We start from the raw sequence: 72,089 nt of genomic DNA on the forward strand, positions 1-72,089 counted from the left end.
AATATACCCTGGAAACCCCGTAGGGTGAAAACCAGCAAACGTTTAATATTATTATTAAACGCTCGTGAGGGTTTTCACCCCTCACTCAATGGCTTATAAGGGATTCCATCCCTTAACCATTGTTATAAAATCATTACAATGAATTATCATTAAGTTGTGACGCAACTCTAGACTGCAAAACCCAGAATCATTACAAATTGTACATATAAAAACGACAATTCCTGTTCTAGTCAATTTCAGTTCACTTTTTGGCAAATTCAACTCATGTGGAAGTTTTAGTTTCTCCTTCATATTTATGATTAAAAACAATATTTAACATTTCTTCTCATAACAAGTTGAATTAATTTTCACACATTAATTTTCGACCTTCAATCTCATCCAATGCAAGTCTCGCCTGTAATACTCTGTCGCTGACATCCATACAATTATTATTTACACCCTTGAATTCAAATAAGATCATGGCACCAGCGCCCAAATATGCCTTTAAATTGAAACGCTTTATTCAATTCTCACTCAATCAAAACACAACTTCCAACCAAACAATCGAACCTTTTGACTTATGGCAATAGCAATTTATGTAAACTGAGAGTTGGCTAGAATCGAATGTCGATATCGCATACCTGTTTCTCATCAATGATGCTCAAACTGTAGCGATCTGCAAACACTACTTTTGAACATATTAGAGCTCCAATCTGGCTTATTACATACTTCAATCGGTTATCTCAGGAAACTGAAAACTATGTATACCAGACGCAGCACCCAATCTACACTCAAATTAACCATATCAAAGCAGAATTTGAAAGCTGTAACAATTACATTGACCTCACTGTAACAATCGATGGCAATTTGAATCGATTACTTCTGACACAACGATTCAACTCGATTTGCAATTTAAACAACATCGATCACCGAATTTGGACAAATTCTACCTGCAAGCGCACGGCCTCTGACAAACTGGCCTCTGCTTAACGCTGGGTTTAGTGCTATTCAACACTGATACGACCTTGCTAACACAATCTTCAGATGATCCACGGCTTCTGTTATTTATAGATAACATATGGATCGATTTCACGCTCAGTTCTGCTTGACGTGTGCTTCAGCTTAACGCAGAAACCAATCCAGTGTATACTCCACTCCACGTGACTACAAAACTGTGACTTCTTTGCGCCCACGAGCTCAGAATGATATCACGATATAAAATCAAACATAAACAGTCATAAATTTGACCCTGCGCTCTTTATCTCCCAGAATTTTGCAGATCATACATTCGAATGACAACGTTCAGGACTTTCAGATGCAGTTAAAGGCGTTCAAGACAGAAACCTTTACATGGCATATATAATTTCAAAGGAACAACACCCTCTTTCAACCAGTGCTTGACCAATACAGGAATTCTTCTTCATGAAATCGATTTAGGGTGATCGATTTACCAATTTCACAATTATAATTTAAGCGTTGTCTCCATAAAAAAAACCCAATTTCATTAATGCCTATTGAAACTCTCAATGGTTCTGAACCGGTTTTGTAATAAAAATCAATGTTGACAATTGAATCTCCTCTGCTTTCACACATCAATTCTACCCACAGATTTATATTAACAACAATGAAACCCAACAAAAACAGAGTCATGTACAATGATTCAACACAAAACTGCAAAATAAAATGCGCTGGATACAACCCTTCACACAGAATTACTATTACAATCAATTACGCAGACATATCATGCTCAAGTCTACACAATTTGGCATTCGATTACACACAAACGCAGTTACTTTTATAATATTTAGAAAAAAAACGAAAAAGAGTTTCGCTTTTGACTCAATTTCACACAAACACAATCTTCACACCTCTCTGAGCTCTCGCTCTACACCAAGCCTATCTAATTCTACCTCACATCTCTCTTCTCAATTGTACAAGAAGACACAATTTATACAAATGAATGGTTCATGAACCAATTCTGATTCTGAACCAGAAATCTCTCAACCTCTCCTAAAAAAATCTCTTCAATCCCACTCTTTTCTAAACTAACACTAAATAAAGCTTTTAAAATCTCTCATACTCTATTCTAGCCAAATAAATCCAACTATTTGGCCTGATCTCCATACAAGGAGGATCACTCAGCCACCTATACCCTTTCCTCAATAAATAAACACTCTCACATATTTAAACAAATAATTTAATTAAATTATTTTTTTTCAGTCCCTTGCTAGTCACAACATGTGACCATACTATCACATTGCTGACTGGCCTGAATGCTCCTGCATCAAGTTGTCACATAACTAGCTATAATCTAATACAATTTCCATGAAACCCTTTATTTACATACCGCCACATGTAACATTCCTTGTGGCATGATTGTTCTAGGAATGTACGATCCCACAACTTGTACTCATCTGCATGGACCATTAATCCTCTTCCTGCCACAACATTAAACATCACTTTTCTTTGGCTCCAACCGCTATCGCTTCCTGTCAATGTTATCATCAACTAGCTTTGGCAACAAGAATAGATGCCATATTAATCAATCAATAATCAACCTCTAAAAGATATCTTTTAACATCTACTCATATGCATGAGCAAGCATGACATATTATTTAACTATACTTTTGGCAACAAGAATAGATGCCATATTAATCAATCAATAATCAACCTCTAAAAGATATCTTTTAACATCTACTCATATGCATGAGCAAGCATGACATACTATTTAACTAGTATATTGTTTTACCTTCACAATGTTTATTCACACTAATGCATAATTCTCTTTAAAAGATCTAATCCATTAGTTCTACTAACATGTATAACACATTCGTTATATCTTCATACATGTAATAAACTATTGTTTCTATGCTTAAGCACATATGTTCTTTTCACATAGTTATTTTTCGAGAACTCTACATAGTTTCTCTATCATACATAGTTTCTCTATCATACAAAGAACATAACTCTTATATCACAATGACTATTCTTTGTGCATACATTAGCTTATCATAATAGCACTACTTTAACGTATGCAACACATATTCCCTTCACTAGAATACTACCATCACTTCATGTAACAAATCACATACTTCTTTCTTAAGGAAGTCATTATAACCCCATTTCTTTATCTTCCTATATGTAAGTTCCTCATGCTTCCCTTTCAAGAAATTATTATAGATTCCATCTTTATGCATCAAAATTCAAGAAATAATAACATGGTTAACTTAACCTTTTATGCACATACTTCTTTCTTAAGGAAGTCATTATAACCTCATTTCTTTATCTTCCTATATGTAAGTTCCTCATGCTTCCCTTTCAAGAAATTATTATAGATTCCATCTTTATGCATCAAAATTCAAGAAATAATAACATGGTTAACTTAACCTTTTATGCACTAAAATCAAGAAACCGACACAACTCATTAAACACGACAATCTTTTCATGAGATTATCATTTTCAAGAAAGTTAACATAATCACTTTCTCTACGTACACACAAAAACATCTTTCCAAAATCACAATAGCTACCCTTATGTGCATGCAACTTGTGTTTTTCCTAACACAATTACTTTTACTTCAATGCACATAATCTTTTCATGAAACAAGTATGGATTCTGGTTCTTTTATGAACACTATTCATATGTGTCTTCCAAGGAAATAATCTCTATTTTTGTTTTCAAGAGATCTCCCATAAAGTCATTATTTTCATGCATGAAGAATGCACTCTTTTCCTAAAAAGAAGACTATATTTATGTGTATATAAAAATACTCTTTCTTCAAGAAAGTTAGTATGATTACCTATGTGCCTAGAAGCAAATCATTAGCAATTTCCATCATGCGTGCAATGCATATCTATTTCACAAAGACTTCGAAATCAACTAGCATCCCAATGCAATGCATATCTATTTCACAAAAACTTCGAAATCAACTAGCATCCCAATGCAATAAAGCATGTATCCCTTTTCAGTAAAATTCAACTTAACTACTACTCCTTTTAAATGCATTCTCTTTTCCATAAATGCAATAACTATTATTTGAATATGGGTTATCCTTACCCAAAATAGCTACTTCTATGTCAAAATAAACATACACTCATTTCAAATACTAACACAAACTACACCCTGTTCCCAGATTTGGCATAGATACTTATCTCTTCGGTGGCTGACTCCATGCTTCCACTGCATGCTTCCATCAAAATAATAAAACAACGTGCGGCCAGCGTGTTCATCAGCCGGATATCTGACGACTACAAAGGAGCAGACGCAGTGGTGCACATAGTAATTGCTACCGCTGCCGAGGCGGCCCTTGTAGGTCCGCCTGGAGGCCCCAAAACCCCAACTTTAGGCCGAGCCTCTCGACCTCTAAGCAGAGCCTCTCTTTCCTATCGGGATCTTTTACGATGTGGATCTTGAAGGGTATGTGGGCATCGATCAGAGGCTGGGCAAGGTCGAAGGCCTTAGTCTATGTGAAGGCATCAAAATCGTCCTCAAGCTTCTGCTAGGACTCCTTGTCGTTGTTGTCCTCAACAAATGAATCGATAGAACCCCAATCAGCCCCGTATAGAACGCTGGTCAGCCTAACATGGAGAAGGATAAGGTTATCGCCCGGGCGGAGGTAATTAAACACGGCCCATTTTTCTGCAAAGGCACTCAAATGCCCCCCCGTTTATTTCGTGGCTTCTCGGTAGGTTCTACAGTCTCGCCAATTGTGAGGATCGTTACTCTTGGATTGTTTTCCCTTGAGTAAGCCCTGGTCTCGGAGGCTTAGGGTGACATTTACAGCGAGGATGCCATGAATCAGTTAGAATGTAACCGCCTCCTCTGTCTGGCGCTTCCTCTCCGCTCATTTGCACGCCTCCCCTTCACATGAGGAAGCCCCGCTATTCATTCCCCTATCCAAGGTAATTCCCCCCCTCATGACCACTGCTGCTATTCATTCCCCTATCCAAGGTAATTCCCCCCCTCATGACCACTGCTGTTACGGTTGAGTACGTGGCTAAATCAGTTTTACAAATAACCAGAATTAGTTTTTGAAATTAATTCGTAACCTTTTTAGCAAAATTACTATTTACTCATCTGCATAATTTTCCACCCAGTTATTTAGGGATGTTACAGTTTCCAAGTTCACGATCCTGTTGTAGAGTTTGAGGAGAAGCATTAGCATTAGCATTAGTTAGCAGCGATTCTGAGGCTTCCCTCGATTAGAAGGCGCATAGTTCCAGATTAGAAAGATGCGTTGTGCAAGCTGCATAGGAGTGAACGTTCAATACAGAAGGCAATCCAATCTGAAATAATATAATATGCTACAACAGTGATCTTAATGTACAACTGCAGTGTAGTGTATATAGTAAACATATAGTTTAACCTAAAATCCAAGATGTTTTTCTTGGAACATTGAGATTAATTTTCAGATAAAATTCATGGGAAAAAGATAGTAAGAAAGAATGAAAACAAGAGTAAGCTACATTATATGAATATTTTAGAATCTCAGGAAAAAAGTGAAATTAATTATTTGATATGGTTTTTGTTTATTAAATTTGATAATATTTTCAAAATAATTAATTGTTTAATCTCAATTTCTTAATAGAATTCCAAAATATTTTAAAATTTAATAGAAATCACTTATCTAATAAAAATTAAAAATGGAATGTTTCAATGTGCAACCACAAAAAATAGAATTACTGCTCTTAAATTTATTTAGGCTATTGAATTTAAAAAATTTTAAAATCCAATACAGAGATTCTCTATGTCCCTCAAATCCCAAAATAATAGAAATAAAGATACCGATGTCAATGATGTGCGAAATATGAGGCAGGATACGGAATGGGCTCTGATAGAGGGGTTTAATTAGTCTGAAATTAGAAATTTTATTAAATTTTGTAATGTCAAATATAGGTTATTAATTAAGTTTGCGCCCAATTAGATTCAATGGTTTTGCTGCCAGCGCGTTGACTTCTCTCCGCTATTCCCTACCCAAACCTTCCAGCCCCACGCAACATTGAACGGAAAAGGAAATGATCCACAATTCAAGAGAAGCTTCTTATTTTGAGGCCGCCATTGAATATCGACAATCCAATTTGGGAGAGAAGTAAGCATCTTTACTAAATTTTATAAAGTAGAATTTTTTAAAAAATTGATAAAGTAAATATGGTTAACGAATTAAGTGGACAATTTTCCCGTAATTAAGTGGACAATTATGTGAGAAACATATTTACTACTAATAAAATGTTTTGAAAAATAATTAATTAATTTTAATAATTTAATATATTTAATATTCTAAAATAATTAAATTAAAATATATATAATTAAATAATTATATTTTTATTAATGTTACATGAGTTTTGGGAATGTTTGAAATTAGGATATAATTGTCCGAAAGTTTCCCAAAATTTATAGAAATCAGCGAAGTGATAATATTATATAATAAAAAAATAAAAAATAATTTTTAATTATATAATTTATATAATAATTAAAATTAATATTAATATAAAATATTTAAATATTAAAATCAATTTAAATATATAAATAATAAATATATAATCTCTTTTATATAAATATATTCTCTCTTTTATATATATAAAATGTTAAGTTTGTTATCAGTTCTCTGACATGTTTTTCTAATTATTTTTACTAGAAAAAACAACTCTAATGAGTAAGCATTGACTGCAACATACAATATGCACACACAATGTTCCGTCATATATATATATATATATATATATATAAAGAAATACTCATCAACATGACATTTCAAATATCGGATGCCACATACTTCTTTAACCCATCAAGAGATTGCTCAAATTTCTCAATTAAAGATAGACTTTGTATTTCCCAACCCTAGAGAACGTCGAAACTCCAAAAAAAACAATATTCAAAACTCCCCAACTTTCCGAGCTGTAGCGGAAAAAATAACTTTACCGTACAATTTCAAAGCTCTCAAACGCAAACTCTCAAAAGCGATTCAATGTAACAGAGTATATTTTTAATTAAATAAATATATATAAAAAATTAGAATTTAATGGTGGATAAGTTAAAGAAAATCTAAATTAGATAACTTACCTATCCTAATTGGATAAATAATATAAACAGTGATGTTCTCGTACAAGAGTTAGATTTAAATACGTTCATTAGTTTTTCTATTTTTAAAGATGCTTAATGAAATATAAAATAAATTTTTATTATGATTTTTATTAATATAGCTTAATTATTTTATATATTTTTAAATTAATTTTTATCCAAAATTTAGTAATAATTACAAATTTAGATGTTTATGATAGATTTTTTTTTTGGGCTAAAATCACCAATTTAGATTTAGTAATAATTACAAATTTAGATTTCAAATTTATAAAATTATTTATAAATTTAAATAATAAAAAATTATAATTTTTTTTAAGTTTTATTAATGTAATAAAAACACAAAACAAAACTTATGACCATTATATTAAACTCGTTTTATTTTATTCTTTATTATAAATTAAAATTATTTACTAATATTAAATTTCCTTATTACCATGGGCTTACAACCTTTCCAACTTTACAACACAAAACTATCCAAATCCAATTATGCGAGCTAGACTCTGAAATAAATGCATTGAAACCCCGTTCATTTCAACCCCATCACCAATTTAATTTAAAATTTTGACTGCGTAACTTCCCCCTGAATACGTGGAACTTGTATTGATTTAAAGAATTGTTCCGCCAATTCAATTACAGAGGGACTTGTATTACAATCTGAACAATGACTACCAACAATTTATTGCTGGTTATCACGTTACTTGTAACACTCCTGAGCTGCAGGGTCAATGGTGAAGATAAGCAGGTAGTAATTTCACAAGTTCTGTATTTTCTGGACAAACTCGAATTTGCAGCATCTCCGTGACAAGTTCTGATTTGTTTACATGGGCGGCTCCCGTGACGATGGAAAGGCTTCCATAATTAGTAGCTATGTGTCGCTGCTGTCCTCTGTGATAGGAAGGTAAGGCGCGGTTTTAGTCATGGCACCAATGTGATTCAACAGTACTGTATTTTTACAATTTTTCAGTTCTAACATTATCTTCCGATGGCTTGCAGTCGCAAGAATGCAGAGTCATCGCTCGTCTATGGCTATAGACATGCTTTCGCAGGCTTCTCTGCAGTTATTTCCAAAAAGCAAGCATCTGCTATTTCTGGTATACCATTAAATTAGGTCCTGGTTTTGTACCGTTAATGGATTGGATATTGGGTGGTGGAGGAATTGCTCGGATAGTCAAAAGTGGCTGGAATTTGGGCAAAAAAATTTGCAGAGACAGTGTTTGAATCGTGTCTTTGATGGTGGAAATAGATTAAGCACCATAAAAATGTCTAGAACACCTAAATTTTTAAAGTTTAACAACTATAACTTGGATTTACAAAAAAACATTGCCAGATTTTCTCTAAATATAACTGGAATTTCCATAACTTTCCGGCCAATTCCTCCCACTAGTTAGATTATATGTTTGAATGTGATTATATTGTACTTGATGGTTCGGACTGGTTCGATCAGAAAAAACTGGGGTCGTATCAGTTTTCCCTGATCCGTTGCTCACGCTGCACACGACGCATAGCTGGGACTTCCTGCAATCTGAATCCGGCTTGCCGAGACCTTACAATATTACACGAGATTCCATAATTGGCCTGATGGATTCAGGTTGTATATAGAATATATTTTTTAGTTTAGTCAATGTTTTGAATTCAGTTTTGGTGAAATCAATATATTAGCGGGGCTATCGGGGTTCATTGGGGATGCGCTGCTTTTAAGGTTTTTTTTTTCCTATGATTAATGTGTTTATTTCGACGTGGAGAATGTGTTTTGTTTTTTGAAAGACATTAATTATCAGAGAGTAGAGACACATAAACACAGAACTCACAACTTGTTTCCATTCATCGATTAAACATGTATTTATACAGGATGAAGAAAGTTCTGGAGATTAATTTTGGCAGTGGCTTCTTCATGAAGCTTGTTCATTTGTCAAAGATCTCTAGAAACTGCATTTAAACCTCTTGTTGAATTCTGGATGTGTAATAAAGGTGGTAGTTGGAATTAGTTCTAGTTCCTTCCAACACTCTCCCTTAATTCCAAATATATAACAAACATTTGATATGCGTGCTGGTCTAAGTGTCACCTAGGCTTACAATATAATTTGGATTTTCTACAATGTACAACTTATTTCTACACATTTCAAATTTAGCCTTTCCAAGAGGCTTGGTGAATATGTCAACCACATTTTCATTTGTATTATAATATGATAAGTCAATTTCTTTTGATTGCAATTTTTCTCTTACAAAAGGATGTTGTGTGTCAATGTGTTTTGTCCTTGCATGATATATAGGATTGTTTGTCAATTTGATGGTGCTTCGATTGTCACATCTGATTACTGTAGGTGCTTGATGTGTTTCTCCAACATTTTCATGTATCCTCCTAAGCCATATTGCTTCACAGGTAGCACTGCATAATGCTTTATATTCAGCTTCAGTGGATGACAATGAAACAATTGGTTATTTTTTACTGCTCCATGATATTGGTCTTGAACCAATATTGAACACGTATCCAGTAGTAGATTTCCTATCATTTAGATTTCCAGCCTAGTTAGAATCAGAATAACCTGCCAATTCAACATCAAATTCATCAGTATACATAATGCCAAAATTATGTGTTCCTTTCAGATATCGAAGAACTTTCTTTGTTGCCTTCCAATGGCTTTCACAAAGCTTAGCCATGAACTGACTAAGTATGCTGACAGAATATGCTATATCTGGCCTGGTAGTGGTGAGATAGTTCAGACTTCCCACCAGTTAACGGTACATAGTTCCATTCACCTCTTTGGTTCCATCATCACTGCACAATTTGACATTCTGTTCTAAAGGAGTAGATGTTGCCTTGCATTCAATCATATTGAATCTTTTAAAAATTTCCTTTGTATATTTGCTTTGTGTCATTAGTGTCTTACCAGATTCCCTCCAAACTTCAAGACCTAAACAATAATGCAATTCACCAAGATCCTTCATCTCAAATACATGTAACAACTGATTTTTAATTTCTTCAATCAACTTGCATGCATTTCCTGTTATGATAAGATCATCAACATATACTGATATTAAAGTAACATTCTTGCCTTCATCTTCCTTAATGTATATGTTATGATCATTTTTGCTTCTCATAAAGGAAATAATCAATTTTCACATACCATGATCTTGGTGCTTGTTTCAAGCCATATAAAATCTTTCTTTAACCTGCAAACCAGATGCTCCTATCCCTGTTTTACAAAGCCTTCAGGCTGAACTAAATAAACTTCTTCTTTCAACTCACCATTCAAAAATGTAGATTTGACATCTAACTGATGCATTTTCTAATTATATTTTGTAGCTAATGCAATCATGATTCTAATTGTGTTTAGCTTACCTACAGGTGCGAAAGTATCTTCATAATCAATTCCCTCCTTTTGTGAATATCCTTTTGCAACCAATCTAGCTTTATTTTTATCAATACTTCCATCAGCATTAAATTTAGAATTATAAAGCCATTTGCATCCTATGGGAACTTTGTTTTTAGGCAATTCTGTTAATTCCCATGTGTCATTCTTCATTATAGAGTTACATTCTTCATTCATTGCATTTCTCCATTCTTCATATTCTTTAGCTTCCTCATAGCTTGAAGGTTCTACAACATTCATAACATGAGACATTAATGCATAATCTTTATACCTTAAAAAGTACCTGACTTTGACGTGATGACCTTCTTGGAGTTTTACTACTTTCATCTTTCTTTCGGCTTTGCAGGGTCTCTTCTCCTCTCTTTGGAGTGTCATGATTGCTTGATGCTATTTGCTCTTGAACTTGTACCTGTTCCTGTGCTTGTTCCTGTTCTTGTTCAACACTTGTATCTATTTTGACATAATCATCAATATCATGCCATACACTAGTATTATTTATTTTATCACCTTCATTTGCATTCTCATGAAACACCACATCCCTACTTGCACTACAACAAAACCAGCGATTAGCATCCCTTTTTACTTCTTTTTTTGCATCTAGAGCCCATTTTTGGTGCTATTTGCATCCATTTATCAAATATGGTGCAAAACTTGACACAAAACTTGCATCAAGTTTTGCACCAAATCTTACACCAAGTTTAGCACCAGGTATTGCAATAGGTTTTGCACCAAATTTTATGCCAAGTTTTGTGTCATCCTTTACACCAGGTTTTGTTCCAGGTTTTGCATCAATTTTGGCATCTATTTTTGTTTGACATACTTTTGCATCGTCATTTGCATCCACTTTTTGCACCTACACTTGCATCAACTTTTGCATCGACTTTTGCATCCTTTTTTAAATCATTTTTTGCATCCATTTTTTCATCCGTTTGTGCATCACTTTTGCACCACGTTTTACATCGAGTTTTGTGTCTAGTTTTGCATATAATTTTGCATCTACTTTTGTTGCATCCACTTTTCCATCTTGTTTGGCATCCATATTTACATCCTCTTTTGCATCTATTATTGTACCCACTATTGCATCTAATATTTTTGTGCCATAATTGGCGCCTAGTTTGGCACCTCCTTTTGCACCCACTTTTGATTATAATTTTGCATCCACGTTTGCATCCTCATTTGCATCTAGGTTTTCATCAACTACTACATCTATTTTTGCATCCCTTTTTGTATCCAATTTTGGACCAGGATTTGCATCGGGTTTTGTGTCTCGTTTTGCATCTACTTTTGCATCGACTTCTATTGCATCCACTTTTGCATACAATTTTTCATTCACTGTTACACCCATTTTAAATTTCACTTTTTGCATCCCTTTTTACATCTTCATTTGCATCATACTTTGATTCTTTTTTTTCATCTATCATTACATCCACTTTTGTTATGCCATAATTTGCACCATGTTTTGCACTCACTATTGTATCCACGTTTGCTTCCAATTTTGCATCCATGTTCACATCCTCTTTTGCATCAAATATTGCATCTATTTTTGCATCCACTTTTGTGTCAGGTTTATGCATTGGGTTTTGCATCTCGTTTTGTATCTACTTTTGCATCTACTTCCATTGTATCCATTTTTTTCATCTAATTTTGTTTTGCCTGTTGCATCAATGTTTGCTTCCACTTTTACATCCATTTTTGCATCTTATTTTGCATATTTTTTGTCTATTGTTACATCCACTTTTGTTGCACCATATCTTGCGCCTACCATTGCAACCACATTTGATTCCACGTTTGCATACACATTTGCATCCTCTTTTGTGTTCAAGTTTGCATCACATATTGTGTATGTTTTTGCATCCCCTATTGTATCCACTTTTGTTTCATCCATTTTTGCATCTACTTTTGTGTCCGTTGTTGCATCCACATTTGTTTCACCACAGTTTGTGCCAAGTTTTACACCTACCATTGGACCCATGTTTGCTTCCACTTTTGCCTTCATGTTTGCATCCAAGTTTGCATTGACAACTGCATCTACTTTTGCATCCACTTTTGTGTTAGGTTTTTCATGTTGTTGTGCATCTACTTATGTTGTATCCACTTTTCATCCAATTTTACTTCTATTGCTGCCCCCATTTCTATGTTCGCTTTTGCATCCCTTTTCCAACACTCATCATATTTTCTGCATTGATGATATTCCTTATGGCATTGACAATTATGAACAATTGATGACAATGTCAATAATATTGACAATGATGAAAATGAAGATGATGGCGATGACATGAATTGTGATTATGATGATAAAGATGATAGTGGTTACAATGACATTAATGATGATGATGGCAATGATTATGATGATGACGACGCTAATGACCTTGGCGAATATTCCCAATTTTAGATGTTGTCATTGTCATAATCATAAGCATTATCTTTGGTGTCATCATCATCATTTTCATCTAGGTCACCATCAAAAACAATAATGGCATGAATGATGATGATGATTACAACAATGTTGATAGAAATTACATTAATGATGATGATGGGGATGATAAAAATGACAATGACAATGATAATGGTGGTGATGATGATGATCATCGATCATCTCTCAAAAATAGAGTTGTTATTTCTCTTACGTATATCAGTGTGTCCTAAACAACCCTTTTCTAGCACTGATCACATTTTTTGGGTTGATGATATTTCTTACAACGTCTATAATTATAAACAATTGCAAACAATGTCCATAATGATGATGATGATGGAGCTGATGATGATGGCATGAATGGTGATTATGATGATAATGTAATGATGGCAATACCGATGACAAGGATGATGGTGATGATGATGACAATGATTATGATAATGAGAATGAACAATTACTAGTTTCACTACCATCTTCTGGATACATATTACTATCATACTTTTTAAATTTTTTGTCTCTCTTGAGGTATCTTACTATAATGGTGTTGTCAACACTAGAAAGATATCTTGTTGTAATGGTGGTTCTAATGTTAGCACTAGCAAAGTTTTTGTTAAATTTTGGTTAAAAAAAATCGATTTATGCAATTATTTTGACAATCTATGTAAAAAAGTAAATAACATCCAATTATTTTGACTGTAGTCCCATTGATTATCATGAATTCACCAGTCTGAAGACCATCTTCTACATACATATTATTATTAAACTTTTTGCATTATATCCCTCTTATATCTTGTTGTAATGGCAGTATTAGCACTAAAAGAATATCTTGTTGTAATGGTGATGTTAGTATTAGCACTAAAAAAATCACTAAATTTTGGTAGAAAAAAGTTTATCATTTATTTATTTTTAATTTGGGAAATTTTTGTTTTTATTTTTTTTGTTTTTAATTCTATTTTTATGCAGTAATATTTTTTTTGGTTGAATTTTGGTAGTAACTAGTTTTTGGTCGAATCATTTGTATTAACCATGTTCTTTATGCTACAAGTCTAATTGTTGGGACAAAATTGCTCTTTCAAATAAGTTGCAAAAGCTATTTTACATCCATTGTTGCACCCATGTTTACACCCACTTTTACATCCCTTTTTGCATCCTATTTTTCATCTTCATTTGCTTCTTTTTTTGCATCTATCATTACATCTACTTTTGTTGTGACAAAATTTGCTCCATGTTTTGCACATACTGTCGTACCCACGTTTGCTTCCAATTTTGCATCCATCTTCACATCCTCTTTTGCATAAAATATTTCATCTATTTTTGCATCCACTTTTGTGTTGGGTTTTTCATCTCATTTTGTATCTTCTTTTGCATGTACTTCCATTTCATCCATATTTTGCATCCAATTTTGTTTCTCATGTTGCACCCGTGTTTGCATCCACTTTTACATCCCTTATAGCATCTTGTCTTGCATCTAAGTTTGCATATTTTTTTGTGTCTATTATTACATCCACTTTTTTTGTGCTATTATTTGTGCCATATCTTATGCCTATCATTGCAACCCACATTTTCTTCCACTATTGCATCCATATTTGCATCCTATTTTGTGTCCAAGTTTGCATCAAATATTGTTTATGTTTTTTGCATCCCATTTCGAATTTACTTTTACATCCACTTTTGATTTGTCTAGTTTTGCAACTAATTTTGTGTTCACTATTGCACCCATGTTTGGCCCATGTTTACATCCCTTTTTTCATCCAAGTTTTCCTCCTTTTTGCATTCAAGTTTGTGTCCCTTTTTTTTTACATTCATTGGAGTATCCACATTTGTTTCACCATAATTCATGCTAAGTTTTATGCCTACTATTGTGCCCATGTTTTCTTCCACTTTTTCATCCATGTTTGAGTCCTATTTTGTGTTCAAGTTTGTATGAACTATTGCATCTACTTTTTCATCCACTTTTGTTCAATTTTTCTGTCTTGTTCTGCATCTACTTATGTTGTGTCCACTCTTCATCCAAATTTACGTCTATTTTTACCCCCATTTTTTTGTTTACTTTTGCATCCATTTTCCAACACACATCATATCTTTTGCATTGATTATATTTCTTATGACATTGAAAATTATGAACAATTGATGACAATGTCAATAATTATAACGATGATGATAATGAAGATGATGACGATGACATGAATTGCGATTGTTATGATAATGACAATGATGATAAAGACAATGGGAGTTACAATGACAATGATGATGATGCTAATGACCTTGGCCATTCCTCCCAATTTTTAAATGTTATCATGGTAAAAATCATAATAATTATCTTTGGCGTCATCTTCCAAGTCATCATCATCTGATCATCATTATCATTATTTTCATCTTGGTCATAATCAAGAACAATAATGGCATGAATGATGATTATGATTTTCATGATGAAGATGACAAAAATTATGATAAAACTTATATTAGTTGTGATGATGGGGATGACGACAATTATAATGACGATGATAATGGTAGTGATGTTGATGATCATCAATCATTTCTAAAAAATAAAGTGGTTATTTTTCTTTCATATATCATGTGTCCTAAGGTTGGTGATATTTCTTATGATACCTATAATTATGAACAATTGACGACAATATACAAAATCATGATGATGATGATGATCATGAAGAAGACATGAATGGTGATTATGATGATAATGAAATGATGACAATAATGATCACATTGATGGTGGTGATGATGGCAATAATGAAGATGATGACCCTCCCTCTAAACTAGCGAGGTACTTGTTTAGTCAATTTAGTGTTGTCTAAATTGCTATCATAAATTGTCAACCCGGGGCTCGTAAGATGATGAAGTGAAGGTGTACTATATGTACTTAAGCAACCTCTTAGATCTTTTTGTCGTTTGGGGGTGTTGTTTGTGGTCAATTTATCTTCCTAAGATGGAATGGAGGTTTTATAAACAGATGAGTGATAGTGTGTGTAAGGTGATTTCTAAATGAGTGAGTGTGTGTTACTGGTGGTTTCTAACTACCTTCTAAACTTGCAAAGAAAGAGCTTGAAAGAAATAACTTGAAATGAAACAGAAAGCAAAGCATTAAAAACCACTTTCTAATGGCACTAGTCACTACTCATGCTGCTGCAATAAAAAGGTCAAAAAAACCACTTTAAAGACCAATTATAATGTTCATCTCTTCGTAACACTCTGTTTCCAACATATAGTACTATGTGAAACACGATTAAGAAGTAGTTAGATATAAGTCTAAAAAGTAGTCAAGCTCTAAGATGACAAATTATAACACCACTGTGCCTTTCTCCAATATTCTGCTTCCAACATACATTGTAATGTGTAACAAGTGAAGAAAGAGTTAGTGATATAAGTAAAAAAAAACTACTCAAAGCAAGTTGTACTTTATTAGTATTCTGATCTCTTAAAGATGAACAACTTATGATAAGGAGACCATCAATATGTTAGCATACAACTTGAGAAACTAAACTAGAAATCAAGCTAGAAAAACAGAGTAAAGGCAGCAACTATGAATATGACAACTGAAAATACCATTAGAGATAAAGCAAATACAACAAAAACACACAATCCTGGGCTAACACCTACAGAAAACAATCCTGGTCAGTTAAAGTAAATGCTGGAAATGAAATGACAGTGAAAGTAATTCAAAACTGTACATGTTTTAAAAAAAAAGGAAAATTGCTGAATTCGAAAGAAGGAAATGGCAAGAACATAAAGGTAAATTTATTGTACAAAGGCTGTTATGAATGGGGGCCCTCCATCCACAAAACCCAAGGAAAGATCAGCTACTTGAAGTCAAAACAGCATAGTCTTCTATTAACTCATATGCAGAAATTATAGTAAAAAGTGCTGAAACAACAACTTTAAAACAGAGTTTTTGTATACACTAAAATTGCAGCAATTACATAAACACAGCAACTACAAACTAATCCTTAAGCGTACGCAGACGCTGGATTTATAGGCGTATGAACAACTGCCTACTGCGTAAAACATGAAACGAGAAATTAACTAACAGTCATGCTAATTAAAGGTACAGTAACACGTAAACAGGTCCGTGTTTTATCTGGAGGGTACGGTCGTCATGGAGGTTGAATCCAAGGTTGGATCCTATCTCCCATAACCTGCGTAGCATGGAGGAATCGCCATCTGGAGTGACGTGACCTTTCAGCTCACGCAGCACCGTTTGAGCTGGCTTTGTTGACCGAAGTTTGATCCACGTTGACCGGAGGTGTGCGTGGCATTGCTGACCAAACCAATAGCATAGGAACCTTTAACACCTTTATTCCCACGTGCCCATGTGATTCGTTTTTCAAAATGACACGTGGAACATAGAGATCAATGAAAAGGTTGTGGAATGACTAGATAGCTGCGGAATTGCTGAATGGCTGCGGAATTGCCAGACAGCTGCGGAATCTCTGTGCATATGTCAAAAATCTAGACAAACAGTCAAACATTAGCAAAGTTAACCAATCATGCTTAAAGACATCAAATGTAATGATCTGGATAGGTTTATGAGGAAAATAGGGCAAAAGAGAGGGATAAGTGAGAAAAAGCTGTAGGTAATGATAGATAATTAGGTGCAAATCAGAGGCTCTACAGTACTCATAATGAGACAAAAAAGTACTCTCAAGTTGAAATATTCATATAAGAAGGGATCTAGATTGATAAGCATCAATGATGATTTACATCATCATAGCCAAAATTTTCAAAATAGTAAGGCCTTGATTAACAAGTTTATCTCTCCATTAGATCAGAGCACAATGTTGGGAGGCATAAATTTGGACACCACTGCCTTTCAAGGCACTTACCCCACCAAGATGTTTACCAGGTATGTCCTCACATGATCATTTCCTAATCCACTATCATAATATTTGACACCAGAAAATGTCAATCCTCATGACTATTCTTATCTTGGATTAATGTACTTGACTTATGGCGATTAGTCCTAGTCAATGTCCAAATTCTCAAAGAATATTGGTCCCAGATGTTTATCCAATCCACCATTATCCCTACTAGTGCCTTTACTAGGCTTACGATTGTTAATCCTAGCCATAGTACATGACACATGGATAACATGGTGTCTACCCTCACTTCCTCTCAACCAGGGAGGAAACATCCACAAGCATAAGATTTTCTCAAGAATACCCATCATTTTCGTAGAGAATAACATCATTAATTTGTTTTCATCACATGACGACTTTATGACTAAGCATTCATAGGTTTGTGGAAAAATATTTCTCCTTTTGTATTTGTGATGAAATACAATAAAAAAGTGAAAGACAAAATCATTAAACATACACTATATTGATTAATCTAAGTCTAAACTCTAAGGTTGAAGTGAAAATTCATGTAAATCTTATATCTATGAGTTGTGCCAAACTTATGAAAACCTTATTCCCTAAGTCCTATATATAAGAAAATGAAAAAGAAAGAAAAATAAGGGCCAATAAATGGTAACTCATGTATTCACTCCCTCTTTGGAAAATATATGAATATATACACTCCTAGTCACACTTGATCACATGTATGTGATGGTTAAATCATGAATTCTTCTTTTCTCCTTGCATTTTCACTTCATCATTTAAGCACCTAATTGAGGATCTAAGGGATGTTTGTTTCCTAAGGCTTTCATGTCTACTCTTGGTTTACTTATGTCACACTACTGTCAATTTATGTGACAGAGTGAAATACATAAGTTTGTGGAGTTATTATAGAGGTGTATTGAGTTCGTAACCACACACACATGTATTACATCTCATTGATCCACATGTGTGGGTTGGAGACTCATTTCTTGACAACTTTAATGGAGAATACTTTGTGGCTTTAATGGTATAGCTTACAAAATATCTTGTTAAACATTTCGATTCATTCTTTCTTTTCCTCGAGACACTTATAATATTGAAGTCACTCCCAACAATCCATGGAGATGGGGAGTATAAATTACTTTTGCTAGAAATAGAATTGAGAAATAGAGGTTTTCCATTTGCGATATTGGAGTCATAGACATTGGATACATGGTAGTAGTCCTCAATGTCAATTAACTAAAATTGTATTGTCATAATGTGAAAAGAGGTAAACATATTGGTAACCTTGATGTCTTAATCATTTCAAATAATAACCATTCCACCCAAGTATCTCTAAGCATCAATCACTACTACTTGGAAATTCTTCCCCCATTTTCTAATTATATGAGGTTGAACCTCACTTAATATTTTTGCTTCTTATATCAACATTATTTATGGGTGCTTTGCATACCATTTTTCTTTTAGGAGTTTGTTTTCGCTTACTATTGACGCCCCTCATGTTCCAAGACTATTTTCATCAAAAATTTACATAGAAAGAAAGTATAAAGTGACTAAAAAGAAACATGTCTCAAGATTTAAGTGCTTGGACAATTCCACTTCATGACTCCTATATTTCTTTAACCTGGGACCAAATGGTGAACTTGATGGCCTTAAGGGAAATTGATCAATGAAAATCTAAAAAAGAGGTGATTTTTGACTTTATCACATACAATTTAATATACTAAAAAAAATATCCATAACAATTTCATCAATCAATGAATCATTAAAAAAAATATCCAAAACAATTTCATCAGGCAAAGAATCATTGCATTATAAAATACAATCTATAAACATTTTGGGAAAGTTTTGCTAAAACATGCTTAAAAATCAGCATATTTAATATTAATATTTAACAATAATATGGACAATAACACATTTTGATAAATTAAATAACATATTATCAAGCCTAAAAAATGTCACTAACTGAAAACTACAAAGCATGCAACTAATGGAAGTGACCACTCAAGGCCACGACAAGACAATTAATCTATTAAGACCAAGATTAATGGGGACAAAGATCTATAAAGGACAAAGGAAAACCTATTTTAACTTTATTGTTTTATTAGCCTGGTTCAAGATGAACATTTCAAGATATCATGAAGAACATAATTAGTTTTATTGCATTAAGAAAACCCAAGCACATTCTATAACTTAGCAAGAAAGAGATGTATAACACCCATCTCAGCAACACGACACATGACATTAAGTTACTTTACTATATATAATTTAAACTCTATCATAAAATCACAAATTTAGCATGAATGGAATGCTTAAAATCCATTTTATAAAAACAAAATATAATTTTTCTTATAGAAAAATATACCAAAAGCTAAATATATTTTTCTAGAAAAAAAAAAATACTAAAACTAAATATATATTTAAAAAAAAACTAAAACATAAGCAAACTAGAATTTGAATTTGACATTCTTGGTCACTTTCGGAAACATATGGTGGAATGTAATCTCTTTATCCTCATCTTTAGCTTTTTCCTAAAAAATAAAAGTATACAAAAGTGGGAAAGAGCCATAAAGCATGGGGAAGCTTTTTCCTAAGCACAAAAGCATCTAAAAAGTGGAAAATTCCTTTTTTATATGAGGAAACATTATTCACCCAAAAGATTTTTCCCAAATTGAACTAATGAGGAATTTTGGAAATCTTCATAGCCTCCACTTTCCTATATATTAGAGGCTTGGCCATTGAAAAAATGATGGGAATTTTGTATTGTCACGCTCTTGAGATTTATCTTGAGAGGGAGAGTTTTGGAGCTATGAGTTGGGGGAGGTGATGTTGCAACTATATCTGATTGTTGTAACTTTCCTCCAACTCCTTTATTCATATAGATCAGTTGTTCTTCCTTCCATATGTTTCTATTCATTCTTTACTTCTTTTATTTAACTAATGTATGCATGGGTTTTTGGTTTATATTTATTTATTCAATAATATTTATATGTTTTTTATAGTTTTGATTATTAAGATATTATGTTGTGAAGGTGGCTTTATTCTCTCTCTTATGTGTAGGACCAAGCTTTGGAGCTAGCTAGGAGCGCTTTTTGGCTATACGAAAAACTCCAAGAAGACCTGCATGCGAGGACTCACAAGAATTCATTCTCTTTTTCTTAATCTATACTCTACATCTTGATCTACTAAGAATCCTAAGCCTTAGAACAACCTTTCTCTTAATTGGTTTGTCCTAGGTTTCTGAGATAAACTGAGAGGGTTTTGTTTTCATCTAACCATGCATTAAATCCTACAGCAAAATGATATTTAGAAAATTTAATATATTTCACTATGTAAATGAACTTAGTAAAATGAACCCATAGAGGTGGTCATAAATGGAAATAAAAGTAAAACTCTAAACAAGAAGCCAAAAGTGGATTTAACCATGGATGAAAAATTGGGAGTAGAATTGGATGTTAAACTAGCCATCAAAACAATATGCAAACAATGACACAAAAAGGTTTTTAAAGTAAAATTAAAAAAGGGTGCAACACTAGACACAAAGAAGGGAACAAAATAGGGCATATGAAAGGATACCGAATTGGGTGCAAACAAGAATGCAAAAATGGACACCAAAATGAGGATGCAAAGAATGGTGTAAAATTAGGATGCAAAAAAGATGTAAGAAAAGACACAAAACAAGATGCAAAATGGGACTAAAAAATGGTGAAACCAAGGATGTCAAACATGATGCATAACTAGATGAAAATTCCAACTAAAATCTAGGTGGAAAATGAGATGCAAATGTGGACACAAAATGTGGCAGAAAAAAGGATGCAAATTTGGAAGCCAAAAAGGATGAAAAACTAGATACCAAAAAGGATGCAAATTTGGACATAAAAAATGGTTCAAAATTGGACACAAAAGAAGAAAAAATGGTGCAAAAATGGGCATAAAAATGGCTCAATTTTGGATGCAAATTGAGATGCAATATTGGATGTAAAATGATGCAACAAATCATTCAAAACTTAGTGCAAAAACAAATGCAAAAGTAGACGAAAAAATGGCTCAAAAGTGAACGTAACAATAGACACAAAATGGGATGCAAAGGTGGATGCAATATATGGTTCAACATAGGATGCAAATTTAGATGCTCAAAAGGATGAAAAATTGGATGCAAGAAATGGTGTTAAAAATGATGCTAAATTGGATGCAACAAATGATGCAAAATAGGATGCAAAATATGGTGCAAAATAGGATGCAAAAAAAGGAGATAAATAAAATGCAAAAGTGGATGCAAAAAATGGTGCAAAAATGCATGCGAAATTTGGCACTAAATCAGATTCAACATATGGTGCAAAATTGGATGGAAAAGATGGTGTAAAAAAAGGCAGAAAAATTGGCACAAAAATAGATGTAAAAATAAGTATAAAATTAGAAGCAAAAGATGGCATAAGACCAGATGCAAAAATTCGCACAAATTGAATGTAAAAAAAGGCGCTAAATAAGATGTCAAAGATGGTGTAAAAATCGATGCAAATTATGACACAAAAATAGAAGCAAAGAATTCCACAAAAGAGGAAGCAAAAAATGATGCAAAAATAGATGCAAAAAAAGGCACAAAACTAGAAGCAAAACCTATTGTAAAACCAAATGAAAATCTTGGTGCAAAATATGATGCAGAAAATGATGGAAAATTTGGTGTAAAAAAGATGCAAAATTTGGTGCAAAAAAGGACGCTTTAAAAATTGTACAATAGAGCCAGATTTAGCGCCAAATTGCTCATCCCAATTGAGAAAAAAATGCACTAGAATCTGGTGCTAAATCTGGTGCAAATTGCCTGTTTTGTTGTAGTGTTGTAAGCAGTCTATGAGTACTGGGATCAAACAACTTGTATGCTTTATGATTATCACAATAACCAATAAATATGCACTTAATTGACTTTGCATCAAGTTTTCTTCTTTCATCTTTTGGAATATGAGCAAATGCCTTGCAACCAAAAACTCTTAAATGACTCACTTTTGGTTTGTACCCATAAAATGCTTCAAAAGGTGTTTTAAGCTCTAAACTTTTGGTTGGATTCCTATTTTTCAAATAAACAGTAGTATTAATGGCTTCATCCCAAAAAACATTAGAGATATTTTTACCTTGAAGCATACTACGTGCACATTCAACTAGTGTTCTATTTTTCCTCTCAGCAACTCCATTTTGCTGAGGTGTATGTGGCACTGTAAATTGTTGCAGAATCCCATTGCTTTTACAATATTGATTAAATTCTCTTGATTTGAATTCTCCCCCCTGATCAGATCTCAAAATTTTGATGTAATTACTAGTTTGTTTTTCCACCATACTCTTAAATTCTTTAAAATACTCAAAAACATCACTCTTCTTTCTTATGAAATAAACCCATGTATACCTAGATCTATCATCCACAAAAATAAGAAAATACCATGCTCCACCAATAGATCTAGTTTGCATAGGTCCACATACATCAGTATGAATTAATTCAAGTATTTCCCTTTGCCTTTTTTCTTTATGTATAGGAAATTCCTCCCTATGTTGCTTGCCAAGTACACATGCTTCACATTCAACATGATCATTATTCAAGACAGGAAGACCTTCAACCATTGTGTTCTTTTGAAGTAGCATTAAATCTTTGTGATTTAGATGTCCACACCATTGATGCCATAAATCGACTGTTGATATTGTTGTAGATGCCAATGCTTGATGACTTTTCTTGGTCACATCCAACTTATACAAGCCTCCAACTCTGGTTCCTGTGGCAATAATCTTGTACTTATCTTGAATGTCTTTCACTACAAATTGTGATTTAACAAATTCTACCTTCAAATCTTGGTCAGTAATAGTAGAAACAAAAATTAAATTCTTTTTGATATCAGGAACATACATCACATTATGGATCTATTTCTCTTGTCCATTGGGAAAATTCACACCTATTACTCCATCACCTTGAACTTTAAGTGATCTGTTATCTCCTAGGAAAACATATGTTCCATCAATGTTTTCATGATATTCATCAAACCACTCCTTATTACAAGACATATGGAGTGATGCACCAGAATTAATGAACCAAGCATTCTTATCATCATTTTCCACAGACAATGCAGCATCAGAAACAAACAATTTAAGATTTTTAAATCTATCACTGATTGAGATATCTTTGTCCACAAAATTTCCATTATGCCTTCTGTTTATTTTCCTAGACTCATTATATTTCCTTTTATAACAATCTTTAGAATGATGCCCAGGTTTGCCACAATAATAACACTCATCATTTCTCTTATGGGTTGGAAAATTAGACTATGTCATACCTTTTTTTTTTGCTTGAAACTTGCCTCCTTTGTTCTTGTCTCATGGCTTGCCTCTGTATGGATATTTGCCTTTGGATACCAATGCCAAATCTGAACTACTAGAGTCAAAATTAAAGCTCTTCATCCTCTCCTCCTCTTGTAGAAGAATTCCTGTCAATTCATCAAATATAGGGGGTTTCTTTCTAGCTGCAAGACTTGAAACAAAAATTTGATAATCTTTCACTAAGCCATTTAATGTGATGGTGACTAAGTCAGTACTAGACACCTTTTCACCAATATCTCCTAACTTATCACTTAAATCTTTGACACGAGATATAAAATTGCTTATATTTTCATTTGCTTCCATTTTTAGAGATAAAAGCTTAGTCTTCAAAAACAAGATCCGGTTTGTATTTGTTGTTTCATACAAACCCTTCAACATATCCTGTGTTTCTTTTGATGTCTTGCAATCTTTGATGTGAGGAATAATGTTGTCCTTTACGGACATACGCAACAACACCTTTTCTTTTGTCTCTCTTCTCTCCCAATCTGGAATAGAACTTGCAATAGTGGGTTTGGACTCATCCCCATTCACAATGGCCCACAAATTATTTCCTTCTAAAATAGTCATTAACTTGAATTTCCAATTCATGTAATTTTCTCCATCAAGTTTGGTGGATTCATTCATATAAGTATCAGGCAACAAATTTGCCATGATGAAAAAAAAAACTTTCTCCAATCACCAAAATGCAATTTTTTTCTTTTTTTCTTTCACAACTTCAATAACAACCCGAGGGAACCATATATCTTGCTTGAGTTCTGAAATTTCAGTAATTCGTTAAAAAAGTCAAAACCAGAGACAACCATATATCTTGCTTGCATTCTAAAATTTCAGTAATGCAAAAGCTAGCTATATCATGGAGAAACCTCGAATACCAATTCTATGGCAAACTACATAAGACCATACTAAACAGGAAATCTTTCGGTGTTGCTGTAATAAACTCAGCAGACATACATAACAACAATATTTTTTATTAAAATTGGAACAAAACAATGGAGCCGGCCACGGAGGGGGATTCGTCCTTTCTGGCAACTGTCCAGGAGCCTTAACTTTTGCTGATCCAACAAAATCTGGAAATGCTCACTTCAATGCTTTCTCGTTCCAATTATGCATCAACATCATCTACTACAAAATCAGATAATGTAGAACCAGATTCTAAAGCAGAATGCATAATGAGAAATGACAGTTATAAAACCGAATGAAAACTTGCACACAATCCTTTGTCCAGGATTTCCCTGTGCCAGAGTTTTATCTGCTACAAACAAACTTCTTTGCAACATGGGAAAGGACTCAAGCAAATTTCTCTGCAACAGATATCTCACACTGGCTACACACAGGAAATAACTTACTCAAACTTCTTTGGCATGCTCACCATCAGCACGCCATTCTCCAAGCTCACAGCTCCTTGCTCGACTCCTCTGCAACACATAGTGATATTTCACTCACTCTGATCGCTCACCTCAAACACACGGAGCGTGGGAATATTACACACACCACCGAGCCTCACACAGAGCTCTGATACCATATCAGAAATCAGATACACATAAACACATAACTCACAACTTTCTTCCATTCATTGATTAAACAGGTATTTATACAGGATGGAAAAGGTTCTGGAGATTAATTGGGGCAGTGGCTTCTTCAGGAAGCTTGTTCATTTGTCAAAGATCTCTAGAAACTACATTTAAAACTCTTGTTGAATTCTGGGTGTTATAATAAAGGTGGTAATTGGAATTAGTTCTAGTTCCTTCCAACGCTAATAACATGGGTCATGCGCACAAGAATTTGGCCTAAATCCCTAAGCTGCAACGATGCTGGGATTGGTCTAGTTCCTTCTCAGTGGGAAGGAGTGTGCGCCAGAGGAAGGGATTTCAAGTGCAATAAGTATGTAATTCTTCATCTGGTAGTTACTTAACTCTCACTTTACTTTTCCATCCACCATTAATCTAAGGGGCAGGAAGAGAAGATTTGATTAATCTAAGGGGCAGGAAGAGAAGATTTTAGATCAAGTAAATGTCATTTGAAATATTCCTAGTTCAGATTCTTTCTTCAACTAATATGATCTTCAGATCTGAGCTTTCTTTCTTCGCCCCGACCTCAATTTTATTGGTATGTATTAAAAACCTTAATCAAATTATTCCATTACACTTCAAATACTTTTCAGGAACACACTTATTCCATTACACTTCAAATACTTTGCAGTATGGAGTCATGTTGGATCAATTTCCCTCCATTTCCATTTAATGAATGTTTCTTCCAATATCCCTTCAAAAGTAATATCCCATGCCGTCTTAATAGGTCAATGTTAAAGATGAATCTAGTCTCATTTATAGCAACATTCCATGCAGAAGACTCTAACTATTGCATTAAAATATTTCTTATATCTAGTCATGATGTATAAACAGAAAAATCATCGGAACACGCTTTTACAATGCAACTAGCGGTGAAGGATCAAGGAACAATGCGACACAGAGGCCATCGTCATCGAGAGACAACGACGGGCATGGAACACACAGAGCCTCAACTGCAGGGAGTAGTGTGGTGGCGGAAGCCGACTACTACGGAATTGGCAACGGATCTGCAAGAGGAGGATCTCCCACCTCCAGAATATCAGTCTACAGAGTCTACTCTGCTCAGGGTTATCAGGGATCTGCCCTTCTAGCGGCACTGGATGATGTTGTGCATGATGGAGTGGATGTGATATCCATCTCACTTGGATCCTCTTGGCTCTACCAAAAAGATTTCCTCTCCGACGCAATATCAATAGGAGAATTTCACGCGTTCGAGAAAGGAATACTGGTGGTATGCTCCGTGGGCAATGAAGGGCTCGGGTTAGGCACAATGGTGAACGGCGCTCCCTGGATTTTGACAGTCGCTGCAACGACGATCGACAGAGATTTGGAATCAGACGTAATTTTGGGTAATGGGAAAATAATCCAGGCGAGTAATTGCAGACAACGTTTTACAATTAGAATTTCTGGGTTTAGGCCAGAGATTAACTGTGATCAGTTTGGCAGGGGGAGCACCCGTTCGGAGTTGCTTCCTATTGTCAATGGAACGGACATCAACGAAAATGTAAGCACCCCTGTTAATTCAAGGTAATCCATTTTCCACATTTCACCCCATGTTGTTTAGATAAAGTTGAGAGTATTTTTTCATTCAAATTTATCAAATTCCGTGAAGTGGTTATTTTTAATTAAATTAAGTCACATATATTTTAATTTTGAATTAAACATTAAATTATGAAAGTAAAATGTTTGTCCCAAAAAAAATTAAGAGTGACATTTGTATCATTAATAATCAGTGATAAATTTTGAAAAGTAATTAAATTATAAATTTATTTTAAATAATAATAATTAATATAAAAAAATTAATAGGTAACCAGAATTTTAATTATGGAGATTTAGATTATTATTTTAATTAGTTCTTGTTATAAGATTATGGACCAATACTATGATTTATCAATATCAAATACTCAAAAAATTATAACTAATTTTATATGACACTCATATAACATTTTTGTAATTAATCAGTTTAATTAAAAGAAAAATAAACATATAATTATTATCAGAAGAAATTTCAGCGTAAATCACAATCAAAAAATCATTGCAGACGCGTTTCGAACCAACCAGTATAGTTCATCATCAGGACAAGTTGATTTTTTATGTATATTACTAAAAATTAATTTTAAAATATTCCATAAAAATTAATTTCTTAACCTCTTTGATAGTAATTATTAATACTTAAAATAAAATTTTAAAATAAAACCTAATTAATTTAAATATAAAATATTTTAAAATAAACTATAAATTTAACTTTTGAATTTCATTCATGTATGTTAAGTTTTAAATTTCATTCATCTATGTAAGTATGAAATACCAGAAAAATTTAGTATTTCTTTCATTGATGTCGACATGAAATACCAGATTGAAATAAATTTAAATGTAAAACTAAAATAAACTAAAACTAATTTAATAAGAAGAAGGTAGATTTAAATTTAATTAATTGTAAAATAAAAATAGAATCGAATTAATTTAATGGGATGAAGCTAGATTTCACTGTACGATTAAATCCCGAGTTAAAACAAAGTTAAATTTTTTAAATAATTTCATTAATTTTTAAACTTTATCTACAATTAAATCAGAGTTAAAACGAGCCTAAAATACATGAGCGAGAAGATGATTGTAATTGCTGTGGCTGCTAGCAGTAGTTGTAACTTTGGATCTTTGAATCCGGCAAAAGCAAGAGGAGCAATCGTGGTATGTTCGACCCAAGACCTGTTGGAATGTTAATTCCAACTGCAGGCGGACAGGGTCAGCGATGGCAGCCGACTCAGCAGCCGTATATAACCCCAAAACCACCGCATTGAAACCACAAAACTGCCCAGACCATATCACACCGCCATCCAGGGAAAAGCGGTTTCCGTATGTTTGGCTCCGATGCGATTTGGTGAAGACGCGTGGCTCTCACCTGACATCAGCATCTCTGACATATCGGGAGGTAAAGCTCAGCATTAAACTGCCTTCCGATATCAACCTCCATCGTCCGATCTGGTTGCGTGTTGTCAGCCGTCGATCCTTGAAGGTGCACGGGCCTGCGTCAATTTAATTTTGCGTGGAGTAAACGACTTTTGTGTTGACCGCCGGATGGATGAACTTATGGTTTTTAATGTTGTTCGTATTGTTTGGTGGAGGCCCTTTTAAATGGTTATGGGCACGTTAATGATTTTTATATATATATGCACGATGGTATGGGCACACATATCATATGTGTCATATTTCTTAAAGAAGTGTTGACCATTATGAAATAACAAAACATATCGAATGAAAAAGGGTGTGTGGTTGTGTTATTTTTTTATTAACACATGGAATGATTAAAATAGTGCTCGTGGGTTGTAATTTGTGTTGAGCATTTTTTTATGAGAGCTGGGGGGAGTGTTTTAAAAAAAAGAGAGAGTGCACAGCAGTGCATGAGGGAAATAGCGTAAAGTTATTGTTGCACATGAGAGTGGTGTAACGCGCAGCAGCGAAAGAGTAGGGAGTGCTCAGAATGAAGACCAACATGTGAAGCAGGGGAAGATATTGCACAACAGTGCATAGATCTTTTTTTTAATGTATTGGGTATGCATTGAAATGCAGGAGAAAAGAGCGCTCAGGTATTTTTTGAGATTGTGAATGTAATGAAAAGTTTACTGTATGTGTAAAATATTTTTACAGCAGTATGTGTAAAAATAATTTTACACCAGCAAATGTAAAAATGGGTTTTACAGCAGTAAACCCAGCACAGTGAACTCCTCTCAGGTGGAGAGAAAAGACAGAGTTTTTGTTTTTGATGGGTGAAAGTAATTTTGGTGAATCCCTCTCAGCAAAGAGGAAGACATATGTATCAGGCATGTATTTGTATCAGGCATGTATTTAAATCAATAGAAATATTTTTATGGCTGTGTAATAGACTGTTAAGTCATTTTGTTTTTAATGCTTCCCTGTGCACAAAAGATCCTGGAACAGTGGAAACAGAGCATTGGCTCTGTGGTGTTTGTTTGTCTGGTTTTGGTATTTTCCCGTTCAAAAATCCCCAACAGTGGTATCAGAGCTGGTCCAGGCTCTTTGATGGTGACAGAGCTAGTCCAGGCTCTTTGAAGACTCAAAGAAGCTGAAGGAAAGACTCTTGTTGCAGCAGCAGTAAAGCTTCTCCAGCAGTGTGAAGTTTCAGCCAAAGGGATTCAGGTATTTCTCAAGTTTTTGTGTTACTGTTGAAGGAACAGTCAGTGATTTAAAAGAAAACACAGTCAAGTATTTAAAGCCTAGATAAGAATGGCAAGGTCAAAGAAGAAAGCCTCCAAGCCTGTTAAAAATGTGTCTCCCCCCTCTACTAAACTAGAAGGCAATCCATTAGAATACATTCTATTTGAAACCCCAAAGTTTGATGGAAACTTTGATGTATGGGAAATAATGATGAGGGCTTTCCTAATGTCTAAGGGGATTGAAGTCTAGGAGTCAGTGATTGATGACAGCAAGATGGATAAAGAATCCATGGAGTATGATGCACAAGCAGCAAAACTAATCTTGGATGGACTCCCTGATTCAGTGAAGAGGAATCTAGGAAAATATACATCAGCAAAGGATATTTGGGACAGACTGCATGACCTTCATGCAAAGGGAGCACTAACCATGACAATGAGTCAAGAAGAACCCATCATAGAAGCTGAGAATGAGAAGGTTGACCTCATCAAACTTCAAGTAAGAGAAAGGGATGAAGAGATTGCCAAGCTTAAGAAGGAACTTGACCAATGCAAGAAGAAACATCATGAAGAAGTCATATCCATGACAAATCAGCTGAATAGTGCAAAGAAGCAAGCAGATGTCTTGACAAGTGAACTTGAACAAAGACACAAGAGAGTGAACAAACTTGTGGAAGAGATTGGACAGTACAAGGTAGAGGTCTCCTCCCTTAAGTCCGAACTACAAGAAGCCAAGGAGCAAGCACAAGGAGCTGAAAAGAAAATGGAGAGCAGTCAAGCAGAAATCTCCAAAATGAAGACTGATATTATCTCCCTTAAAGTCGTAGTAGTTGAAGCTACTCGTAGCAAGGAAGAAACTGAGGGACAACTGGCAAAGAAAAGTAATGAACGTGAAAAGTTAGAAGAAGAGATTGTCCTCCTCAGGAAGAAGGTTGAAGGGATGAACAAGATCATGAAGAGCTCTCAAGCTTTGGAAGACATGCTCAGCTATCACAGATCTCCATTTGATAAATCAGGACTTGGGTATGTAGCTGAACCCTCAAACAAGGATGAGGATGCTTTAAGCAAAGGAGATGTGAAGAAGCCAGAGAGAGATGGTGATGCTCCTAGTTCCAGCAAAGGCAAGGAGAAAAATGAAGGATGCAATACAAGAGATCCTGCTCCAAGAAGAAAACCAGCTCCAAGAAGAAATGTAGTTGATGTCAAAGAGGCAAGATGCAATGGTCATCAACAAAGGATCTCAAGGCAGCAAGGCTTCAGAAGTACATCAAGAAAACCTTCATCTCCCAGGTACCAAAGTTCATTTTATGGTTATTGTTATGCTTGCTCAAACTTTGGTCATATGGAAAAAGACTGTAGAGCATTTCATGGAGATAGATGTTGTGGTCCCCAACAATCTCCAAGAAACAATTTTAGAAGAAATCATGAAATGTCATTCATGAAAAATGTTGAATGTTTCAAGTGTCATAACATTGGGCATATGGCACATGACTGTAACTTGACATGGGCTCTTACACAAGCTAGACCCATGCAAAAGAAGAAAGTTACACAAGTATGGAGAAGGAAGGAAAGGCAATCTGAAAACCCCTTGAACTCCCCAGTCGATCTAAATTTGTTTTGAGAAGAGTCTGCCAAAAGAAGACAAGCATACATTAAAGGGGAGCTTGTAATTTTTTTTTGTTTGCTGAACTGTATTAACAGTCATTTGTTGATGGAGGATGTATTGCAGCGCAGCAGTTGCAAATGAAATCTTTGTTAATCCCTCTGAAAGGTAATATGCAACAGTGATGAAATCAGCAATGTTTTTTGCTTTGTTTTTATGCAATATGCACAGAAATGCATAAAGAAGAAAAGATGGCAGCGCTGAAATGTAAAGAGCAGCAGCGAGATAAGAGAAAAATGCAAAGCATGGAGACCCTCATAGCAGTGGGAAGACAAAATACAAAACAGCAGTTTGGAATTTTTTTTTGGAGCACATGGATTAGAATGAACATTAGTTTAATTTTTTTGTGGTGCACATGCATTGAAATGCATAGCAATGGAATGTAGTTTCCTTTTATGTAGTATGAGAGAATATACTCACAGCAGAGTGAGTATAATACACAGCAGATTGAAATGTTTTCTATTGGGAATGAAAATGCAAAGCAGTGAGAAGAAAATGAGAAGAAGGAAAAACATAGCAGAGCATAAATGCCCAGTGGCTGAGAATGCAATGAAATTTTTCACACTGCAGTGAAAAATGTAATGTTTTTTTTTTGTATGCAATGCAACATGCAAAGAAATGCATAAAGAAAAACAGGGACAACAGTTTTTTAATGCACACTGGATGTATAAGAATGTGTGTGGCAGCAGAAAGCCAAAGGAATTGCATAGTAGTGCATTGTGTAAAAAAAATGAAGACTAAGATTGTGTGAAGCAAGGGTGCATGAGAAAAGGCAGCAGCCTGTGTTATTTTTTTTGTGGAGAATGAAGTGCCAAGAGTATGGGCACACAGCAGTATGATTAAACAAAAGGCAGCGACAGTGCAAATTGCAGAGGCAATGCAGCAGCAAGAAGTTATGGACAGCAGCATGATGGCAAGAAGGAGAAGCACACAGCAATGCAAATAAGAAAATGCAGCAGCATGAAGTTTTGTTGAAAAAATGAAAGGTAATGGACAGCAGCACATGTAAAAGAATTTTTTTTTCTTTACAGCAGTAAATGTAAGTGCAGTGAGTGTGTTGGTTGCATCTGAAATGCAAGTGAGACACAACAGAAGTATGATTGTAATGAGTGAAGGGGAGCACGCAGCAGCGTGAAGAAAAGTTTTCCCATTGTGAAGAAGGGAAGCACGCATAAGTGCACAAGTAAAGAATTCTCACACAACAGTGTGAATGTGAGAAAGGGAAGACACAGCAATGCAGAGTTTGCAAAGAAATGTAAGAGAAGTGCAGCAACACAACAACAAGTGCAGACACAGCAGTGTGGGGTAGACACAGTAAAGAAGATGGCACAACAGTGCAACAGAGAATATGCATCAGCATAGGAGAACATTGTAATGAGTTTGCACACACAGCAGTGCAATGATTGTTTGTTTTTGAAACTGCATGCAAAGTAGTGTCTGTTTGTAATCCCTCTGTTAATGAGGAAGGTGCTTTTCAGCACAGTCATTTGGTGAAACCCTCTATGAAAGAGGAAGATGCTTTTCAGCATAGTGTGGTAAATCCCTCTATCAAGAGGATGATGCTTTTCAGCATAGTCACAGGTGAATCCCTCTGTCAAGAGGAAGGTGCTCTTCAGCACATTGTTATGGTGAATCCCTCTGTCATGAGGAAGGTGCTCTTAAGCACAGTTTCAGGTTAATCCCTCTATGTGAGGAAGATGTCTTTGTAACAGCAGTTGGGAATCCCTCCATGTGAGGAAGTGCTTGGGTAAGATTGAATGCCCAGCAGTTGAAATTAAAGGGGAGTGTTGGAATGTTAATTCCAACTGCAGGCGGACAGGGTCAGCGATGGCAGCCGACTCAGCAGCCGTATATAACCCCAAAACCACCGCATTGAAACCACAAAACTGCCCAGACCATATCGCACCGCCATCCAGGGAAAAGCGGTTTCCATATGTTTGGCTCCGATGCGATTTGGTGAAGACGCGTGGCTCTCACCTGACATCAGCATCTCTGACATATCGGGAGGTAAAGCTCAGCATTAAACTGCCTTTCGATATCAATCTCCATCGTCCGATCTGGTTGCGTGTTGTCAGCCGTCGATCCTTGAAGGTGCACGGGCCTGCGTCAATTTAATTTTGCGTGGAGTAAACGACTTTTGTGTTGACCGCCGGATGGATGAACTTATGGTTTTTAATGTTGTTCGTATTGTTTGGTGGAGGCCCTCTTAAATGGTTATGGGCACGTTAATGATTTTTATATATATATGCACGATGGTATGGGCACACATATCATATGTGTCATATTTCTTAAAGAAGTGTTGACCATTATGAAATAACAAAACATATCGAATGAAAAAGGGTGTGTGGTTGTGTTATTTTTTTATTAACACATGGAATGATTAAAATAGTGCTCGTGGGTTGTAATTTGTGTTGAGCATTTTTTTATGAGAGCTGGGGGGAGTGTTTTAAAAAAAAGAGAGAGTGCACAGCAGTGCATGAGGGAAATAGCGTAAAGTTATTGATGCACATGAGAGTGGTGTAACGCGCAGCAGCGAAAGAGTAGGGAGTGCTCAGAATGAAGACCAGCATGTGAAGCAGGGGAAGATATTGCACAGCAGTGCATAGATCTTTTTTTAATGTATTGGGTATGCATTGAAATGCAGGAGAAAAGAGCGCTCAGGTATTTTTTGAGATTGTGAATGTAATGAAAAGTTTACTGTATGTGTAAAATATTTTTACAGCAATATGTGTAAAAATAATTTTACACCAGCAAATGTAAAAATGGGTTTTACAGCAGTAAACCCAGCACAGTGAAGTCCTCTCAGGTGGAGAGAAAAGACAAAGTTTTTGTTTTTGATGGGTGAAAGTAATTTTGGTGAATCCCTCTCAGCAAAGAGGAAGACATATGTATCAGGCATGTATTTGTATCAGGCATGTATTTAAATCAATAGAAATATTTTTATGGCTGTGTAATAGACTGTTGAGTCATTTTGTTTTTAATGCTTCCCTGTGCACAAAAGATCCTGGAACAGTGGAAACAGAGCATTGGCTCTGTGGTGTTTGTTTGTCTGGTTTTGGTATTTTCCCGTTCAAAAATCCCCAACAAGACCCTACCGTCAGCACAGATGCGAAGATAGATACAGTCCAGTACGCAGGAGGCAGAGGGTTGGTTCTCATCGACGATTTGTCAAGAGCTGTAGGTTTCGATTATGGAACATTTCCCTTAACTGCAGTCAGCACTGAAGATGGATCGCGGATTAGATCTTATATAAAATCTAAAAGGTAATGTACCTCTGGATCCTTCGCAATCCATTTTCTACCTTGTGGATCTTTTAATGGTTTGCCCTCGTATTTAGCTCCTAATATTTGTGTGGATGTCTCAGAAACCCTGTAGCAACAATTCTCAGTACTGTAACAGTCTTGAATTACAAGCCCGCACCAGTCGTTGCCGAATTCTCGTTGAGGGGTCCCGGATTATTCACTCAAAACCTCCTCAAGGTTGGACTTCTAATCTAAACAACTGTCAATTCAATCGTTCCATGAAAATAAGCGTCGTATGTTACATGATAATTGTGGGTTTTGCTGCAGCCAGACATAGGCGCGTCGGGTGTGGATATCCTCGCAAGTTGGACACCTGCTAACGCCTCAGGGGATATTCTGCCTGGACAAAAGCCGTCGAACTTCGCAGTGGTGTCTGGAACATCCATGGCTGCTCCTCACGTGAGCGGGACAACGGCACTCTCTAAAGCTGTACATCCCACTTGGAGCGCGGCTGCCATCAGGTCGGCCATCATCACCACTGGTAAGACTCTAGCAGAAGTTAGTGACGTCACGATTCTCAAATTGGGGTAGCATATATTCTATAGTATTTCAAATGAATATTTGATTGAATAAACATTATAGTGAATCTGAAGAGGTGGTCAGCCACCACAGAAAGCCGGGAATACTGACAAGCTCTGTAATTGAAATGATATTCTTTGCAGCCACTTTCACGAACAATGTGCGCAAACCTGCGACAAACACTTCCAACTTACCTGCTTCCCCATTCGACTTCGGAGCGGGACAAGTGAACCCTGCGAGAGCGCTAAATCCGGGCCTCGTTTACGACACATCCGTGCACGACTCCGTGTTGTTCCTCTGCAACTTGGGATACAACACATCACAGATCACTTCCGTGTTGGGCAACCAGAACTTCAGTTGCCCGTCGGATGCCACTGACGCGAAGATCAGCGAGTTGAACGACGTTGAAGGCCGCCAGAACGATAAGAGAACCCTGGCAAACATAGGATCCGCTGCTGATGCGGCGTACAAACAACAGTAGATTCTCCACAGGGATTAAATGTTAAAGTGTCGCCGAGCCAGCTCGCTTTCTCATGGACTTCTGACAAGATAACATTCAATGTAACATTTACGGCCAGCAGACAAGCCAACAAGGGATTTGCTTTTGGCTCGTTTACGTGGGCGGCTGGAACCCGCAACGTCCGGTCTCCCTTTTTTCGTTAACATAACTGCCTAGGACGGCGGCAAGTGAACTTCCCTTTGCATCGAACCATTGCCCACAATATTGCAGCCGGATGACCCCTTCGCACGGGGCCTCCATATCTTCTTTGCATTCCCCTGTTCCATTGTTTGTTTTTCCTTTGCTCTGCTCTGCTGGACTATAATAACCTCCACCTCGTGGAAATTTTATCGTGTCGATAAAGTATTTTGTTTTGGTTTTGCTTTGCTCTTCTCTGCTCTGCTGGATTGTAATAATCTCCCTCTGGTAAATTAATAAAAGGGACTTCGACAGGAGTCTGCAAAGGATTTTGCTTCAAATCAAACTTTATATTTGATAAGGCCAGTGTCTCACGATATTGCCCTGTGCTGATCACATGCATATATCATTACTCAACGTTATTGTGACATTAGTCAACATTATTTTGATAAAGAAATAACACATCCTGGAAATTCCAGTGCCACAAAAGCGTTATTGATTTTCTTCCCTAAATAATAAACTTAGATCTTGTAACTATAAATTGAATGACGGTGATTGCGTAGCACACACATACATTCTCGAACTTTTGCCACAAAGTTGCTTCAAGTTTGGAACACTGAGTCACATAATAATAGTGGGTCATTTCCAATATAGTATTTGTTGCTGAAACATAATTTCAATACAGTTCGCGGTTGAACTACACAACCAACTGATCTGTCAAGCGAATCTAATACGCAGATAATGCGTCTTCACAGCCAGAAAGCGATTCTCCAGATAATCTAGTATACAGATAATGCGTCTTCACAGCCAGAAAGACACTGAATGGTAAGTGGGAGTATTGCTTTTGGTAACAACTTTTATTACTAGAATTTATTCGCAAGAAATCGTAACTTCACTTCTGGTTGTGGAAAACAAGACACAAAAGTTCAGCCATGATCAATCAGCTATTGAGAAATACCAACCACTCTATATAAAGGAAATTTAAAAGCCCAACATTATAGGTTTCAATTCATTTGACTCAAAAGCTATTTCCCATCACCCTGCGGCTTAAACAAAAAAGTACTTGAATAACTGGAAACGCGAATCTTTTTCTTGGAATAGCATGATTTCTAGGTTTAACATCCTTATCTAAATCATAGTTACGCAATTTCAATTCGAATTCGGATTCGATTAGATACGAACAAAATTTGACGGAAAAAGATTGGGCAGTATACATGTTACAAATACTTAAAACTTTTTTTAATGAAGAATTATAATGTAAAGAATCATTAAAATCTTTATATTTTTGTTTACTTATTTATAATGTTACTTCGTCTTTCTCAAGTGTTACTTGGGAGCATGAGAGAAAGTCGGGGCAGGAACGAAAACGGGTGCGGGAGCGACATTTTCAGAAGCCCCTAATTTGGCAACGAATCCGGCAGCGTTTATATATATATATATATATATATATATATATATATATATATATTTTATATTTTTATCTTTTGATACATATATGTGAATGAAAACATGTAAAATGATGAATTAAATATAAAAAACATAAAAAAACATAAATTGAACCATATAACAACAATCATCTAGAAGTTATAATCTTCATCAACCACATCCACAAGTTAGAAACATAGTAACATACAACATATTGAGTCTCATGATTCATCAATCTTAAAATTTCAATCTTTCAAAATTCAATATATAACATTTATCATCATTGATCACCAAAGTTGTACTTGTAAACTAAGTGTAATTATTACAACAAATAATATCTAATATGAAATGAAATGTTATAAAATGAAATGAAACAACTTTCAACTTTCATGAAGCATCATATTCATAATTCATTACTAATGAGTTATAATTGCCAACTTCAAACTTAAATTGTTATATATTGTTTAAAAAAAATCATAATAAATATGAAAGAGTCAATAGTTATAAAACCTACTAGAAACTAGAAAAGACAAGTAAATCTATTATCTATTGCTTATGCTTGGGCCTCTTGCCACCGCGAGAAAAATGTCTAACTTTTTAGTCTTGATGGAAAATCAAGATCTTTGTCATTAATATCACCCTCTAAGCATTAATATCCAGAGGTATCTTTGTCATTACCTCTGTATCTGTATAGGGATCTTTGTCTTTAATATCACCCTCTAAGCATTAACATAAGATAGAAAAAGGATAGCATGTCAAGTCAAGATTTTGTTTGAGTGATGCGTACATTTTTAGGAGGGTCATGATAGAGGAGTTCGACAACCAATGTCACTAACATCAAGGTACATAGAGGGATTGGTGCTCTTGATTAAATACGAGTTCCGTACTCTAATACATGACAAAATTCAATGGAAACGTTGCAACCCTGAAATCCTGAAAAACTGATAAGTCTGCTAAATTTTGAATGAAATCTAAAATTCTACTTTCTCCATATGAAATCCAATGAGGTCGGAACCACTCTCAAACATCCTGAGCCATTTCATGGTAATGTCAAAAATTTAAGTAAAAGGATGAAAATGAAGATCAAGGAGAATGTCACTTTTACTTTAAGAATTTAACATTACCATGAATCGCATATCAATACTAGGGCCATAGACTTGATCATTAAGTTGTCCCACTCAAAACTTATTTGTTTCTTTGAAAAAAAATTGCATTTGGAACATCATTGCAAATTTTTTTTGCAAAAAACACAAAACGCTCCGGAAAAGGCAGGGAGCGTTTTTTTTTTAGGGAGCGCACTCTTGAAATCGCTCCATGCTCCCGCCCTGCTCCCGAGTCGCTCGCGCGTGGAGCGCAGATTGGGAGCAGAATTGGGGGGGGGGGGGCAATGAGGCGCTCCCTCGCAACACTGGTTCTTCCTAAAATGTTATAGATCCCTTCTTTTGTTTGTTTGTTTTTTTTTTAAACTAATGCATTTGCAACTAAAGTTTGCTATTTTATAACTTTTATAATTTTTCCCAATATAGAAATTATGATTTTTAGTTTTTTATATAAGAGTTATCAATTTGCAACAAATTTACTATTTTATAATTTTTTTTAAGATAGAAGTTATCTTTTTTTTATTATTATTGTAATTTGTCATTATATAGAAATTACTAACTAGTTATCCATTTAACACTGAAATTTGTTAGTTTATAATATATAATTTGCAAGGAATTTATTATTTTATTGCAATTTTTCATTATATAGAAATTACTAACTCGTTGCTCTCATTTAAAGCATCTATATTGATTGCTTCAAAGGGTAGACTTAAAATTCAAATTTGAGTCGCATCTGGTTAAAGGATGCCTCCTATATATGTATGGGAGCTATTTATATTATTTAATGTCAATGGAAATTTGATACATTTTTAATTAAATTAATTATTTAATAATATTTTTACATTCTTTACTTTTAAGGATTAACATGTAACGACTTAAACCTTATAAACCATACACTATTTATGATGTCGCACATTCATTAGATTTGATTGAGTTCATGTGATATTAAAACATATATGTACAGTTCACAATAAGGCTTTGCGCGGGGTATGCTCCTCCATGCAGTGCAATGTGTGGCTATCTTTTGTCACTTCCTTGTTCAACGCCTAGACCTCAGCTCGACACCTGTGTCTGCTCACCTCCATTGATCTACCAGGGAATAATTTGTCGATGGTGTGGATTTGGGTTGGGTCCAACTATACTTCTCTCGTCTTCAACCGGATGGGGAGGCATTTGCGTCTGATGGGTTTTGATGGTTCAGCTGCTCCGTAGCAAGTTCGATTACCTGGTTCTTCCTCGGTTCTGCAAGTTGTTGCTTAAGTGCCATGGTTTCTGCTGGAGGTCCTTCTCGGTGAGGTAATGGTACATAATCATTTTTATACAGTTTTTGGAGTCTAAATTCTGGTTTCTTCTGTGATTTTTACTCCCTCTGGTTTGGTGATGGTCTGACACACAAACCTCCCTGTCCAAGGGCTTTGCCATACTGGTCAGTTTCATCAATGGTTGAGGATAAACAAGGGCGAGCCCGGGGAGGTGAGGTTTTTACTTCACGGGGCATTTTCTAGTTCAAAAAATTGATTCCATTATCTATACATTCGTTAACATCATTCTTCTTTTGTTACACAGGAAGATTACACCAAATGGCAACTGTAAGAGGCCAAGGAAGCTTATGCCAGTGGTTACTCTATTTTGTTGTGTCTTTATGCTCAAGTGATATGTATCTATGATATCAGGGTTTTGGGTTTACACAAGTAACTTACTGCTCCTACCTGAGTTCAAACGGGATTGATATGGTGCCCTCCCGGATCCTGATGTCTAACACTATGCACTACTTTGCACAGGTTGGATTGATTCACTGTAGTTTGCCTAGTTTTCATGTTAAGGTTGAGGCCTACGATAAATTGTATGGAAGGGGTTTTGGGCGAAAGTCTAGCCTTTAATTCTTTTTGGACAAACTTTGTAAATATTGACTATCAAGTCAGTTGTTTGCAAGGTTGATTTGGTTGCTTTCCATTTAGTTCAAAAGACTATCCCGCCTTTAGTTTTAGTAATTTATGGTAAAATTCCTTGGGACCACTCTTGCTTATAGCAGTTGAGGATTTTAAATGTCTCCTCATGCCTCTAAGCCAAAAGCTTTTAGCGTTAGATTTCTTCTAACACTTAGATAGTTGTTAGTACTTAGATCTTTGAACACCCTTGCTAGACGTGGTGATTATAGATTGAGTTGTGGTGAGGAAAGGAGCTTGTTTTGGAGATGATATGATCAAACCTCATTCCCATGCCCTTTCATGGCAGTTGTAATGGTTATCTGGTACTTCTATTGTGTGTGTGTGTCTTCTTACATATTGGGTATATGTTGATGAACTAATTCATGGCTTATCACTCATATATTTTCTTTGAATCTTTTCTCTTTCATTCCATGCTACACTAGTACCTATTGTGAACTAATTTGCAATTAACTTCTAGTACTTTCTTATTCATGTATTCCTTAGATCGTTTCAACTCACCAACTCCTCTTGAGACATGCTTCTTCTCATTTCTTTTTGCAATACCCTTGTTCCTTGTACTTTAAGTCCAATCGTGGGTTGATTTCATCCTCATTTTCTCAACATTTCACAATTTCCCTCATACTAACTTATCTTCACCTGACAACCAAAAGGAAAACAATCATGGTGGAAACCGAGCCCATATACTGGATGGGGCTCCTACCCCAAATGGTGTGAGGTATAATTGGGAATTCACACTTGGGATACCCCCTTATTATTGGTGGTAATTTTTTTCCATCAACACTACCTTATTATCAAATAAACATGATGGGATCCAATGCGTGGAATTTATATAGGCGTGATTTCTATACATGTAGTCAGATACACCATCCAAAGAAGTAACACACTGTGATTCCAATCTCTAGAGGGTGATGGCTGAGAAGTTGTGGTTGGACTATTGACGAGACAAAAATAAATTTGAGTGGGGGAGGATGTTAACAACTAGAATTAGGAACACCTCTAACGAGGCATGCGTGAAGGAAAACATCCCCATCAAACCATTTACGATCTTGTCATCGCAAATAATGAGACAATATAAGTTTTCTTGATGATTGAGATTTGGGCAGATGCATCAATGAAACTAAGTTGTAGTGGAAAAAATCCAAGATTCATAGGAAAGGGTGCACCCAACCAATCTTTGAAAAACTAAACATTAGGGTTTCCACTTGAGAACATGACAACATATGGCATGTTGACATAGTGACATAGGCACCACAAAGGGTATTAAACCTTGGAGTTTGGCACACTTATAACCAAGCGAAAGACAACGGAAACATCCTCATAACACCATTTATGATGTTTTCATCACAAATAAAGAGATGATATAGGGTTTGATTGATTATTGAGCTTGGGGTCGAGGCATCAACAAAACTAAGTTGTAGTGGAAAAAACCAAGATTTGCAGGTGATGGTGCACCTAAGCAAGTGGAGAAAAATTGAACATTGGGGTTTCCACTTGGGAACATGAGAGCACATAACATGTTGGATTAATGACATGGGCATCACAAAGGCACTACATGACCAGGAAACATGCCCAAATGCACTGAAGTAGATTCAACCCAAATAATGGAGGAACTGTGTATTGAAGTCACACGTTGACCCAAACGATGGAGGAACTGAGTGGTAGAAGAAACGAACAAAGTGGAAAAAATTCACGTATCAACCTGAATGATGGAGGAACTGGGTGGCAAACGAAGCGAACCGATTGGACCAAAGTTACACGTCAACTTGACAGGCAAAGATAAGCACATAAATGGAATAAGATAAGTTGAAGCAAGTGTGGAATCAATCAAACAAAGTGGTGAGCCAATGCAACCAAGCAATAAATTAAGGTGAAGAGCCATGGGGTGTTCAACTACCATGATTTGAATGTGTGTATATGTGTGACCACTAGCAAATTGAAAAGAAAGTAAGGATTAAGCAACGAACAAGTAAGAAACAAGGAATGAAGAAAGGAAGCAGTAAAACAAGGAAGAATGAATTTGTTTCAAATAGATTTGAAATGAAAGAGAGGTGAGGAGCTCAGGTAGGTATCTGAACATATATATAACTAATCAAGCCAAGGAATGATTAGTTGATGGAACCAATGATGGGCACATATGACCCAAGAGGGTGAAATTTATTGGTGGACAAGTTTTTGGCATGTAAATTTATGTTTGGCTTTCCTTTTTGTAAATAGTGACTAAGCCTTTGTCTCAAGAATCCTATTGTAAATATTATTATAGTAAAATGATAGAACGAAAGGCCAAATGGTTGTTCCATTAAGAAATTCGTCTACAATTTTTTATGGTGAATTTACTATTGATGTGATATCTTTTTGATTTCTTCTTATTGATGAATTTTTGACAAAATGTGACAATAATGTAGAAATTTCTCTATAGATCAGCTAGCTTTGATACCATGTAGAAATTTCTCTATGGATCATCTAGCTCTAATACCATCTAGAAATTCTCACTTTAGATCACCTGATAATGCAATGTACTAAAGAAAAATACTTGATCTTCTTCTACTATCAAACTTTGCGTAAGCTTAATCAATTTGAGCAAGATCAATCAGAAGACATATAACAAAGAAGAAGAAATCATACACATGAAACATAGAAGAATACTCTGGGGAAAACCTCAGCTAAAAACCCTGCTATCTGTATTATCATACAAGTGGAAATATCTCAGGATTACGCAAAGCTTTAGCTCACAAGATATCCAACTCTCAATACAATCCCTCACTGCTACTCATAGACAGAATATACAACACATACACGTTCCTTCAGTCCTCCAAGCCTCCTATTTCCTTGCATAGTTTCTCCTGGGTCCTCCAGCTGCAACCTATGTGATTCTCACCTCACACACAACAATGACCTCTGAAATAATTACGCAATCTTGAAGGAGATAATTCCTTATGCATGGATGAGTTTCCTTTATAGGAAAATTCCTCCAACTGATAGTACAATGTCCCTGTCTTTAATCTCAATTGGGTATTTTTCTGAAATGACATGCATTGATTATTTATCAAAGAATATTCAGTTATCTAGAGAACGCTAGTTGCATGCATGCATGCATTAACTGACTAAACTCACAATTAGTTCCTCCAACTGTTTGGAACTAATTTCAGTGGACTTAACTCAATTAACTAAGATAACTAATTACAACTCAAATAGAACTCATCCTTATCTCCTTAATTAAGGGATAATTTTCTCAATCAAACAGATAACTGTTGCATGTCTTCACAAAGACTTCATGTTTGATTTTCTCCATCTAATTAACTCAAGATGAATTAATTAATTATTTTTCAAATAGCTAGTGAGACTAAATTCAAATTTTAATTCAAGGAAAAATTAAAATTGGAATATATCCCAAAATTCTATTTATAGTAATGCTATTTTTAGCATTTCTATTTTTTTGTTATTTCCAACAGAGTTGGAGTATATCCTGAAATCATATTTATAGCAATGCTATTTTCAGCATTTCTATTTTATCATTTCTTGTTGCTATTTTCCACACTGGTACCTGAAGTGCTATCTATAACAATGCTATTTATAGCATTTCTATTTTTAGCATTTCTTGTTGCTATTTTCAACACTCCCTCTCAACAAGAAAGGAATTCAACTCGAACCCGATCTTGAACCTTTGGAATGTTCTGCATGCAACACTTCTCTCAAGTGTTGTTGCTCCAACAACTCCAGAAACAAAAATATCCAACCTGAATCAGAATGATGCCTCTGTCATCAAAGTCTCTGACTGTTATTGCCTTTGTCGACTGAAAACTCTGCACCTCTATGCTCTTCAGTAGCTGACTGCTCTAGCCCCTATCACTTTGATCTCTGACTGCATCAATCCCACTTATTCCTCTCACTGCATCCGTGTTGCTGCTGGTCCTATCTCCCAGCACTGCATCCACACTACATCTCCTCTCATCATGTTGCATCGTGCTGCCCACTGCTACATTGCAGCTTAGTTCTTGAGAAGTAAGTAACTGACCTCCCAAATGACCTCCCTATTGGTCTAGAAATACCCTCTAATGTTGAAGCTTCCCCTATCACTCTATCTGCATCTGTCTCTACCCACTTAACCAGTCTTTCTACTCCTCGTCGAGGATCCTGTACCAAGGTCTAATCAAAGAGGTTGGGTACCTCAAGGATCCTACCCCTATTTCAGCCTTCTTGGGACTATCACTTCACATCGCCCCACCTCCCACCTGGAGGTATGGATGCATGTGATCCCTCTACCCACTTGGCTCAAAATTTCCCCCTACTAGAGGTCTCTGCATGAGTGGATGCCTCCACTTAGTCTCCTCTCGGCTTCTCCAGTTGTGGCTACTCCACAACCTCCTAAAGTTGCTTCACCAATTGTGGCTCCTCCACAATTGTTTGAGACTTCTTCTGGCATTGCATGTTGAGAGGTAATGCAATCTTCCTCTCAACCACCAAGTCTCTAATAGTTGCCTTGCTCCTCAAGGCTTTGCATGCATCTTGAACCTCAAGAGTATACAGGTTCTTAACTCGTGAACCTATCTGCTTCACTTGCCTCGTGGTGATGTGTCTAAGGAAAACCTTTCCCTTACTGAAGACTACATCATATCCTTTTTCCTCCAACATCCTGATCGATACCAAGTTCTGCTTCAGTCCTGGCACATACTTCACATCTATCAAGGTGATGCAAGCTCCATGCTCCCTCTGAAAACCAACCATGCCTACTCCTGAAACACTATACTTTGTATCTTTACCCATCTCCATGCGCATCAGGAGGTCTTTCTTGTACAAGGTACTGAAAAAATTCTTATCGCCAGTCATGTGGAATGAGGCTCCACTGTCAAGAAACCAACCACAATCCATCATCAATGAAACCATGCATGCGATGAGGTGAAATCCAATTCGAACTGAGAGGCCAATGCCTCACCTTCAGATCCTTCCGAGGATCCCTTCCTGGAATTCTTCAATGGACAATTAGTTGCATAATGGCCCACCTCATGACAATTAAAGCATCTCACTTTATATTTGTCAATATTCTTCCGTCCATGAGAAGAACTCGATTTGGATGAGAATCCTTCTCCTTCCCTTTCCTTGCCTTACTCGTTAAGGCGAAATTTTCTTCATCCTCCTTGGATGGAGAACCATCTTTGGTGCTCTTCTTGATCTCCTCGTGCATCAGATCCGACCACAGTCATTCCCAATCTAGTAGTTTCTCTCTTCCATTCACTGAGTCCTGGTAGCTATGCTAGCTCTTAGGAAGACCGAGGAGTGCAAGGCTCACCATTGCTCCAATACTATGTAGAATATTTTTCTACAAAAACTCGCTCCGATACCATGTAGAAATTTCTCTATAGATCAGCTAGCTCTAATACCATGTAGAAATTTCTCTATGAATCAGCTAGCTCTGATACCATCGAGAAATTTTCATTGTAGATCACCTGATAATGCAATGTACTAAAGAAAAATACTTGATCTACTTCTACTATCAAACTTTACAGAAGCTTAATCAATTTGGGCAAGATCAATCGGAACACATATAACAGATAAGAAGGAATCATACACATGAAACACAGAAGAATACTTTGTGGAAAGCCTCAGCTAAAATCCTTGCTATCTGTATTATCATACAAGTGGAAATATCTCACGATTACATAAATCTTTAGCTCACAAGCTATCCAGCTCTCAGTACAATCCCTCGCTGCTGCTCATAGATAGAATAGACAACACATATGCGTTCTTTCAATCCTCCAAGCCTCTTATTTCCTTCTGCAGTTTCTCTTGGGTCCTCCAGCTGCAACCTGTGTGATTCTCACCTCAGACACAACACTGACCTCTGAAATAACTGTGCAATCCTGAAAGAGATAATTCCTTCTGCATGGATGAGTTTCCTTTATAGGAAAATTCCTCCAACTGATAGTACAATTTCCCTGTATTTAATCTCAATTGGTTCTTTGTCTGAACTAACATGCATTAGTTATTTATGAGAGAATATTCAGTTATCTAGAGAACACTAGTTACATGCATGCACGCATTAACTGACTAAACTCACAATTATTCCTCCAACTGTTGGAACTAATTTAACTAGACTTAACTCAGTTAACTGAGCTAACTAATTACAACTTAAATACAACTCATCCTTATCTCCTTAATTAAGGGATAACTTCCTCAATCAAAGGGATAACTGTTGCATGTCTTCACAAAGATTTCATGTTTGATTTTCTCCAACTAATTAACTCAAGATGAATTAATTAATTATTTTTCAAATATCTAGTGAGACTAAGTTCAAATTTTAATTCTCAAATTTAATTCAAGGACAAATTATAATTGGCATATATCCCGAAATTCTATTTATAGCATTGCTATTTTTAGCATTTCTATTTTTTGTTATTTCCAATAGAGTTGGAGTATATCTTGAAATGCTATTTATAGCAATGTTATTTTTAGCATTTCTATTTTATCATTTCTTGTTGTTATTTTCCGCACTGGTACTTGAAATTCTATCTATAGCAATGCTATTTATAACATCTCTATTTTTAGCATTTCTTGTTGCTATTTTCAACAAATAAGTTTACTTGCACTATATTGAAGAGTTATGAGATTTTACTAAGTAACTAATATCAAGCTTAAATAGGTGAACATGTTGGGATGCATAGTTCAGGGGATTAACATTTTGATACACTAGGTAGTTGAAAAGCGCATCAGTGCCACAAACTTGAGGGGTCACAGTGTGCCGAAAAGGAACCTTATAATAATTTGGAGCCCTTGATGTTGTGAAATTAGGACACTAGAGATTTTCCTCCCATACCTAACAAAAACATGATAATGTTCTAGCGTGGCATGCAAATATGGTAGATCGACATGGCATACTAGTGTGGAAATTTTATGTGGAATGGTTTTGTATGAGGGGGACATGGGGGAAAAGGACTACCATGTATCTACAACATGGCAATAGTATAGACACCAATGTGGCACAAAGGAAAATCTTCTAGTGACCATAGCTTTAGATCTGGAGCTCGAATTGGGATGAATTTTATATCATTCAAAATCTAATATTTAGCATACGATGATGGTAGTCTCAAAAAACAGGTTTAAGATGGTTAAATAAAGTATGAATTTGAAAACCCTATATCCATAAATCAATGTTGGAGGTTAGGTCTGGATACCTTGTATCCTTATCCAATGATTAAGGGACTGGGTATGTGATAGCCAACAAGAGGAGATTCATATTATGACTTATGCCAAAAACTTGTGCTTCCAACCTCACATATATCTCTTTTTCCCAATCCTGAAGGTTGTTTTGAATATACTAATCGATCATGGTTATGGTTCTACAACTTCCTTCTTAAATTGATTCCTATATCCCTTTCAACTTCCTATAAAATACCCCAAAGAAACCTATTTTGATACTAATATGATCTATAAAGTTCTATGGATATTCCACAAGAACAATTTGTCACAACATATTTGATAAAATAACTAAAATTAAACTATTAAGGGTAATTTTCCATTAGATTGAAGATTCTTTACTAAATAGATTAAGTGAATAAATAGTTTAGATGCAATAAATAAAGAACATAAATCAAATAAATGCATTCACCATCCACCCTAGAAAACCCTACTAGAAGATGAGACTGGAAGCACCTTTTGTGCATAAAACATGTGTAATTTACAAAAAGCTATGTAAACAAGAACCATTCTCATAAGCTAGAAAAGCAGAATTAATGAAGTAACTGCCTACATTATGCATGAGGAAAGTTACTGAAAGGAATGAAAGCATGGATGAGATCTACTACAAGAATGAAGATAGAAGAGATGGCAATGAAATCCTACTTTGCAAAACTGATCAAATGTTAACTTAAATACAGTAAATTCTAAAGCTCATACAAGAAATAGAAATATTTGTTTTTGGGGCTGCATAAGGGTCCCTTCCTCTAATCATCATCCCAAACGGAGGAAATGAGGCCAAGACACCTATTGATAACCTTTTGTTTCTCCTTTTACCCATTCTAACATGCTACTGAAGTAAGGCACAAATGAAAGTAAACTAATAAACAACCAATCCAATCTACACTACTTGCAATGAAAATACATCTAAAGACAAATTAAAAATGAAGCTATGAAACTAAGCTAAACATACAGATATAAGAAAGAGGAGCCTTGGATTCTAGGGTTGGGCCCTAACACAAGAGCTTCATCCCTCTTAGTTAAGTCAGTGCTGGCTCAAAACAAAACTCATTCTTATTACCAAAACAAAAAATTACATCAATAAAACTTACACAAGTCTGGTGATTGAAAATAACTTAGAGTTTTACAACTTCGAATCCTAACGAGTCTCTAGGCCTCTCTAATTATACAACTGAAATCCCCAATGACTTCCTTAAAATTAGGGAGGCTTGGCTCCCAGACTCAAGATAAACTAGCTCTTTGTCTCTCACTTGCTCGGCTGCCTTCTAATCCTCATGACTTGGTTGCTTGCACTCCAAGCTAGTGTGATGGATGGATGAATATTGGAATGGGGGAGAAGTAAGTGAGGAGGATTTACCTCCTACAATCCCTCTCCCTTGTCCCATTCGAGTTTTAACCTTAGTCTTTGCCAAAATTCATTGATTTTCTCCTTCAATCCTACATTCAATGCATATTAGTCCACAAGGCATAATATCCAACTCTAACTCATATCATAAACAATATATAATAAAAAACATGTAATAAGTTGTGAGAAAAGTTGGTTTGAGTAAGATAGGAGGTGAATTAAGTCCCATATAATTACCCAATGATGAGGCTCATCATCACCCCCCTACTAAAAGTGTTTCTCATCCTCTGAGCAACTCAATCAATATCCATATCCTTCATAGCTCTAGTGGCCTCCCTGACATCCCATGCCTTTGCTGTGGTTTCCTCTTCTTGTTCATAGAAGCCTGCTTTCTTTTATACCTCCTCCCACTGCCTCTTTTCTTCTTCTTTCTTCCTTCCTTCCTTCTAGCATTAATAAGAGTAGTGGTGGACTGAGTTTTAGGCCAATCCAATTGACTTTCAGTGTTTCAATAGATTTCTTGTACATGGGTCTCCTGTTTAGTGCTTCTCTCAATCTTTGAGGAGAGTGGTAATATTTTATCTTTAAGTTGTATGGCAATGTGTTCCATCTCCTCAAGCAAGCATGTATGCTATCATTCCCTAATAACCTGAGCATGTCCTCAAAATGTGAAATTGCTTGCTCTTGGGTAGCAAGATATCTGGGTGCAAGTTGAGGGTCATTTGCAATCAAATTATGTGTACGAATGAGAGCCATTGGATATGACTGTTCATCTCTGATCATAAGATGTTCAATTTATTCTCTTGCCAATATCTTCTTCATCTCTACAACCCTTGATTCCTCATGGTTCATCCATGATGCCAAAGCCATCAACTACAAATATCCTAGCTTGGCATTAAGGTCCTAGAAATTCATGTTTGTTAAGGCCATGTTGTGCAAATAAAACTCAGACGTCTTCACCCTATCTTCTGGTGTGCTATGATCATAAAGATCAATGAACTACCTGTAGTCCTGAAATGGCGTAGTGCCTCTTTGTGCTAGGGTCTTAATCTGGAACTGCATCCATTGTTCATTGAGGTATAGGGCATAGGATTTACTTGGCATCCTACACTGGATTTCTTCCAAATAGAGACTGGACATACATGCCAATTGATTCTTTCTTTCTTGCACTGTCCTCTTAACGATGTATTTTTTGTTTCTACTTGACTCTTCATTATGGCTTCTCTATCTCTCAAGATACTTAGCTCTTTGCCCATCTCCTTGAGATTCTCCTCCATGTGCCCAACTTCTTCCAACCCCTTGGATTTGGAAATCTGCATCCATCGATGAGTTTTGGCTCTCTCCTTCTCAAGCTCGAAGAATAGTGGAATATTTTTTTTTGAAGAATGACCTTGCTTCCTTCAATATACCTATAGTAGGAGTCAAGGTTAGGTTGGGGGCTAGGTTCCTTTAACTCTAGGTCATCTTATATAGTTTCTGGCTATTGGCCTCCCTCCTTTTCCAATTTTTGTGTCTCTTGTAGGTTCATTAGAGTATCCTGTAGGACTGCTTCAACTTCCTATAGATCCTACTATGTATCCTGTAGGATTTATTTTCCCTTGGAGGAGGTGGATCTAGTCATAGGCCTTCTCACATAGGTGATAAGAGACTTAGGAGAAGGAATTTTCTCCTGTTGTTTAGGTGAGTCCTCAATCACAATGGGAATTTTGGTTGGTGTTTGGGGTTTCCCCTGCCTTATTCTTGTGCTTTTCCTTGTCCTAAAATATAAGGGGGTTTTCCTCTCTCTTTTGCCTTTTTGATTGATGGGGGTGCTAAGAGTAGTGAGGGCGGCTGCTGCCTCTCTCTCAGTGGGTTCTGGAGACACCCTAGGTAACTCCTCCTTATCTTCTACCCCATCTTTCCAATTGCTTTCTTCACCTATGTCTTTCCTTTCTTCTTCCTCTTATAGATCCTCATCTTATTTATCAGTTTCCTCCTTAACATCCTCCTCTGTTTCTTCATCATCCTCCTTCTCTTTCTCCTCTTGTTCTTCATCTTCCTCATTTTCTTCTATTTCATCTTCTTCTTCATCCATCTCATCTTCATCTGCTTCTTCTTCTTCTTCTTCCTACTCTACTTCTTCTTCCTTTGCTTCAGTCTCTTCCTCATACTTTCCACTAACAGTAGGACTAACATAATATGTGATAGCTTTGATTTCCTCCTTTGACTGCATGTCTCTAAAAACTTACCATTGTATAGGAATTTTTAGGTTTTGTAGGGCATATTATATAAGGATTCTAATTAACCCATGGTGAGCTAACTGTTGGGAATTTCCCTCTTGCACCTTGATGCTTGTGTCTATCAGTGATTGCAGCAGGAAGTATGGTATGTTGAGCCTATGGTGAGGGGGTGTTTCTATTCCAAATCTCAACTCTTCAAGAAGCCTAAAATGATATCCATATACCACACTATACCTACCCTCACATGATATGTATTTGATAAGTTGGTAGCTCACCTCATTCCAGGGATATGGCAGACTTGCTCTCCTTACTCCATTCTTGTCCTCAATGGGTTCCTCACCTTCTAAAAAGAATTTCCTTTTGGAAATTTGGTTATCTCCTTTGTCTTCCTTCCTCCATGGTACTCCTAGGGGAAGTGTTGTTCCATATACCACACTATACCTACCCTCACATGATATGTATTTGTAAGTTGGTAGCTCACCTCATTCCAGGGATATGGCAGACTTCCTCTCCTTACTCCATTCTTGTCCTCAATGGGTTCCTCACCTTCTAAGAAGAATTTCCTTTTGGAAATTTGGTTATCTCCTTTGTCTTCCTTCCTCCATGGTACTCCTAGGGGAAGTGTTGTAACTTTGCTGATGAGTTCAGGGGTGAGCTCTGTGGAGAGGCCTCTTACCTTAACAATGGCATGGACTTTGGTAAGTGAAATGAGGGAGAGAGAAAAATCTCAGGCCACCTCATCATCATACCCCCTTAATTTTTCGAAATACCCCATCCAATTATGCCTTGTGAAGATTTCTAGCACATGAGGGTGTTGTTGGATTCTCACAGTGTTAATGGGCTCCCTTATATTAAACCCTCCTTTCATCTTGGTTGGTGAAGTTTGAGGAGATGAGATGGTTGATACAATTATCAAATGTAGAAGTAAAAAACTGAAATGACTGTGTGGACAATTCTCTTGCACAACTGCCAAATTCACTCAAACTAGAGGATTTTTTGTTCAATTTACTTGGAAAAGGGATTTAATTATAAAGCCTACCTATTTATAGTGTTTGTTGTGGCAAACCCACATGTTTTCCCCTCTGAAACTCCTCTCAACCAATCCTGTAGATTGTCTTTGTGTATCCTGTAGGATTCCTGTGTGCAATCCTGTAGGATTTCTTGTGCAATCCTATAGAAAATCCTGTGCAAAAAAAATGATGGAGTTTTCCTTTTTGTAGGTTTCCTGGGTATGAGAACGACTTTTTAGAGCGAGCCTCGAGGAAATGGATGCATGAATGCATGGGGATGACCATTATTTCCTCTTATGGTCATTTGGGGTGAGGTGGTGTGCTGGCAACCAAGGTACGGTTTCCATTTTTGGACCATTGGTCCCCACTACCACCTCATCATTCTCCACTCCTCGTAATCAACTCCCACTTCATGCATCTGTAGCCTTAACTTCTTTTGTCCTTCTCCTTTCTATTTTTGAGTTGACTGCTGCGATGTGTGAGAGGACAACTTGTTTTGTCTTTATTGATTGATCGAAGGTGGCCAAGTTAACTGGCCACCTTTTGCTTATAAACCAACTTACTCATAACCTTTACATATTTTGACTACATTATGCACATGAGAGAGTGAGAGGGATACTTACCTATGGTGCTAATACCTTGTTGTAGTTGTTCAAGATCGGAGGTGCTTGCTGTGTGTATTGGCTACATGCCATTCTTCTTCCCTTTTTTGTTGTTCTCTGATGATTCCTTTGTTGTGCAGGTACCTAGTGTTGAGGATGATGGTGTTGCTACTACTTTGGAGTCCCTTTTGCTCTTGGATCATCATGCTGGAAGCTTTTTGTTCTTATGATTTGTATTCTGTGGGATAGGCTGTTACAGGATTTCTTACAGGATGTCCTATAGCTACTTCTCCCTTAGAACTCTTAATCATACACTCTACTGGGATTTTGAGGATGGTGACGTGGATGGAGAGGGAGACTATGAGTGTGGAGAATGAAGAATACTTAGGTGACATTCCTATTTCTATCTATTTCCTTCTTTTTTTGAAGACTACGATTTTTTTTTTTGAAATTGATTTTTTTTTAGGGTGAATATAGGGGTGATGAAGGTGGACATAGGTATGGTAATGGAACGATGATGTAGAGGTTCTATTTTATTGACATAGCAGGTCATTTTTTATCCCTAGGTTCGATTCCTATAGGATTTCTAGGTCAGTGTAATTCCCACAGGATCATCCTGTAGGTTTTTAGGGGATCCTGTATAAAACACAATCCCCTTTTAAACTGAAGCAAAGGAGTGGAAAAAATGAAAGAAATGGTGGAGTGATGAATTTCAATGAGTGGAAAATAAAAATTTGATTGAAATAGGTCTCTTTGTGATCCTCCTTTTCTCTTTGATCGTCCTTCTTGTTGACTTGCAAAATAGAAATTTTCATCATTTTTCTCCTTTTTCCTTTTCCTTTTGAAAACAACTAGGCTGTCTTTGAGAGGTTTTCACCTAGGGATCTTTTTATTCTCATTTTTATTCTTTTTTTTTTATTGACACCATTGGGTCACCCCAAGAGGTTTTCAACCTGAGAGTGGGACTCAACCACCTCATGGACATTTTCACCTGAGTCCTTATTCTTTTTTCTTTTTTTTCTCAACGATTTGATGAGGTAGGAGATGAAAATTGCTCCACTACAATAACTATTTTATTGATACCATCAATGAACTCTTGTTTTGACAATGGTCTCTTGTAAATTTTCAATCGGTTTCCATTAACAAGTAAACAAATGGTCTCTTCATCTACGGCTTTAATCTGTATTGAACCATTATCATGGCATATTTCTACAACATAAGGTCCTAGCCATCTTGTCGTTAACTTGCCCTTGAAGCCTTTATACTTAGAATCGTATAATAGAGCCCATTCACCTTCTTGAAATTTCTTTTCCTTGATGTTCGTATCATGCTAGATCTTCCTCTGAATTCGAATTACCTCTATATGTAGGAGGGCCTGCATTTTGAACTCATCTAAACCATTCAATTGGAGCAATCTCTCTTTTTGTGCACTACTGAGATCTAGTTCTAGTTGGGCTACCATCTGTTATAGACAATTTTGTGCCTTGCAGCATCAGGCATGAATTGTCAATAATCCAAGGGATCCAAAGTCCCTAAACATGATGTTCCTACCCCTAGAGGAACAAGGTCAGCAAACCAACAGCTCTCAGATCAGTTCTCCACCTGAAAACACTCAAAAACAAGCAATCCTGAAATCAAAGCAGGTGCTCCACTAGGCTTCTGCGCTGAAACTCAACTCCTCCATGGTGTACCTGCGTTGCAAAGCAGGTAGAACAAAGGCCACCTGCGCTGAGCGAGATGGGACAAGTGGCACACTGAGTCATTGCTCTGGAATCTTCCAAAAATGACACTTGGATCAGGGATTTCGCCTTGTGATGAGTCAGAGGCTCTGTTTCTCCAAGTGGAAGCAAGGTTCTCCAAGTGGACTCAAGAACTGAAGATCAACTGAAGAGAGAGAGGACACAAGGCAGCTACACATCAGTTGCAAGCTGACTCATCCTTTCTCAATTCATCTATATATTGAGCTCTCTCCCATGACCTCGAGAGGCGGGAATTTTGTGCAAAGTAATGATATGCTGTTGGTTTCACTATAGAGCTATTGGGTGATTGCTTGAAGGAGGTGAAGAGGAGAAATTCTTTCTGCTGGGAGGTGTTGCTAGATTGGGGCCTTCAATGGTTGTAACACTCTCAGAACTTTACTTCTTCCATTAATAAAAGCTATTGAGGTTCTTCTATATGCACTTGTTTCAATGATGTATTGTGATAATTGTATATTTGATTTATGCTAATCCTTGAATCAGTTATGATTGCATGCTTCTTGTAGTTTCCTTCTTTGTTATTTTGCAGGATCTCATTGTAGCTGGGCCAGCAAAAGAGCAAGGAGCTGGGAACAAGCAAGCAAAGAGAAGAGTTTGGATTCGACATTAAGCGCAAGACAACGGTTAGTGCATTTCTTCATTCTCTCTTGCTTTCATAAAGAAGTAAACCTTAAGTAGTTTTCTTTACAGTTGTTGCTGAGGTACTATCACCCTTAGAGTGGGATAGGGTCATCCGAATCGGATACTTTTCCCTACAACAAACTGGCGACTCCGCTGGGGATCGTATCTGTTTGATTGTTTGTAGTATTTTGCTATTCATTTCCTGAACAAAAGAGTACCAAATCGAAAAGCTTTTGACTATATCAAAAGCGAAGTAGAGGGCAGCTACTCTAGCTCATTTCTGAGCATGTTCATGATCTGAAGTGCTGATCTACAAGGATCCTTGTAAGCTCTTAGTGATAGCTTTTCATCTTCCTTGTCATCCCTTAGTGTGTGCTTGACTGATTGCTTCTGATTTGAGCAAAAACTGTGCATTTTTGAGAAAATTGTGACCCGGAAACTGTGAAAACGAAACTTTCGTTTTCCAAAGCAGGTAGTACACAGGCTACCTGCTTTGCAACGCAGGTCCCAAAGGGGCTACCTGCGCTGAGAGCCAGAATGGCTGTACAGCACCTGCGTTGGCCCAAATTTGCCTTGTGCATTTGGGGTTTCCTCCCTTTTTCTTGCCTGTTTTCACTATAGATTTTGCAGCCAGTTACCAGTCTTGCACCTATTCTGAAACCAACCTTACTTGCCATCATTCCGCCTCTGTTATATAACAAAATTGTACTTGTTCTTTTGTATTTCTTACATCATTTACAATTTCCCATAACGAAAGTGAACTAGTCTTGCTTTGGCCTCTTAGATTTGAACCTGTGTTAGGCATTTGGCTGGTCTAAAGAGTTAGCTTGTTTGCTGTCCATAGCTGATTAGTCTTTTTACTTTCGTCATTATGGTTTGATTTCATGTATTTCCAGTGATTAAACAAGTAAATCTTAAGGTGTCTTTTGATTTTGGACAAGCTTGTTTGTTTTCGCTTTAAATCGAAATCAAAGTTATATAACAACTTTCTTTTTGTAATACATCAACATTAAGAAAGGGAAAAGAAAATACATGCATTGTGCATTTTGCATTTGACTGCTTGCATGACGATTTAGGAAATTTTGCATTAGTGTGTGCTCTATGATCTGTGTGAAAAGATTTGCCTTTCTTCTCCCTCAGTAGTTAAGATTTTCAAAGTTGAAAGATTGAAAAGTTTTCTTCTCATCTTAGACTGCATCAGGAATTTGTCATATACATCTCGTGGTGATCCTTAAAGGCAAACTGCTAAGCAAGATCAACATTAAAATAAATCCAATTTACATAACAACGCTTTGAAACATAACGCAAACACATAGAGGTCTAGGTAGAGACATGTTCCGGCATCGTTAAACGTAGTGACTGTCGATCTCTACGAAGGTGGGTGATTCCTCCTGAGAGTCGGTGGCACTAATACGGACTTGTGCTCCCACGTACCGTCGCGTATATATTGGGAGACCCCTATAAGAACAAAGCCTTTATCCATAGGAAGCCGTGTCGGCCGCCCTACTGATCGCGATGCAGTGAACACAGCATTCACGAAGATCGACCACCCGTACCGTAAAACGTATTCTGTGGTTTCGCGAAAAGTTTGGCACACCCTCTACCTAGAACTCCAGAGTAGTTTCTTTTGGCATTTTTCAAACTCTATAACTGAAAAAGTCCATCCGAGCATTTGTCACTTCGGGCTCGTTAAAACATCGAAGGAGACTAGAGTCATCTTGAGCTTTTTCTCGACTCTTAAAACATGAAAAAGCAAAGTTGTGTCTAAAGCGTCGTTAATAAAATTTATTTTAATCGGAACATAATCACCTGTTATTCCCACGTTGATCTTTCAGTTGAAAAGCATGGAGCCCACCAACCAAGGAAGTCACCTTGGTGGAAGTCCCAATCCCTTCTCCTCTTGGGGAGATGTTGGTGCGCCTCATATGGCCACATTGTCACTTCCAGGATTGACAATTGGCCTACCTATATGGCTCTTTTCAACTAATGTAGTTCAAATCGCCACTAATCCTGAGCAGTCGAATCAACAGTCAGACCAGTCTCGAGCTACCCACCAGCCTTCCACCTCTTACAATTCTTCCTCTGATCCTTCATCTTCGCAGGGTAGAGCCGGCAGAAGTCAGCCTCCCATGGAGAAGAAGGAAAAGAAGAAGAGAGAAAAGAAGCAGAAGGGGCCTATGGCGAAGGCGACTGGGGGCAAGCAAAAGACATCTGACAAAAATCCACACACTGCACCGACCGGGCCTAAATCGCCATGTGTCATTTGCAAAGGGACCCACTTCCATCGTGATTGTCCTTGTATTCCCCGGATACTAAGGGACTGGTCCCCCTGGTTGCACAATCCGGTAGCATCAACCTCTGGTAGTCATGTTGATTGCAGTCCATCAACTAGCGAGAGTGAAGGACGAAAAGGGAGACCAAGATCACCCTGTATGTTGTGTGAAGGCGATCACGCCATCCACCGATGTCCATTCTTAGATGAGGCGAAGAGAGTTTTGGAAGATCGTCCGGTATCACCGTTACGACTTCCTCCTGGATACCAAAAACTCGTGCCTAATCCCTCGATAGTTGAAAATCCAGCTGGCCCGCTCAAGTGGTCAGCTGAAGTGTCCGTCATTGAGAATGAACCTACTGAATCCAGACCAGACGAAAGTCTAAAGGTCGAAACGACAGTTGACCCGGTTCTTCCTTCAGAGGTTTCATCCTCAAATGACACCGTCGTTGAAGATTCATCTTCGAATGACACCCTCACTGAAGAGAATAAGGATGACACCATCCAGATTCTTTTCATCAACACAGACTCTGATGAGCATCAGGGCAATGCGCCCATTCCTTTATCGCAGGAAGGAACATCGTCAGGGTAGTATCTGGCCGTGTATTCGGTCCCACCACCAAGCAACCTAGTTGTATCCTTTGATTGGAATCAACTAGGCAGACCCCGGTTACCAGCCAGTTTACCATTCAGAATCATGATCCAAATCTATAGAATGGTAATGGCTGGAACCATCATTGATGAAGGGGCATCTGTGAGTATCCTTTCCTCTATTGCTTGGAAAGCACTGGGTTCCCCGGTGCTTTTACCTGAGATGAGAAATCTATCGGGTTTTGATAAAGGAACCAGTCGCCCGTTAGGGATTCTCCCCAATGTTCCCGTTACATTGAAGGGGAAGACAGTTCATATGAACGTCATGGTCGTCCAAGGACCCTTGGTGTATAACTTACTCCTTGGACGAGACTATATATATTGCATGGAGGCAATAGTGTCCTCACTCTTCAGAGTTATGTGTTTTCTGCACGAAGGAAGAATGGTCAAGCTCGTAGACCAACTTTCATTTCCAGGATCACGCATCGCAAATAGTCAAATACCATCCCTTAACGGTTTATTCACTCAAGGAATGCCTCCACCCCCGGTTCTACTTCCCGATGAATGCGAGTGATTCGGAAAGATGTAACTGGGACCCAGGGGGCATGCACCCTGGCCTGCCTTGGGCAGAGAAAACCTTGGGTATAAAGTTGATTTCCGCAGAAGAATATGACTAGTCCGTACCCCTTCCGAAGGAAGGAAGAGAGGGTTGTTCTAGAATAAGATTCTTTTGTCAAAGTTATGTGAGTGAGATAATCAGCTTCTCGCTCCCCTTGTCTAGGTAAGTAGGCTCTCCTGAGGAAGGAGATCCATTTGTGGCAGCAAGTAGCCACCATCTTTGAAGGCAAGCCTCACCCATTAAAACATATGTTTTGAAGGATAAGTAGGGGCAGCCTCCAAAGAAAGAGATGAAATTGCTGCAACAAGTAGTCACCATCCTTAGCAACCTAATGATAGACATCGCCGAAAAGAGAGTTCGGTTTGCGGCAGCAAATAAAACCATTTTTCGGATAATAAGAAAGAGGCAGCGCCTCGAAATTATACCTTATACCTGGGGGCATGCAAACCTTTTGGAATGCAAGCACGGGATGACTATTTATTTTTTAAATTTTTAGGTCCTCCCTTTAAACCTGTAGGTCTAACCCGTTAAACTCGTAGGATTAGCCGTTTCCAGCTTGCATAAAGAAAGGATGTGGGGTAAAAGTCAAAACTTGCCAAATAGGAGCATAGCTTCGTGAGATAAAGCTCCTTAAAAAATAGCTATCTCACCTGAGGCGTTTCTTGTATTATGACTGGTATATTCGAGCAGTTTTAGCACACAGTTCATGCTCGTTAAAAAATAAACGCAAGATCCGAGCAGTTTTAGCACATAGTTCATGCTCGTTAAAAAATAAACATAAGGTTGAGCAGTGTTCAAGCTCGTTAAAAAATGAACCCAGCCCGGTAAATAACCTTGGTAAATGTAACCTTTGACAGCCATATTAAAAGCCCTTGGTCGTGTTCTTGCAGTCTCACCTCCATCCGTTCATTTGGCCAATCGTTCATCTCCATATGTTTGTTTACCCATTTTGAGGAACAGCTGCGAAGAGTGATTTCACTTAGCCATCCTTGTGACACTGCCGTGATTGGAATATTCCAACCTGTACCTGGAATTTGCTGCTATCCCTGTTTATCACTCGTTCCTCAAAAGACGAGTCTTCTTTGAGCTCTTTTCTCCTGACTCGTAAAATATGAAAAGTTTGCCGAGTTTTGGCCTTCCAGCTCGTTAAACGACCGGAAGAGCTATCCCTCCTCTAGATTTTAATCTTTTTGGACCTGAGGGATTATTGCACAAAAAGATCGAGCGCTTGTTTTGTTCGTCTCGTTAAAACAATCGAAAATTCATCCCTTCTGTATTGTTTTATACTTTTTCGGACTTAAGGGATTAGATGACGAAAAAGGAATTCTGGAGTTCACTTTATGTACCTTTTCAGACTCTCTAAAACTGAAAAGGATCGAGTTATCCTTGTCGTTAGACTCGTTAAAATTATTAAATAGCGACAAACTTGTCTTTAGACGAGAACGAGTTTCCCTATCGCTAGGCTCGTTAAATCATAGCGATGGGCTTGCCCGAAGGGCAGGTTATAGAACAAGCATATGTTATCCTCCTCAAGCTTGATAAAAATAAAGAGGTACTGGTCAGCAATGACTGGGGAAAAATTGGGAGAACCTCACAGCTTTAATGGTAGCAAGTCGCTCTTGAACATGACACTTTGTCCTCCGTATCACATCGGGTTGGGTTGTTTCATTCACCGGTCTCATCACCATGGTCCTCGCCACACCATCCATAGTTGGGGTAATGCTACCGATCCATCACATCAGTGTCGTTATATGTTCAAGAGATGTCGTTCTGCAAAGAGTCAACCGTGTCCCATCCACTGCCATACATTGTCCTTCATCCATTTCATGACCGCCACCCTGAATCATACATCACAGTTTGTTTTCACCTCATCACAATCACTAGCTCCGTTCCGTGTCAATGATGTGGGATTCATTAAGGCCCTCCTTTGACGGATCGCTCCTTGTCGACATCAGCTCATTATCCAAGGAGTTGATCTAGGAACAACCCCTTCAGTACTTTGAAGCTTGCATGCCTCAATGGCAAGTTTCTCACTTCCGGCGACAGGTATACATCAATGACCTTCGACCAGAAGATTTTGCATGGTGGTCGACGCCAAGTCCTTTATTCCCACCATGTGAATTGTACTGCCGTACCTTGAGGGTCATCATCCTTATCGGTGATTCCTCTCGCGCTTGTTAACGGTTTACATCATTGACCGGTAATCAAGCAATGTCTTTCCATGTTCGACTTCAAAAAATTCTCACATGGATCGACTTGTACATCGAGTGAAGATCGGAAGAGATTGAAGACCCCGGATCTAGTTTCATCCATCCGGGCTGCGATACATATTCAGGATATAAAGACATTTGATGTGTACATCATTGCAGCAGATGATCATCCTTCTCAAAGGATGATAATTTCAGCAGAGAATTATCAGTCTACCATCAGACGATCTTCTGTTCTATGTACCAAAATGAATTTATAAAGCTGAGCATGGGAATGCCCGCCTCAGCTAGATCATGAAAAAGTATGAAAAATAATGTATTGTATTGTATCTTATTACAGGACACTTCTCAGCAGATTGAATGAACTTCGGATCCTCCTAATAAAGCATTTCACCTGATAAACGACCTCATACTTTAGGGGGCATCTGTTATAGACAATTTTGTGCCTTGCAGCATCAGGCATGAATTGTCAATAATCCAAGGGATCCAAAGTCCCTAAACATGATGTTCCTACCCCTAGAGGAACAAGGTCAGCAAACCAACAGCTCTCAGATCAGTTCTCCACCTGAAAACACTCAAAAACAAGCAATCCTGAAATCAAAGCAGGTGCTCCACTAGGCTTCTGCGCTGAAACTCAACTCCTCCATGGTGTACCTGCGTTGCAAAGCAGGTAGAACAAAGGCCACCTGCGCTGAGCGAGATGGGACAAGTGGCACACTGAGTCATTGCTCTGGAATCTTCCAAAAATGACACTTGGATCAGGGATTTCGCCTTGTGATGAGTCAGAGGCTCTGTTTCTCCAAGTGGAAGCAAGGTTCTCCAAGTGGACTCAAGAACTGAATATCAACTGAAGAGAGAGAGGACACAAGGCAGCTACACATCAGTTGCAAGCTGACTCATCCTTTCTCAATTCATCTATATATTGAGCTCTCTCCCATGAGCTCGAGAGGCGGGAATTTTGTGCAAAGTAATGATATGCTGTTGGTTTCACTATAGAGCTATTGGGTGATTGCTTGAAGGAGGTGAAGAGGAGAAATTCTTTCTGCTGGGAGGTGTTGCTGGATTGGGGCCTTCAATGGTTGTAACACTCTCAGAACTTTACTTCTTCCATTAATAAAAGCTATTGAGGTTCTTCTATATGCACTTGTTTCAATGATTTATTGTGATAATTGTATATTTGATTTATGCTAATCCTTGAATCAGTTATGATTGCATGCTTCTTGTAGTTTCCTTCTTTGTTATTTTGCAGGATCTCATTGTAGCTGGGCCAGCAAAAGAGCAAGGAGCTGGGAGCAAGCAAGCAAAGAGAAGAGTTTGGATTCGACATTAAGCGCAAGACAATGGTTAGTGCATTTCTTCATTCTCTCTTGCTTTCATAAAGAAGTAAACCTTAAGTAGTTTTCTTTACAGTTGTTGCTGAGGTACTATCACCCTTAGAGTGGGATAGGGTCATCCGAATCAGATACTTTTCCCTACAACACCATCCTTAATGTGTTATACTCAAATTCAATGGACATCAGGGCCATTTTCCCATAGACCATCTCATAGGGTGTGAATCCAGTGGTGGTCTTCCAGGTGGTATTATAGGCCCAGGTGGCCTCAACTAGTCAATTTGTCCAATCCTTCCTGATGTTGCTTACCACTTTTGTCAAGGTGACCTCCAGCACTGTGTTGGTCACCTCAACTTGCCTATTAGCTTGTGAATGATAGGGAGTGGAGGTTATGTGCTTGATCTTGTGCTGGTTGAGCAAGTCTTCAATCACGTTGGAGGTAAACTGGTTGCCTTAGTCTGTGACCAGCTCTCTAGGGTACCCAAATTTGTAGAATACATTCTCCCTTAGGAACTGAACTAATTTCTCCTTTGTTGCTACTTTAATTGCCTTGGTTTCATCGCACTTAGTCAGATATTTACTACACACAATGATGTATTGTTTTTGTTTGGAAGCAGGGTTAGTAGGTCAAATGAAGTCCATGCCCCACTTGTCAAATGGCTCGAAAGTCACTTGAGGTTGCAGAGGAATTTCATCTCTTGGAGTAGGCCTTCCCATCCTTTGGCACTGATCACACTGACTAGTACATGTTTTCACATCCTGATGAAGAGTGGGCCAATAATAGCCTACTTGTAACACTTTGAATGTTGTCCTCTTTGCTACAAAGTGACCTCAACAAGTCCCATCATTACAGGTCAGAAGGACGTTAAATACTTCCTCCTCCCTGACACACCTTCTCAATATTTGATATGGGCCAAGTTTCAAGAGGTTTCCCCCAATCCAAGTGAAGGGGGCGCTCTTCTTTACTATCTTGATCTTCTGTTTGGAAGACAAGTTCAGTGGGAACTGTGCATACATCAAATAGTTTGCTATACCAATAAACCATGGAGAGAGAACTGAAATGGTGAATAGGTGCTCATCCGGTAATTGGTCATCAACCATTCCCTCCTCACCCGTAGGAAAATTTAATATGGACAAAAATTCTGCGACAAAATTTTCCTTATTAAGCTTATCAACAGTGGTTAGATCAAACTACTGTAATAAAAGTAACCATATTATAATCTGAGCATTCACATCTAGTTTATTCATTAAATATTTGATTACAGCATGTTTAGTATGCAAAAATGTTTGATAGCCTGTAATATAATGCCTAAACTTCTTCAATGAATGCAGAATAGCCAGGAGCTCCATTTGAGTCACTGTGTAGTTCAACTTAGCCTTTTACAGATTCTCACTGATAAAGTAGATAACATAAGGAAAATTTTCATCTATCTGACCTAGGGTTTCTCCTATGGCTTTGTGTGAGACATCAGCATGAATATGAAAAGGAAGGGCCCAATTTGGGCCTCGGAGAATCAATGCAGTGGTTAACTTGTTCTTTAGGGTGTCTAAGGCCACTTGACAACATTTTGACCATTTAAACTCAGAGTCCTTGGCCAACAACCCAAATAAAGAAGAGGCCAACTTGCTGAAGTCCTTTATGAACCTTCGGTAGTATCCAGATAACCCTAGGAAAATTCTGACATCTCTCTACTTTTGAGGAGGTGGGACCCTTTAGATGATAGCTATTTTGTTTGGGTCCACCTACAGTCCTTGCTCAGATATTGAATGACCCAGCACGGTCACTGCAGCCATCAACAATTCAGACCTTTCACGACTAAGAAACAGGTTCGTTTCAATGTATTTGTGCAGTACTTTACCTAGGTTGGCCAGAGCCTCTTGAAAATCACAACCATAAGGTGTAAAATTATCGATATAAATTTCCACCACATCATTGACTAACTCGGAAAAAATACTTAGGACTGCTCTCTGGAAAGTGGCAGGAGCATTGCATAGGCCGAAAGGAAGGACCCTATAGGAAAAATTACCCCAAGGACAAGTGAAGGTGGTTTTATCGTGGTCTTCCGGGCTGATCTGGATTTGGTTGTACCCGCTGATTCCATTGAGGAAAGAGAAAAAAAATTTCCCTGTTAGGCCATCTAGCACTTGGTCAATGAAAGGTAGAGGAAAATTTCCCTTCTTTGTGGCTTTTTTCAACTCTATCTAATCGACACAAATCCTCCACTTATCATTGTTCTTTGGAACTAACACCAAAGGAGAGACCCATTCACTATCAGAGATAGGGTAAATGAATCCTGCATCTAGAAGTTTTTGCAGCTCTTCTTTGAATATATCTTTAAGAGCTCGATTCATCCTCCTTTGGGGTTGTTGGATTGGCTTGCAAACTTCTTTTATGTATATGTGGTGAGTACACACTGAGGGGTACACTCCCCTCATTTCTTTGTATCTCCAAGTGAAGGCATCTAGATGTTCCTTTAGCGTGTTGCATAATTTCTCTTCTTGGAGAGCAGAAAGAGATGGATTGATTTTCAAGGTTCTCTCAAGGCCGAATTCTATGGTTTTGACATAGAGAGGGTTGGAATTGGCCAAGCATAGGTCAATTGGATGATTGTTCTCGGTTTCCTTTACTACATCTTCTAAGGACAATGTACTGGGAGTTGGACTTTGGAGTAGGTGTTCAATCAAATCATCTTCATCCTACTATCCTCCTCCCATGGTTGTTTCTAAAGTATAAAGTTGGGCAGAATAAACTTCATCTTCTTCCTCCTCCTCCAGCCATAAGGTAAATCATGCTCTAGAGATGGCTGAGAAGGATGGTATAGGACTAACTGCTTGGAGCTGATGTAAGCATCTACAATGGCCAACCAAGGTCTCTCAAGGATGAGAGGGTAACCAGTAAGCTTAGCCTTAGCCCGAAGAACTAGGAAACATGTAGGATACTCCCAAGAGTTAATGGAGACCATCAGATCCTCCACTATCCTCTCAGGGGTCACTGTGGAGTGGTCTGCAAGTTGCAAAACTGTTGTGGTCTTCCTCAATGAACCTTGGAGGTTGAGCTTCAGCCTGGTGTCCTTGGTCATCACATTAATTGCAGCCCCAAGATCGATCAAAGTGTGTGAGACAATGGTGCCATTGATGTGAAAATCTACTACAGGGCTTCTAGGGTCCAAATACTTTGGACATATTACCTGACCCAACATTAAGTCGGACAATTGTCCAATGACATTAATGGTAGGGGCATCTCTTATTTCCCTCCCTATATTCTTGAAGCATTTCTCCTTAATCAACTTATTGTAAATAGGAACATCTTTTATTGCTTGGAGAAGTGTAATCTTTACACATAGATTTTTCAATTCTCCCAGAAGTTCAGTCTCTTCTAGGGTAGGCTGGAGTGGTTGGGTTAATCTCTCAGGAAAGGGTGGATTTACTTTAAGAATGATTTCCTCTCTTTCTTCTTCAACCTCCCTAAGTGGAGGTGGAGGTTGGTTATCTGGGAGAACTCTCCCAGATCTCAGGTTAATCTCTTGGATTTCCACAGCATAAGATGGATATGATGTCTCTTCACTATATACTTGTTGAGTCTGTCTATCATTCGGGTTCGGTTTTGGCTAATCATGCATCTTGGGTTGCTTGGGTGGAGCAGAGTGTAACAACTGTAATTGGGTAGGTGGTAGAGGCAATAAATCTATAACATTCACTACAAGAAAAAAGGTCATTGGGGAGGGGCAAAAAATGTCACCATAAGCTCATTGGTGATGGTCAAAAGAGCCTTTGTCACCAAAAACTGAACGTCACCAAAGGTGGCATTTCCAAAAGTATTTTTGTGATACTGACATTCAAATTCCATCACCAATAATGATTTATAATGATGGATAATGATTATCACCATTTCATATGAGCAATGGTGATGGACCATAGCCTCTGTCACCAAAAACTGAACGTCACCAAAGGTGGTGTCACCAAAAGTATAGGTGTTGTAGTGACATTAAAATTCCATCACCAATAATGGTTTATAATGATAGATAGCGAATATCACCATTTCAAATGAGTAATGGTGACGAACCATATTCTTTGTCACCAAAACCTGAATGTCACCAAACGTGGCATCACCAAAAGTATAGGTGTTATGGTGACATTCAAGGTCCATCATGAATATTGATTATAATGATGGATACTGACCATCACCATTTCATATGAACAATAATGATTTATTGTGATGGATCTTTCATGTCTGTCACTATTGGTGCATATATATGGTGACGTTCGTTGACCGTCACCAAAAGTGCATTGCCAGAAATATAGGTGTTGTGGTGACATTCAAGGTCTATCACAAATAATGACTATAATGATGGACAAAAACCATCACCATTTCATATCAAAAACAATGATTTATGGTTACGGATCTTTGAGGGTCGTCACTATTGATGTGTATATATGGTGGCATTCATTGACCATCACCATTTTATATTTTGGTGAGGGTCAAAAAATATCACCAAAGCTCATTGGTGATGGTCAAAAGAGCCTCCGTCACCAAAAATTGATCTTCACCATTCCATATGGATGTTAGGGCATGATAGAATCGAACCACCAACCTCCTGCTTGTAAAGCAGGTGCTCTTCCATTGAGCTAGCACCCTTTAAATAATTAGCCTTTTAAAAATTAGACCTTGAAATGTCACAAATTGTAAATTCTACAACTTTCAATAAATTAAACTCTCGGCAATATTTTACTAAACAAGCAAAGCAACATCGAAGTTGCAGGTCCCTACCTAATGGTTATGGAAGTTATGAAAATTGGGTGGAGGGAAAAAAAAATATGTATAAGAGAATCAATATGTTCAGTTGAATACTCAATTAGAAGTGAAACTTTGAAGACATTTATAATATATAAATGACCTATACCTAGCAAATGCACCAAATATTGCAAAGGAATGTCACAAGTGGATAGCATATGGAAGAAGAACATTGATGAAGACAGATGCAATATGTTATAGGTTGAGTGAAATAAAAATATCAATGTTGCTATTGTTTGGTGTTTAGATATCTGAATGATATCTAAACTTATGTGCAAATGTAACACGGATCTCTGGAAACCATGAACGATATATATATTTCTCATTTACATAAACCAACATGCAATTTGGAATTTCACAAGTCTGGACTCAAAACATAATATCAACGAATAAATAAAAGAAATTGGCTTGGACATAAAGCAATAAATTCACCTTCATTCTTGAGTTGCTTCTTTTTATTTGAATTTGACTCGTGACATTATTTATCTTATAAGGAATCAAAATCATCACTAGTATTAAATTCATTCAACACGAACTTTGGATATCCCACTGACATCTGTTTTTTTGCTGCCATGCCTTAAAACCATGGAGTTTTCTTTTGATAGTAGAATAAGATGTGTTCCTTCTACTCAATAACACATTCCTTATTAACCATTGTTACGTGACAGAAACCAAATAGACAACAAAATATCAGCTTACACAAAATCCCCTACCGAAATATAATCATAACTTAGCAAAGAAGTCTAAAAGATGTCCTTAATTAATAAACTTTGTATTTGGAAATATTGTTTCTTTAGATTTAAAAAATGACTATATTGTAGAACACTCCTGTCCATTTATCCAGGAAATTATATTATAGCATATGTCACACAGTAGTAATCTATAGTACCTAAAGTAAAAAGACAAATTTTCTCAATAAAATAGATTTAGAAATGAACTTTGAAAACTATAAGTTTGTCATCAAAGCTTTAATTAATTTAACAACAAACTAATTGGAGTTTGAAAATTAAAATCATTCATAGGAAATGAATAGGACAATGGCCAAAGTTGCTATTCATACAAATAAAGCTAGAGTAACTATTTCCATTGTAGATAGCTGAAATTTGGGTAGTGGTCTAATAGTTAGAGCTTATCTATCACGAAGACTCATCAATGCCATCATTTTTTTTCCACGGTTTGTTGTGTCTCTAGATTAGATAGCTTTCCATTCTCAAGTTCTACCTTTGAAGTACTGATTTTTGGCTCACCCTTTAAAACACAATTCTACCACTCCATTTTATTTTGTTTTGTCAAAAGAATTGGCAAGACCTTCCCATCCTCTGTTTTACATCATCAATAACCATCCATCAATTATATAAAGAATAACAAATACACAACAAAGGCCAAAGATGTGCTTGTTGTATACCTATGTTATAGGACTCATCTGACCTTACCGGTGCAAAGAGCTCACCCTGAAAAAATAACATCCACATGGAATTTACAAAGCTTTTTTAAATCAAGCTCCAAGTAAACCAATACAAATATGAACATCCTTTTAATCAATAAAATCTCTGACTTAAAACAAAAGTGGCATAGAATTGAATGTTATATCAACCATGTCAAGTAACTAACATTGGGTGAGAAATACAAGCCATGCATATTGGATTAGTGAAATAATTGATCTGGTAAAGCTCAAAAACATATGACTTACAACTAAGAAACACAAATAAATGACTTAGAACTAAGACATGAGGTTGCCCTTTCAACCTTGTCATTAAATAACTCTTCTTTATGTCACTTACCTTTAAATTTTTTCTAATACCAGGTGGAAGTGTTATTGTAACATTAACCTCTGATAGTCTGTGTCCACAACTACTTCTAAATATCTGCTCCATTACTAGCATTTGGAGCTAGATAAGATACATGCAAAAACCATCAACATGAAAATGAAATCTACATGTGAAAAATGGGAGGAAAAAAGATATCCACAAACTGAAACAGATTATAGGATACCTCATTCCTGCAACATGATTATCTTGTCATGAAAATAAAAAAATAAATCAAGAGAAATATAATTTTTGCCACATTTTGACAATGAAATCTTTTGCATATTCTATGAACAATTGATGAAAAAAGTCAGCAAAATCTTTTCAGCATCAGGATTATAGTAAAACATAAAGGAACCAATCCTATATATAAGTATCTATACATATAAGTACTTATTGAGGACATTGTATTTTGTGAAAATATGGAAGTCAAAACTTTGAAATAACACAATTTATGGTACCACTGCCTTACAAAGTCCATTCATTCGAGTATTTACGAAGTCCATTTAGGAATTTCTTCAAAGTTCAAAGTTCAAACAATTAACATGTAGCCTAAAAAATCTCATATTTGAAAAGGAGATAACCCAAAGATGTAGAGTATATATCTCACATTTATATATCCTAATTTCCAAATATTGAAATGACATTTTTTTAGCATACTATTGTGAATTCAACCCAAAATGCTAGAAAAAAATATTGATGGTTATTTTGCTAATATAGAAGTTTTATACATGCATTTATTTAAACAGTTAGCTTGCAATATCAAACATATCTAAGGATGCACACAATACTAGTGTGCGAACTTGAGACATCAAAGTATAACATTTAATAGTTTCCCTACAATATGCACTAGCTGAATAGGTGAACAATAGTATTGTAGGTATGTGTTATGAATATATGTATTGTAGGCCAATAAGAGTATGGTTGGAACATTCATGTCCAACCCTTCCAAGTTTGCCTATAATTTGCACTTGTCTAATAGGTGAACAATAGAACTCTAGGTGTGCATTTTGCATCACTTACCTAAATCCAAGATCTTCAGCATAGAAATTTCGAAGAATATGTCCAGAACTGGTAGGTAATTTGAAAAATGAAAAAGTTGGCTTGATTGTTTCTGGAGAAGACTAGATTCTTATATTGTTCAATGTAAATTCATGATGCTCTTCCAACCTTAGATGGAACAAAAACAATGTAAACTTTGAAACAAGAACTATAAACTCAAAACGAGAACTCTGGCAAAAAAAACTTTGTAAAAACATAAAAAACAATGCAAAAAATGAAAAGTGTTGATGCTGGAATAACACCTTTTTTCTAGGATAAATTTTCAACATATTTTAAAAATGGCAGTGAAAGCCATTTTTTTGTGCAAAAATTGTCCAAAAAACACCCTCAAAATGAAAAGTGTTGAGGCTGGGATAACACTTTTTTTTTCAAGGGTAAAATTTCAACATTCGAAATAATGGCGTAAAATATTGTATAATGACCCCAAAAAACATTAAAATTTCAAAAAAATAATGAAAACATAGAATAAAAAAAAATAAAAATAAATTAAAACAATGAAAAAAACACAAAACAAAAAAAGGTTGAAAAATGTAACAACACATGAATTAAAATACATACTAAAAATAAAACATAAAATAGAAATAGAAAACAAAAAAAATCAAATATTTAAAAAAAAGGGACAGAAAAAACATCGAAACAAAAAATCAATCATAAAAATGTAGAAAATGACAAAATTAACCTATAAAAGATAAGAATTAAAAAACATAAAAAAAAATGTAAAAATTATAAACAAATAAAGAGTAAGAAAAACAAAATTTAGCCCCAAGGGTTAGCTCAATCGGTCAAGCCGGGGCCTCGCCAATGGGAGGTCACAGGGTCGAAACCCGAAAGCTCTTGGGGTTAGGTCTGTGATGGCCGAGGGGTGTGACCCCCTTCGGGTGGGGTCCACCCTAGAGACTTCCGATCCTGGACGTAGCGGACCACTGACCATGGTATCCGTGAACCAGAAGTGAAAAAAAAAAAAAAAAAAAAAAAAAAAGAAGAAGAAAAAGAAAAACAAAATTTAAAAAAAATGGAAAAAGAATAACTTCTAAACCATAAAAAAATTAGCAAAAGAAAAAAAACAAAAATATGGAAAAAGAAAAAAAAATTAATTAAACTATAAAATTAAGTAGGTAAAAATAGAAAAATTTAAAAAACATCAACAAAATACTAAAAAAAAGGAAAGAAATTAAAAACAAAATAGATTTTAAAAAAATAGAAAATTAACAAAAAAATAAAAACTACTAAAATTAAGATTAAAATGTTCATTACTTAAGAAAACAAATATAAAAATTTATATAAAAAAGACAAAAAAAAATGTAAAAAAAAAATTATCTCATAAACCATAAAAGAAATTGGAAAAAAAAAATAAATAAAAAAATTAAAAAAATATAAAATTAAATAAGTAAAAAGAAAAAATTAACAAAAACTAGAAAAAAAAAATTAAAAAAGAACTAGATTAAAAATAAATAGAAAATTAACAAAAAAAAATTAAAAAACTAGTAAAATTAATATTAAAAACATTTAAAAAAAACTAATAAAACAAAAATAAAATAAAATATATATATATATATATGTGTGTGTGTGTGTGTGTGTGTGTGTGTGTGTGTCTCTTTTGAGATTAAAAAAAAAATAAAAAAATGTTGAAAGTTTATAAAGAAATATGTATTTTTTATTTAAAAAAAAAATATTTTTTATTAAACTTACATTTTTATTTAAAAACAAAAAAAAACTTATAAAATTTTAAGTTTTTTTTAAACATTTTTATTTTTATTTTTTAACCTCTGGCTGCCTGTGGTGGTGCGGCCCTGGGCGGAGGGGCTATTTCGGGAATTGCCCCTCTGCCCAGGGCTGTGCCACCACCGGCGACCAGAGGTAATTTTTTTTAAATAAAAAAAAATGTTTAAATTCTTTTAATTTTTTTTTTAAATAAAAAAATGTTTTTTTTTATTTTTTATTTTTAATCATTTTTTTTAAATAAAAAAAAGTTGTTTAAATTTTTTTTTTTTTAATTTTTTAATTTGAAAAGACATATATATTTTTAAAATTTTCATATTTTTTAGTCCTTTTTTATAGTTTGAGTTTATTTTTGTTTTTTAAGTTTTTTTTTTTAAATGTTTTTAATATTAATTTCACTGTTTTTTTTTTGTTAATTTTCTATTTTTTGTATTTTTTTTTTGTAGTTTATTTTTATCTTTTTTTTTTAGTTTTTGTTAATGTTTTTTTTTTAAAACTTATATATATATACATATATATATATATATATATATATATATATATATATATATATATATATTAACATTTTTTAAATTTTTTTTTCTCTTTTTT

The 72,089-nt window shown here is 36.3% G+C and overlaps 1 pseudogene; it reads left to right on the plus strand.

The window, feature by feature from the left end:
- The first annotated feature begins 7,877 nt into the window (after positions 1–7,877).
- Positions 7,878–35,910, plus strand: LOC149167196 (CO(2)-response secreted protease-like; annotated as a pseudogene).
- The last annotated feature ends 36,179 nt before the right edge of the window (positions 35,911–72,089 follow it).

The sequence above is a fragment of the Pinus tabuliformis genome, chromosome 5_1, assembly GCF_031772625.1.
Source record: "Pinus tabuliformis cultivar Carrire ecotype Pingquan chromosome 5_1, CPIR1, whole genome shotgun sequence".
In the NCBI taxonomy this organism is placed as follows: Eukaryota; Viridiplantae; Streptophyta; class Pinopsida; order Pinales; family Pinaceae; genus Pinus; species Pinus tabuliformis.